This window comes from Taudactylus pleione, unplaced genomic scaffold (genome assembly GCF_031769625.1).
Source record: "Taudactylus pleione unplaced genomic scaffold, aTauple2 ptg000154l, whole genome shotgun sequence".
NCBI classification, from domain to species: domain Eukaryota; kingdom Metazoa; phylum Chordata; class Amphibia; order Anura; family Myobatrachidae; genus Taudactylus; species Taudactylus pleione.
In genome coordinates, this window is record NW_028284556.1 from 15,639,742 (window position 1) to 15,711,830 (window position 72,089).

The 72,089-nt window shown below is 41.8% G+C and overlaps 1 protein-coding gene across 1 annotated transcript; it reads right to left on the reverse strand.

The window, feature by feature from the left end:
- Positions 1-20,478: 20,478 nt before the first annotated feature.
- On the reverse strand, positions 20,479-56,319 carry VIP (vasoactive intestinal peptide). The gene is made up of 7 exons (XM_088474491.1): positions 56,074-56,319; positions 54,932-55,048; positions 46,367-46,507; positions 34,359-34,463; positions 32,646-32,777; positions 24,185-24,299; positions 20,479-21,378 (listed from the first exon to the last, which is right to left on the reverse strand). Exons 2-7 carry the CDS (start codon positions 55,036-55,038, stop codon positions 21,370-21,372), a joined length of 609 nt encoding a protein of 202 aa, XP_088330617.1. The 5' UTR covers positions 55,039-55,048; positions 56,074-56,319; the 3' UTR covers positions 20,479-21,369.
- Positions 56,320-72,089: the final 15,770 nt, after the last annotated feature.

Below are 72,089 nucleotides of genomic sequence, written 5' to 3' on the forward strand. Positions count from 1 at the left end.
ATCCCCATCAGAATCCTCCTCGCCAACTTCCTCCTCAGCGCCAGCTACACCAGTATCCTCATCCTGTTGTACTTCAACAGTGACATCTTCAATTTGCATATCAGCAAGTGGACTGTGGGTGCTCCTTTCAGCACTTGCAGGGGGCGTGCAAATGACGGAAAGAACCACCTCTTCCCATCCAGTGCTGGGAAGGTCAGGCATCGCAACCGCCACCACACTTGGACTCTCCTTGGGGATTTGTGATATCTTCTTAGAAAGCACAGTTCTTCACTGTGCTTTTGCCAGCTTAACTCGTTTGATTTTTTTAGTGGGAGGAGGGCTTCCATCGTCATGTGAAGCTGAACCACTAGTCATGAACATAGGGAAAGACCTTAGCCGTTCCTTGCCACTCCGTGTCGTAAATGGCATATTGGCAAGTTTACGTTTCTCCTCAGATGATTTAAATGTTTTTTTCAAGGTCATTTTCCTGAACTTTGTCATTTGGGATTGTATGTGCCCTCTACTATGACATTGGGCATCGGCCTTGGCAGACGACGTTGATGGCATGTTATCATCTATGTCATGAATAGTGGCAGCAGCTTCAGCACTAGGAGGAAGTGGTTCTTGATCTTTCCCTATTTTATTTTTATCGGAGAAAGTTTGGTCCTCCATTTATGTTATATTGATATATACGTGCGGCTAAGGCGCACACAAACATAGAAAATATTTATTTATTTTTGTTGGAGACTAGTGCACTTTGTGGGTTACACCACCCTTTAAGAAATGAGCCAGCTGGCTCTTTACTTATGGGACACAGGCACACTCTTGGCGCTGCTCCTTTGTTGATGCACGTACAGCTACAGCCCACAAAATTCACAAAGACAGAAAAAAAAAATTTGTTATTCTTTGTGGAGCGCACTTTGGGGGTTACACCACCTTTTAACAGACAGATGCATGCTTGGCGCTGCTGCTTTGAGGATGCATGTACAGTGCAGACAATTCACAAACACAGAAGAAAATGTTTTATTTTTGTTGGAGTGCACTTTGGGGGTTACACCACCCTTTAACAGACAGATGCTCGCTTGGCGCTGCTCCTTTATTGATGCACGTGCAGCCACAGTGCACACAATTCACAAATATAGAAAATATTTTTTTTATTTTGTTTGGAGTGCACTTTGGGGGCTACAGCACTCTTTAACGGTCAAGCCAGCTGGCCCTTTACTTATGACACATGCGCACGCTTGGCACTACTTTGTTGAAGCACGTGCGGCTACTGCGCACACAATTCACAAACACAGAAAATATTTTTTTTATTTTGTTTGGAGTGCACTTTGGGGGTTACAGCACTCTTTAACAGTCAAGCCAGCTGGCCCTTTATCTATGACACAGGCGCACGCTTGACGCTACTTTGTTGATGCACATGCGGCTACTGCGCACACAATTCACAAACACAAAAAAATATATATATATTTTGTTTGGAGTGCCCTTTGGGGGTTACAGCACCCTTTAACGGACAAGCCAGCCCGCCCTTTACTTATGGGACACAGGCGCACGCTTGGCGCTGCTCCTTTGTTGATGCATGTGCGGCCACAGTGCACACAATTCACAAACACCGAAAATATTTTTTCATTTTGTTTGGAGTGCACTTTGGGGGTTACAGCACCCTTTAATGGTCAAGCCAGCCGCCCCTTTACTTATGACACAGGCGCACGCTTGGCACTACTTTGTTGATGCATGTGCGGCTACTGCGCACACAATTCACAAACACAGAAAAAATATTTATTTTTTTTGCACTTGGGGGGAGCACCCCTGATGGACATGAGCACCCCCTGGACAACACTACAGCACCCCTTTAGGACTGGGACACTGCACAGGACTTTGGAGTGGACACAGCCCCTATGGACAACTGACTACACAACACAGTCCAGCCAGCCCCTATGGACTTTGGAGGAGTGGACACAGCCCCTATGGACAACAGCAGCACAGCACAACACAGCCAGCCCCTATGGACTTTGGAGGAGTGGACACAGCCCCTATGGACAACAGCAGCACAGCACAACACAGCCAGCCCCTATGGACTTTGGAGGAGTGGACACAGCCCCTATGGACAACAGCAGCACAGCGCAGCACAGCACAGCACAACACTACACTACACAGCCCAGCCAGCCCTAACTCCCACCCTCCCTCTTCACTGTCCACAGGCGAGTGATAAAATGGCGCCGACGCGGGTACCTTATATAGAATCCAAAACCCGCGAGACCCGGAAGGCGGGATGATGACGTTTTGCCTCGATTTCAGATCTGAGTCAGGCGGGAAAAGTCGAGCCTGACTCGGATCGGCCTCGGATCGGGGGGGCTTGGGGGGGTTCGGATTTCAGAAATCCGAACCCGCTCACCCCTAATATACATGCATGTCTTGTGCCATCACATGTGTATTTTCTGGGTAATATTGCTTTTAGCTTTATATTTGGTCGTTCGGATTGACATCCTTAGAAACATATATTAAATCTAGTTTCAGTTTATGAGTCTCTGAACAAGATCATACACTAGACAATTAAATCTTAGGTTATGTCATTATTAATGTCTATATGTTCTCAGTGGTGTCTCTCTCTACATTTCTAGATATATAATAACATATCATATAAAATCTGTTTTCACACCCTATGTCCTTAGAATATATACATCTGATATAGTATGTTTATATGAAATTAAATATCAGTAACATAAAATGTTTTTTGCTCCTAAGACAAAAGAGGTGTGTATTGTATATATATCAAAGGAGATTCACCCATGGGATAAATAAGTCCTATTGCAGAAGCCCAGTAGTCAAAGGAAATATACGTTTATATATTTCCTTGAATGAGTCTCTATGGAGAATTGTTAGTAAAATGTCACTTAACGTCAATGAGACACATTCCTTTGAATCCCTCTACTCCTTTCTGTTTTCTATATCTTTTTATTCCTTTATATTTTAGTTCGTCTATATGAATAAGTATTTTTTCTATAACACGCTCTTTCCTTCTATTCTATTCCTCTATAATTAAATTGATATAATTACAAATGACATGTGTGGTTTTAAATAATACTTTGATATGTGAAAGAAAATGTAAAATATTGTTAGTATTGTATGTTATTTTAGCGAACTGAGTAACACAGAGACTCCTTATTTTTAATATAATTTGTGTATATATTGTAGAAAACTTTTTGTAGATACTAATTGTAAAGCAGTGCTACTGAATCTCACTGAATAATGTTGAACCTATTGTTGAAAATCTACACTAATTAACAAGCAATTAAAGTATTTAAATAAGATACCATGAGCTAAGTGAGACATATGCCTTCTGAAGAAACCGGGGTTGTTATTCCTGGAGAAACGCATTAAGGACAGGAGATCCTGATCAGTTCTAACGCTCCAGCCCACCCCGCTCTCAGATCCACCTGTACTTGTGTCCCAGCATTGCTCAAGACGAAGACGGAGACCATTCTACACTGATTGCCCAGTGTTGCTCTGTTGGAGACATCAGCAGCCTTGCCATTTCCCGTGATCTTGCCCTGGCAACGCTCAGACAGAGACTATTTCACACTGAATGCCCAGAATCAGCGCACTAGAGACATCGGCAGCCTTACTACTGTTGCAGTACTCAGAGCTGTGCGAGTGATCGCACCGGACCACATCAGACTGTCCAAACGAGCCCAGAGGTCTGCCTGCACTCCCGCTGACGAGCGGTTGAGAGCACATCTCCACCAGACTCCCATCAGTGAGTATATTACCTCAAGCACTCAATCTACAGTGTTATATATGCCTGAACTTTTGATACCATAAGCGGAACATATTCTACAGTATTGCAAAGTGAAGGTTGAAAATATCTACTGGGGTTCATATGCTGGTCAAGCGTCTACTGAAGAACAGATAGAGAAACATCTAAGTATCCACTATTCCTACATGTTAGCAATTGGATATACCCCCTGATTCATCTATCCAAGTAAAGACTTTGGAGGCTCTATATTGAGCTTGATCAGATCCCAACACTAGATATTATATATCACTCTTCATTTATATTTTAATTGTTTTATTGTCTGATACATTGTCAGTTTGTGAATAAATAAACTGTTTTTATCACTGTTTCGTTTTTTAAAACCAGCGCTCCACATCTATTTTTGCTCAATGTCACTGTTTTTAATATTTGTGTCTTAGAAAATGGTTGTGCATCACTTCTGGAACCATGTCCTAATCACTTCCATGCATAAGAGAGTCTCAGCAGAAGAGTGCAGCAAAGTCAGATGAAACATATCAACAAAGAGCTTCCTACAAGCAACAAAGGTGATCATGGTCTTGGAGAAACTGCATTCTAGACAACAAAAGATGACAACAAGCCTGCTCTTTCAATGGAGGATAAATAATTCCTATGGATTATGTATAAAGAACTCTTCAAAACCCAATCAAATGGTTAGGTAGCTACACTCCCATTCTGTTCACCTCAATGACATCCTTCCAACAATAGGGAGCAAACCCTAGCAAGACTCACATCACTGAGATGTAGTCTGGAAAAGAAACCAGAGACTTGCCAAACCAAAAGAAACCATGTTAAACAAGCTCCTCCACTTGAGAAATAAATGTTAGTATCTCCTTATCTTTGGAGTATACTATTCACATAAGCCAGGTCAGATAAGAGTGATATTTGATTCAAGTGCTGCATTTTTAAGTACACCACTAAACAACATCATCCTCATTGGACTTGACTTTTACAAACAGCCTCCTGTGAGTGTTAATTCATTTCAGGAAAGAACACATCACAACAACAGCTACATATAACAGAATTTGTAATGCTTTGTTGTTCGAAAAGACAATATAAATAATTTGAGGTTCCTGTTGTGTCGCAATAATAATGTGCACAATGACAATTTTGAGTACCAGATGAAAGTACATGTATTTGTAATAGTACTTCTTCTGCAGTAGCAACCTACTGTATGGACTCAGAATATCAGCCCAGGAGTGAGAAAAGGAATATGGCTCTGATGTAAGGCAATTCATCGAAAGACACTTTTATGTGGATGATGGATTCAAATCATTGCCTTCAGAAGATGGAGCTATAGAGCTACTCAAAAGAGCTCAAGCCATGTTAGCCTCTGCTAATCTGAGACTTCATAAAAATTATCTTGAATAGAGTTATGAAGGTGTTTGACTCAGAAGATCATGCAAAGGATTTAAGGAACTTGATAAATACTCCACCTATTCAACATAGCCTAGGTATAAGTTGAGATCTAAAAACAGACACTTTTACATTCCATGTGTCATTTGAAAAGAAACTATACACCCGATAAGGTATCCTGTCAACAATGAACATCTCTATGACCTGCTTGGTTGTGTAGATCCAGTAACTATACAAAGAAGTCTTTACTCAGACATCTTTCTGCAGAATTACAAGACTGGGACACACCACTATCTTTTGGAAAGAAAAAAGAATGGGAAACATTGAAAAAATCCTTACATCCTCTAAAGCAAGTTCGAGTGGTTACTCCTTTATATCACTCATTACAGAAAAATACAAAGAGATTTGTAAATGGTCAGGTGCTTCAACTAAGGCCATAGCTACAGTTCATTTATCTTAATGGATCCTGCCATGTTGGATTCATTCTAGGCAACACTAAGTTAGCACTGCAGCCTGAGCACACTATTACAAGACTTGAACTTTGTGGAGCTGTTCTGGTGGCAGAAATAGGTGAGCTAATATTAACAGATATGGACTTTGATTCAGATGATGTTAAATTATACACTGATAGTAAGGTTGTATTATATTACATACATACAGTAGTCAAACTATGTATACAGACAAAAACCCAGCAGAGCATGACACTAGATCAGTTCCTGCAGCACTTCTGATGAGTATAATGGGGTTTACAGGACCAGAATTCTTACTATATCCAGTTGATTAATTATTTGTTGCCAAAAGCACCTTTTAAATCAATGAATCCTGAAGCTGATGCAGAAAACCACCCATAAGTAACCACCCTGTTCACAAGTACTATCAAGACTCAGCTTGAACTACATTGGTTTGAATGTTATTCATAGTGAACAACACTGATAAAAGCTATAGCACAAGTCATTCATGTTGTACAATGCAGTCATTTTAAACCTGATGATGGAGAAAACAGTTGTTGAGCATAGCACCTTTCTGCAAGACCATGTGCAGTGGATGAACTCTCTAAGGCAAAAAGAGTAATCCTACACTGCATCCAAAATATAACATATGCTGAGGAGCAGAGCCGTAACCAGACTTTTGGTGCCCTGTGCCAGAGAGAACATTAGCGCTCTCCCTTATTTTTTAAATAGGGACATAAGATAGTGCACCTAAAAAAGGGCCATGGCTTCATGGGGAAAGGCCAGGGAAGAGATAGGGGTACTCTGAGCGGCAAATTCCTGGGGCAGCCAGGAGATGCTGTGGATAAAAGAAGAGGAAGCTACAGGTGAGAATGATAATAAACAGGAAAACTGACAGGCCTGAACAGTGCCCTCTTCTACCCTGTGGTGCTCTGTGCCATTGCACAGGTCGCACTACCCTAGTTATGGCCCTGCTGAGGAGATTAGGTGTATCAAGAGACAAAAAACTATCCCAAAAGTTTCTACTCTTACTGTAAGTAGTTTCTTTCTAGACTTGATGAAGTGGGTTGGCTGAGGATTGGAAGTCGTCTAATTTGTGATAATTTTTTTGGACCATGGATGGTCACTTCACGTTGTACAAGAGGTGGACTAGCATGCAATAAACAGTGGGCTGTATTGTTCACTTGTATGAGCATTCGTGCTATTCATTTTGAAGTAATTGATATTTTGACACATCTAGTTTTATAAATGCTCTATGAAGGTTTATTTCTATCAGAGGACCTGTGAAACAATAGCGTTCTGACTGCGGAACTAATTTTGTGGGAGCATCTAGGGAGTTGAAAATGAAAACAAACATTAATGCCATCTAGCAACTTTAATGATAAAGAGTTATACAAATGACAGTGGAGACAGGTGCAAAGTCTTGCAAATGCATTTTGGAATCGTTGGAAGCATTAGAACCTTACTGCCTTACAAAGTCATCATAATTGGCAGTCTAACCTTTGCTCTGGATACATATATACTGCATACTAGATTTTAAATTAGACGTTTCTTAAGATACATGCAACTCAAAATACAAACATAAATACACACACAAACACTTTTTTGTGTACACTATTGGCCTACTTGAAGCCTGGTGTGTTTTTACTTTGTAAATTTGGACACTTACCTAACATGAAGTTTTGTGCGATGGGTGAAATTTTTAATATTAATTCTTATTTTACACAGGGATTGCTTCATATTCAAAACAAATAGAAACTATATTATATACTTGTCATTAGGGATTCTGGATATTTATATAACAATGTGGTAAGCATGTGGTAAGCATTTGATAATTTATTATTTTAAGATTATCATGCTTATTTCAGAATGCACTAGAAAGTCCTAGGTACTGGAAGAACATAGCAGCTGTTCCCATTATATTCCCCAAGTAGTAATGCCCTCAGTAGTAGTTGCCCCAGTAGTAGTGCCCCCTGTAGTAATGCCCCCTGTGGTAGTGCCCCCTGTAGAAGTGCCCCCAATAGTAATGCCCCCTGTAGTAGTGCCCTCCTGTATAAATGCCCCCTGTATTAGTGCCCCCAATAGTAATGCTCCCAAGTAGTAGTGATCTCATTAGTAATTCCCCCCCTGTAGTAGTGCCACAATAGTAATCCCCCCATTAGTAGTGTCCCAATAGTAATGCTCCCTGTAGTAGTGGCCCCAGAAGTAATGCCCCCAGTAGTAATGCCCCCTCTAGTAGTGCCCCCAATAGTAATGCCCCCTGTAGTAGTGCCCCCTGAAGTGAAGCCGCTTACATGAAAAAAAAAAAAAAACACAATGCTTACCTTAAGCCCTGCTCCTGCATCTACAGCCATCCAACCGGCTGTTCCTCCAAACTATGGGAGAGACATCATGAAGTCTCTCCCATAGTGCACAGCACACTGAAGGAACCAGAAGTCGAAGCTCAGGAGTGAGCTCCAGCCTCCAGCTGCCACTGGTGCTGTGGGTAGGGAACCGGGTGCCCACTGTTAACAAAATTTCAGTGGGCTCCAGGCAAATAGAGCCTCCCTTGTGGTGCCGGACTGAGGTGGGCCGGAGGAGGAGGAACTGGTTCCCTCTATTATAGGTTACCCTGGTGGGGATATTGTGTGAGGGCCCTATATGTGTGGGGGTCCCCAGGATGACCACCCATGTCGCCCCCCATTAATCCAGCCCTGCTTGTACAGCTCTGATGCAAGACCTGGCCCAAATCCGGAAGGGGAACTCAGGATAGAGAGACACTTCAGGCACACAGTGCTGAACACCTCAATTTTAAAAGACTGTTACCTGATCATGCCCTCCAGACCTGGAACCCCAACGTTGACCATCAGCCCAAAACAAGAGTACACAGTACAGGATAACCAAAATAGTCAACCTAGATTATGCGGTAATCCACTATAGCCACAGAGTGTAGTGATATTTGCAACACAGTCCAGATGATGCCCACACAATGCAGAGTGGAATCCACACAGGTGATAAGATGCATGGCAACAGCAGATAGTATGTACTGTAGGTACACTGGCAGAACTGGAGCCTCATTTGGAAGCAGTCTGTGTGCAGCTAGATGGAATTCAGACAATGATGATCAGTCTGTGTGCAGCATGGAAACTGCGGCGCTTAGAGATGATACACAGTTGTAGATGGAATGCAGACAACAGCAAGCGGTCTGTGTGCGGCATGGAAGCCGCAGCACTGAGATGGTATACAGCGGCATAGGTAAACAGTCCCTGTGGTTATCTGTACGCGGCATGGAAGCCACAGCACTGAGCAGCAAACAACAATGGTACAAGCAGGTAATGGTTGCATTTCAGCAAGAAAAGTATCCACAGGAGAAAGCTCTGTAAACACAGGAGGCACTGAGCCTGGAACGATCCTCAGGAAGGAACACAGTTGTTCAGGCAATGAGTCTTTCCTAGCCCTGGAAATATATAGGGAGTGGTAACAGGTAATTGTTCAGGCTGAACAAGTGAGCAGCCATGTGAGCGGTAATCACTAAGATAGTCTGTTGGAGGTTTTAGACACAGCAATGAATACATTTTTAACCCTGTATGGGTGACTAAGACCACGATTTAGGAGATTAGGAGCATGAATGTCTGAAGCTCTGATCCAAGATCTCTCTTCAGGACCATAGCCATTTCCAATCCACTAGATAAAACAAGTTAATTTTTCAAAATTGTGAGTCCACAATCTCTTTAACTTCATATTCCTCACCTTGCTTCATTTGAACTGCAGGAGATTATTAGTGAAAGAAATGTTATAGCACTGTGTGAATGTTAACATAGATAAGCATACAAGATTGTTGCTCATCTATGGAAACTTGATTACTCACCTGAGGTCAATTTAGGAATGTAAAATCGATTGAGGACCAGAGGATTTAAGCAGAGAAATATGGAATGAGTTGGGTCTTCTGAGTTATGAAGGTAAACAGAGTTTGTATGAGACATGATTATTGACTTGAATGATTGGAAAAGGGCCAATAAATCGAGGTGCAAATTTCATGGAAGTACTCTCAATTGAAGGTCGTGGGTGGATAACCAGACTCTGGCCCTGATTCAGAGCCGGACGCACTGACAGAGCGCTCGCTCTGAAACAGGGCCGTCCCTTCTCCTTTTTGGAGCGGCCTCCTGGCCACTCGCATAGTTGTGGGTGACCACCCACAGCTATAGCGAGTGGCCAAAATGATGGTCGCGATGGTCAAGACCATCGCGACCATCGGGCTTGTGATGAGACCCTGCGGTAGGGTCTCGCTGCCGCAAGCCCAGGAGTGCTTTTGGCTCTATCAGAGCCAAAAGCACTCCCACTGGAAATGCCTCCCATGGGAACGCCTCCATCTGGGCAGCCACGCCCCTGGCACGCCAACCAAAGGGGGCATGCTCTCAATCACCATCGACAGAACGACCCCTTTGGTGCGAGACCCATAACGACAGCTTGGTCTTCAGGTCTCGTGCATGCGCACGAAGGAGTTGCCTCCGTAATGCGCATGCGCACTTGGGCAACATCGACCTGCTTGTGAGTGCTCAGCGCTCGCGAGCAGGTCTGAATCAGGCCCTCTATCTCCAATTTTCATGCATGGAATAATTCTGCATATGTTGTCTTCTTGAATTTTGTACCATTTAGAATTTTGAGTAAAGCTTTGCTGGACATCTTGACAAAGTGAAGGCCACAAATAACTTCTAGAAATGAAGGTATAAGTTTTACGTACCCCAGCATGTTTTGCAAATTTAGTGCAATGAGCCCATGGAAGGAGTTTGAGTCAAAGATCTTCTGCAACAAACGTTTTATCAAGAGGTGGAGAATCTGTTGATTTGCTGACTGCTATGCTGAGAGGTTTAATAATGTGTTGTAGTTTAAAGGACATAGAAGTCTCTTCTTCCATCATAGAACAAGACAGAGCATCAGCTTTACAATTCCTGGTACCAGGCCGAAAAGTGACTCGTAAATCAAAACGTGAAAAGAATAATGCCCATCTGGCTTCCTTTGGATTCATGCATTGGACAGTTTTCAAATACAATAAGTTCTTGTGATCAGCGAGAACTGTAATAGGGTAGTGGGAACCCTCAAGGAGATGTTGCCATTCTTCTAAAGCAAGTTTGATAACTAGCAACTCTCGATCACCTATGGCATAATTCCGTTCAGCTGGGAGGAATTTCAGAGAAAAGAATACACAGGGGTGCCATAGATCATAATACTTTTGTGACAGAGCTGCTCCAACTCCGACAGAGGAGGCATCAACTTTCAATAGGAACGGGCTATCAATCTTGGGTTGTCTCAGAATAGGAGCTGAAATAAAAGCTTGCTTGAGTTGTTGAAAGGTTAGCTGTGCCTCTATGGGCCATTTGGCTGGCTTGGCACCTTTACGGGTTAATGCCGTGATGTGTGCAACCACAGTGGAGTAACCACAAATTAATTTCCGGTAATAATTGACGATCCCAGGAAGCTTTCAATGGCCTTAATGTGGTAGTCTGAGGCCAGTTTAAAATGGCTTGCACTTTCTCGGGGTTCATGGTGAGTCCAGTACCAGATGTGATGTAGCCAAGTTAGGGAATAGATGCTACCCCAAAGGTGCATTTCTCTCTCTTGCAATACAACTGATTTTGTCAAAGCCACATAAGAAGCTCCTTCACATGGGAATAATGAGTTTGAATATCTGGAGAAAAAATTAGTATATCATCTAGATACACAACAAGAGTCTTGTACGAAAGGTCACGGAATATTTTATTGACATAGTTTTGAAATACTGCAGGTGCACTACATAGTCCAAACTACATTACAAGGCACTCGTAATGACCGTCCCTGGTATTAAATACGGTCTTCCACTCATCACACTTTCTTATCCATATCTGGTTAAATGCTCCACGAAGATCTAATTTTGTGAATACAGAGGCTCCCTTGACATGATTGAATAATTCGGTGATGAGTGGCAATGGGTATCGGTTCTTAATAGTCATATCGTTAAGGCTCCGATAGTCGATGCAAGGTCCAAATCCGCCATCTCTCTTTTTCATGAAAAAGAACCCTGCCCCAGCTGTAGATAAGGAGGGCTGAATAAAGCCACGTTCCAAGTTCTGTTTTATATAATCCGCCATGACTTGGGTCTCAGGAATGGATAACGGACAAACCCTTCCACGTGGAGGAATTTTACCTGGGATTAGATCGAATGGACAATCCTAAGGTCAATGTGGTGGTAAAGTCTCTGCAGCCTGTTTGCTGAACACATCTGCAAATTGTCTGTAAGGAACAGGTAATTCTGGTGCCACTTCTTCAGTTGTGACACAGTGAGGAACAACAGTCTGTAAATAATTCTCGTTACACTTTTGGCCCCATGCAAGAATATGGGGTAAAGACCAGTCAATGAGTGAGTTACGGTATTGTAACCATGGATATCCAAGAACAATAGGACTCATAGACTCTGGAATCACTAGGAAGGAAATTAATTTAGAGTGCAATACTCCCACACCCAAGGTCACAGGTTTGGTTTGGAACATAATATGGCCTCTAGTAATATGACTACCATCCACAGCAGTCAAAGTAATGGGAACTGCTAACTCCTGCAGATAACTTGTGGAGATATTGGGTAATCTGATGCTGCACCATCTCCTGTCTGGTTACTTGTTCAGCCAGTTCAGAAATGATGTCTGCCCTTGGGGGTATTCCCTTGGCCGGATCCATAGGGCCTGAACAAACTGTCATGGTTCTGTTGCTCTGTAGATCTGGTATGGGGCCCAAGGTATTAACTGAGGAATTCAGGAACAGGGAGGCTTCAAGATACCACAACTCATAGGTAATACAGGTCCTGGCAGACTAGAGACATTAGGAATCAAGGATACTAGAATTGGAACAGGAACTCAAGCCACTGGGCAACCTCTCACCAAATGGTCCATGGACCAATCAGGGGACTGAGAACTACTCCAGTGACAAGAATAACCTGAACTCAAAACAGTGTCTGGACCTGGGAACTGACTGTACTGACTGTCTGGACCTGGGAACAAATCCAAGAATCAGAGTCTTATGTAACCAGGGAAGAACTATTGAAGCTATATCCCTGGTACAGCTCTGATGCAAGACCTGGACCTTAATCTTGAAGGGGACACTTCAGGCACACACAGTACTGAACAGCTCTATGTTAAAAGACTGTAACCTGATCATGCCCTCCAGACCTGGAACCCCAACGCTGACTGTCAGCCCAAGACAAGAGCACACAGTACAGGATAACCAAAATAGTCAACCTAGATTAGTCAACCACAATTCGTGACATCCTCTGTCGTGGTGTAAGTTCCCATGGAACTGGGGTCTGTTGTTGCAGCATCACATAGGGACATGGTTATGTCTCTCCTGCACTCCCATGTCCCTATAGAGGCCCAGACCCAGAACTTTCTGTTTGCTCCCCCTTCTCTGCACCTGTGAACATGTTTACTTTTGCTCTTACCAGCACAATTCAGTAACAACATATATAAGAGCTACATTTGGTTCCTTAAGATCATATTCACAGCCTGTGAGTATCAGTCCTTTTCTTACTGGTTTTTCTGTGACATATTTATAGTTTGGTTTTGCTGAAAACCGAACACACAGCAGAACTTTGGGTATCCGAGGCGAAACGAGTCCTGGCTCGGATCACTTTGAGATTCCAGGTAGAACAGAGTCCTGGCTCGGGTCTTCTCACTAAGTCCGGAGCTAGGATCGAAAAACCGGAACTCATTTATTTTGGATTGCAAGTCCCTCTCTCATGATTTCAAGTGCTGTGAGGTAGTCAAAATTGCCTGCAAATTAGGGGAAACTAATGTTATTGATGTTAATAATGCTATAGGAACAGAATCAGGTCCAAGTTACATTATTTTAGCTGTTTTTATCCATTTTTAAAGTAATCCAAAACCAAAACTGGACCAAACCACCTGAGGGTGGTTTTGAGGTTTCTGAGGGTGGTTTTGTCAAAACTAAAACATGATGATAATTTAGTACCAAAACACAGGGGTCTGAGCACATCTCTATTATATATACTAAACACTACAGCATATGTATGTATTTTGGGCACTAATTAGCATATTTTAGCTTTACTAAAACTACATACCTAGCATATATTAAGTTTATTTACAGCTCTGCTACAGACATTGCACATGGATTGGGCTTATCACTGCCTTATAAAATGTTCCTAAATGTATATCCTGTATTAGAAAATTTTATAAATACATTATTTTTCCAAACAGGCATTAACAAAGAAAGGTTTTTTATTGTTAGCTTTATAATGTAATTTAGCCTGTGGGAGTTTGTGTTGTGAGCGCTCATGTAATGTAGTGTCATTTGCCATGCACATTTCATATACAAATTACTTGATACAAAAACCACTTGAAGAAAGGTGGGGGAGCATTGTCAATATTTGCTTTATGAGTCAGTTAGTCTATAAATTGTTCCGACTGAGTTAATTAGAATGCTGAAGTCATATTTTATTATTCAGAGCCGGAAATGATGAGAAGAGGAAATTACATCAGAGTATCTACAGTACATGTTCAGCATAAGACAATTCAATAAAGATCTGTAAAGAGCAATTTGTGCGTAAGTTATATTTTCTGTGTTGGTAAATTGGTAATAGTACTAAAAATAAATGTAGCATTTATAGTGATTAGCATTTTTGCAAAACTTCGCAAAGGAACTGCAATTTACAAAATGGACAATCAGGGTCGGACTGGCCCACAGGGATACAGGGGAAATCCCCGGTGGGTCCCACTGCCTCTGGGCCCCACCTGCATTTCTAATGTCAGGTTTAATTATACATTGTTACTCTATTACAGAGTCAGTTACCTGGGAGAGCAGGAACATGGATGAACAGACCATGCACTGTAGTCTCCATGTTGTCCTCTATAATGTTTAGGCAATCCTTTGTGGTGGCTGGCCACACCAATCTGGAGGCTGGCTTTAAGTCTGGGCCCCTACCACTGTCTTCCCCCGGTGGGCCTTTCATGCCCCAGTCCGAGACTGTGGACAATGCCTATAAAATAAACCACTGAAAAAGTAATATCATAAAAAGACATTACTAAGGAGTACATATACTAAAGTGAGAGGTTTTAGAAGTGGAGATGTTGCCCAGATTCTAGTTAAATGTTAAGTAGAATATGATTGGTTGCTATGGGCAACATCTCCACTTCTAAAAACTCTAACTTTAGTAAATTTAACCCTAAGACTGCAATAAGCAACCAGGATAAAAGTGATGAGACTATTTAAGAAACTGAAGTACAGTTGCTTGCAGGTGCAATGCAATTAAGGTATTGTCCCTGGCATGGCACCATAAAGTATATAATGTAGAATTGTTGTGCTTTTTCCGTATACCCCAATTATCATATCTGATTAGCTGTTTTGTAGTGTTTCATGGACGTAATTATATAATGAGCTTAAATTTACTGACTCAACTGAAGCACTCTGTGTAACAACACAAATATTACATATAGAGAATGCTATCAGAGACTGCTTGAAAGAGGAGAGGGCCCATGTGCAGGCTCCTTACGGGCCCCCTCCTCTCTGGCTTTGTGCCAGAATCTACTGGGCATGCACAGGTCTTCAGGAACATGGCACCCATGTCACATTCCCAGAGACATATCTTTTTCACATACGCAAAACACAGTGAAAATAAACATTTTCCTAGTGATTTCTGCTGTACTGTAATTCCAACCAACGTGGGCTCCGAAGAGGTAAGTATAATTATGGGTGCAGTGTGTGCGGGGTGGGCCTCCCTGGCACCAGGGCCCTGTGTGCACTGCACACCCTGCACCCATTATAGATATTTCAATTTATGTTTCCAATGAAATTAATGAAAATTAGTGACAGATGTGCCATATATACTGTACACTCACTACACCACAGTGGGAGAGAGGTTAACTATGAAATGGATGTGGCTATCCAAGAGAAAACAACACTACAGACCAAACTACTGGTTTACCTATTAATAAATCAACTGGCACCTTTACAACAAGTTAAATCATTAAATCCCAGTCATTTGGGTCACTTACAGTATGCAATTGGCCCTGGTGAATATAAAATACATAAATGTATTTAATGTGAATCTATTTATAACATATGACATATAAGGATCAATGGAACTTTTCATTAGAGATTAGTAAAACTAACTAACATCATAAATTGGGTATTTTCCAATTCAGTAAAGCAAACCTAGAACTATAGAAAATTAAACTGATTTAGGTAAGAAATACAGATATTCTCATTTTATTTGCAAATACATCATTGTATGTGCTACATTAAAAAAATACTACTTTACTGGGTATTCTGAACATGTTTGAAAATGTCTGCTTGTCTGTGTTCAAACCTTTCTTTAACCAAGACCTGTAGTCCAAATGCCTACATATACCCAGGGACAAATTGCACAGATTTAATAATTTAACTTATTAATTGGCTTCTACCAAAAATGAATCCTAGTGTGTATTTCTGACAATCTGATAGGGTTGTAAGCTTCATTGTGGCAGGGACTGATGTGAATAACTGAATATACTCTGAAAAGCGCTGCATACTATGTATGCACAATGTAAATAACTGTTAAATGTCTAACCAATCTGTAAAGAATTAACAAATTGGCCAACCCACCACTTGAGAACAATTAGGAGTGATAATAACTAATACAACCCACGCTCATGATATTAAACTTTAAACTTTCAGACTGCAATATCAGACATTACATTGCTATTAGAACAAAGGTTTTCTATGACACAGCTCAAGATATTTAAGTGAAACGTACATTATATATGTCTGTTCGGATTAAGGGCCTGATTCAGAGCCGCTCGTAAGCGGCCGCTCGTTCGCTCCGAGCGATGTTTGCCAAACTGCTCATGCCTACGGATCGTAATACGCATGCGCGAACCAGTCAGTGCGGCCGAAAATCGTTTGTTCGCTAAATAGCGAATGCCTGCTAATATGAGTGACAGGAGGAGGCGTATGTGGGTGGTAACAGGGGAAGGTGCTTGAAAACGGGGAGTGGAGATCCGAACGCAGGCGTGCTTAAAGGTCAAAACGGGCGTTTTATGGGTGTGCATAATTAATACAGCAGCGTCATTGACCACGTCACTGGGTTATTTTATAGTCAGAAGTGCTTGCAAGATTGTGGTAGGAAAAACCAACCACAAGAATAGCGAGCAGTTCATACGCTGGTCGATGTACTCAATTAATCTAATAAATAGCGGACATGACGTAGGATGCGAGCGGCCAGGGGGCGTAGTTATCCAAAAAATGGCAGCAAGTTTTGTTCGCTCGTTCAGACATAGAGGCGTGAACAGACCGCAAAGAGCGAACGGTTCATTTGAATAGCCAAACCCTTTTCCTGAACGACCGTCCGCAAATTGCGTCTGGCTCTGAATCAGGCCCTAAATGTTTCTGAAAAGTCTAGACTATGGGATACATTTCTGTTTGTTTAACCTGGAAATTTAAAACAGCAATGATATTAAAAGCAAAACATGGTGTCATTTGCTTTTAATACCATTGATGTTTTTCATTTTTGGGATAAACACACTGAGAAGCAATTGTTTGCAAAAGCCGCTGCCTAGTAAATTTACTCCTGTTAACTATGTGTTACATTCTCAGATTGCTGGATGCCTTTAACATATGACACCTTTCAAAGTCCAATAGTTCCAGAGCTTGGTGTCACAGCACACTGTTTGAGCAACTCTTTTTGAATGCACCCTTTGTTCCTTTTACCTTGTGTTGTGATACTGTCGACTGCTGCTCCTCCATGACAGTGAAAAACTGGGACACACTCATGGTCTGTCACTGAGAAGCACTATGACAGCACTGACTTTGACATCACTCTCTTTTGCCTGCCTTCCCTTTTAGCTCAGTCCACACATGGGTAATAAGCAGTGATGTGCGGTGAGGTAAATGGCTAGGGAGGCACTGGCTAGTATCAGAGCCAGATTTACAGCTACATATATGAACCCAAGGGTTAATGTGGGCATTATACAAAGGTGCAGCAGTATATAGTGCTGGGAATTTGGTGTGTTTTGATCAGGGATGTGCTGAAAAGGTAGACAGAGGAGGCAGTGCCTCACCTGCCATACACTTTTTCACTCTAATGGTTTTCACTATAAAAATTATCAAAATAATACAAAGAAGATATTTCTAAAAAAAATCTTTACATTTTTCTTATAATTTTTATAGTCAAAACTCTGGAGTATACCTAAGTATGACAGGAAAGGCTCTGCCTCACCTAACCGTACATCAATTTCTCACATGACCGCACATCACTGGTTATAAATGTTTAGAGGGCACAGCACTTAGTTCCCTTCTACTGGCTTTGAAGAAACCATGCACACAGGTAGTACACAGAGGAAGAAATTGTCCACTGCAGTAATAATTCATCCCTGCAAAATGAGAATGGCCCAATTACATACATTGAGTCATTCAGTAAATACATGTTTTATAGGTGAAGCTTTGATTTTAATAGATTTACAACTCCTCAAGGCCCCTACACATACAGTAATGCCCTTTACAACACATTATGCCACAGTAATGTCCCTTAAGGGTACACATTATGTCACAGTAAGGCCCCTTACACATTATGAGACCGTAATGCCCCCCAGTGACAGCTCCCCCCAGAACTGACAGATGAAACACTATTGAAATCAGACTTTCACATTAAAATGGGATCTCCCAGTAGGCCAGCTCCCTCCTTTTACCTACCGGGGCTGTGTGGTGGGTGAGCTCGGGCGGTGCAGGATGGGACGAAGATGTCACATGCCAGGGATCAATCAGCGCCACTCCTTCTAATGTGGTGCCGGTCGTGAACTGATTGGAGTTCGCGGACTGGCAGCCACTGCTGATTGGCTGCCGGTCCATAAGCTCTGATTGGCTTGTGACTGGCGTCACATTAGACTGATGGCTGCATTGTGTCTCTCAAGGCAGGGTTGCAGGCTGCTGCCTGCATGTACTGGTGTGCAGCCCAAACCCCTGCTTTCATATCGGCCAGTGGGCCTGATTCAGACCCGGTCGCAAGCGCTGAGTGCTCACAACCAGGTCGATGTTTGCCCACTGGGCATGCTCACGATGGAGCCGGCTCTGTCGTGCGCATGCGCGAGACCCGGTTAGCAATGGGTGCTCCGTCGCTCCAGGTCTCGCACCAAAGGGGGCGAGCTGTCGATGGTGAGTGACAGCTCACCCCATTTGGTGGGCGGGCCGGAGGGTGGCAGGCCAAATGGAGGCGTTCCCAACGGAACGCTTGCCATTTGGGGGCGGCCCCACTGACATCACCAGTGATGTCAGCGGGAGAGCTTCCGGCTCTGTTAGAGCCGAAACCTCTCTGGGGCTTGCGGCCACGAGACCCTACCACAAGGGTCTTGTCGCAAGCCCAATGGTCGCGATGGTCGCGACCATCAACCTGGCCGCTCACTATAGCTGTGGGTGGCCGCTCAAAAAAAAAAAGAACGCCCTGATTCAGAGCGAGCGCTCTTTCAGAGCGTCCGTCTCTGAATCAGGCCCAGTGTGTACGTAAGATGCCGACGCGTGCTCCTGCAAGTTGTCCGTTGCATCCTCAGATGTTATGTACATGCAGAATGATCTGAGGATGTAGCTAGCCATGCCATGCTGCCAAAAGCAAGCCCCTGCTACCCCTCCCCCCGCCGTCGCTCCGTTACTCCTGGCATCGGCAAGTGTGTATGCACTTGCCAATGCCGGCACCCCCGCTGGGTCCACCGTGCATGATAGATTGGCTGGGAACACATCATCTAATGTGTACCCAGCTTAGATAAGAGTTGGCCTGCTGATGGACGTAACATTTTTTTATTCTGCTATACACATACTTTACATTGGAATTTAGTACAGATGTGCAGGGATGGTTCCTAGCAAACTTGCCGACATTCAGCTCCCTCCTTCCTGGAGGGAGCTGAATGTCTGTATACAGCGGGGGGCATGGCCGGGTGATGATGACATATTGGAGGCGGGGGAAGGGGCACGGCCACATGAACGTGTCATTGTGGCACCCCCCCTCTTCACAATGCCGTGCTTAATGGCATTGCGAAGAAGAGGGCGGGGCCGAGATGACACTATTCCAGGAGATTTGCCTACTTTTCCCGGGTGGCTGGGAGTGCCACCCGATATTCGGGAGACTCCCGGCCATCCTGGGAAAGTAGGCATGTATGTTTCCCAGTGAACCGACAACAATCGAATTTAGGGGTTCCGAGTTGAACCGAGTAAGAGTTCGGAATTACTTTGGGGTACCAAGTCCCAGTTCAGTTCTGCTGTTAGTTCAGAACTCGGATTTAAAAATCGAACTCCGGTTTTGGATTGCTTATAAACATGTCCAAACATGTTCAAATGACATGAATTTAGCTGTTTTGTTTTTATTTTATTTTAAATAAAATAGAGATCCAAAACCAAAATATGAAGATGAATCAGGATCCAAAACCAAAACACAGGGACTGCGCACCACTCTAATATTTAGACATGCAGTGTTGTATGTAATGATTTACATTTCTAATATTTATATATGTATCATCTTGTAATTTGAACAGATACACAGCATGTGTCTGAATTAGGAATACATTTTGCCTCGGAGCAGAAATTGCAGCTGAGAAAACCATGTTGCTCATGTTGAATTTTTTTTCCCAGTATCTGTATTTGCACCTAACTATAAATCAGCCCCTGTATTCTATAGGTATAAAATACTGTAGTAGCTAGTATATCCATTCTCGCTCGCAAATTTTAAACTTAACACCTACCTTACAGTATATTAGACAATAAGCATATTGTATTATATATAAAGTGCAGTTATCGGGAGTGAAACAATGACAGCTATAATCATGGTCTCATATTGTAAGAACCTAGAATTACACAAATCAAATGCAAAGCCATCCCAGTTTGCAATGATGATAAAATCTCTTTATTATCTGCATATTTCATAAGATACATTCATTTTGAAAAAATATTATAATTTCCCAGTATCCACTTTATATATAAGTAATGCTGTCATCAGCAAAGATATACACAATTAAATTTTGGAATATTTATGCTGTAGATAAATTTTTACATTAAATAAATCTCTGCCTCCTATCTTCCTCTAGGCATGTCTTAAGATCCTCAACTTTTTACATTATAACATTAAAATTACAGATACATTCAATCTCTTTATTTTACTTATATTATCAAAATATTTTAAAACAAAATAATGGTTAAATACAATTCATTAAAAGGTGCATTATTTATACTGGCCAGGTTCAAGACATAGGTTCGAAAGCAGACATATATTTCATTATCTTCTCAGGTTAAGAGTTATTCTGTGATCAAAATCCAATTTGGTTGTATATAGGGAAATATGAATGCCAACAGGTGCCAGTATAGGTCTCTCTATATTAGCATAATGTAAACTGAAGTGACTACAATGGCTACAATGGGTATTGCTGAACCTTTCATTTGTTGGGTTTAATCTAATACATATACTTGTATATCAGTGACCCCTTAACTTTTTCATCCTACAAAGTGTAACACAGTCCTTTTTACCATGTTCATCTTTCAAATGCGTTTATTGAAATAAAGTATTTGAAGCATATGAAATCACAGGCTTTCCATGAGTTTTTGCATATTTATGTACAGCTGTAGGTAGAGATCTCTAAATTAATATTTACAGTGTAAACATCAACTTTTAAATATAAGAATCATATTTGTCAAAATTTTCACCTCACAACATATTTGTTTTGGTTTGAATACAGAAGTAATCTTTTTGAAATACTATGTCAAACTGAAAAATATAGTAAACTTGTTATTTTCATTAAACAACCAACTGAAAGCTCTTCTTCAAAGGTTCTGCAAGAGAAAAAAAGAAGTTTATTTTCAAGCATGCACGTCCTAAAAATGACATAAAAAGAACATTAATTTATATTCTATACTATCTATAGTATTTTAATTTGGAAGTCAGTACACAAAACTAACCCATTCATATAGAAACATTTGTATTATATATTTACTCTGCACTCACAGATGCTGCAGTTTGTTGTCACGAGTATGGCTTCATATGGCACTTGTTAAGCTGCAGGCCAATTAGAGCCACTAGAACAAGAGCCCTGGCAGACACTTGAATGTAAGTAGGTAAAGTGAAAGCCAAGCCAACCCAACCAACACATTCACCAAAAGCTATTGTATGCTGACCACTCAATCTATTGCAAAGAAAGTTTACACATGAATATCTTCTCAAAAGTCTGTCATGGAGCTGAATTAGTGGGAGACATTGCACTATACTTACCTACTCTCCCGAAATGGATGGGAGTCTCCTGGCCACTCGCAAAAGTAGTCAAGTCTCCCGAGTCCCGCACCGCCACAACCCACATCCCCCCACGGCTCCCCTCCACCTGCTCACACTGCCCACTGTGACCGCCCACTTACAGAGCACAAGTGGGTGGTGCGGGGGGGCCAATGACGCGACTCGCAGTGAATAGCATCATTGTAGCCCCGCCCCCAATATATAATGCCTGTTTTCTCTGTACTGTATAGCAGAGGGCGGTACTACGATGACGTGATCATCCTGCCACACCCTCTGCACCACCCACTTTCCTGGCCATCACGCCCCCTCTCGTCTGACCTGGCTGAACCCTCCTGGAGGAGGGGGCAGCAAAGTCGGCATGTATGCATTGAGTTTAGAGGCTTAAGCTGGGTATACACTGACAGATACATTGGCCGATCAACTGATCGGCCAATGTATCTGCTGCCCGTCGAGCAGTGTGTACCCGCGATATGTTGGTGAACATCGGCGTTCACCGACATATCGCATTGTCTGTGCTGCACAGCCAATGGACAGGTATGTCTGCAGACATATCTGTCCATTGGCAGGTGTGTATGAGCGGTCTGCAGACCGCCCATACACACAGAGCGGCAGCCGTGGGTAGGGTGGCGGGACACACACCCCGCCCCCCGGGACAAGCCCCCTGGTCGCCGGGACCCACAGATGATGGCCGTTCAGTGTGTATGAACGACCATCATCTGCAGATATATCTGTCAGGTGTGTACCCACTTTTAGGGCTACACATCTATTATCAAAATATCAAAACCAATATCTAATATCAAAACACATAAATCAGTGACTCTTTCTTTCTCTTCTAGCAAAAATGTTTTATTGTCCTTTAACACTAGATGTTACCGATGTGTACTGTCTGAATTTTATACACACGATTGAATGCACACATCTCATAATTAAAGAATAACTTTATTCTTCTAATATTATTCATGTGAATGTATTAGTGCCTGCAAATTCTTTCACTGTTCGGTAAGTATAGCAGCCTTCAATACTGGTCATTTACATCACTGAGTTTAAGTGAGACTAAATATTTTAAATAAGTATATATACAGAGTATATACAAAGAGTGATCTTGTGGCAAATGATGGGGAATGTTTCATTTAATTTTTCAAAAAGTTGGCATTAGCAACCTAGGTAGACATTGCAGGAAGATACAACACGTATATAATAACTTCTACAGAGACTGCACCTGCAGGGAGCTGTCTGAAATAGTTAATAGTTTCCATTTCACTGCATAATAAAAATATTAGGGGTGAGCGGGTTCGGTTTTACTCGGTTTTACTCGGTTCTTATCGCCACTTTACCGCAAATTTGGCTCGATTTTATTCGCTATCCAAAACACATGTTCGGCGACAGCCAATAAAAAGATCCGGGTAAAACCGAGTAAAACCGAACCCGCTCACCCCTAAAAAATATACAGTATGATATGAAAGATCTAAACTTTTATCAAGAACAGAAGTTAACATATGTGGGTGAACCTAACAACCCATGCATCAGGAGAACGCATTAGGCCCAGGTCACTTGGTTGGTACAACAAGTAAGCAGATGCTAGGCCTGAGCCCCTTGTTAGTGACCCTGGGAATTAGGCCAAGGTCACTTGTTAAAACTAGGAAGGCCCTAAGCCTGAAGCCATTAAATAAAGTGACTATGGGCAGTAGGCATAGGTTAGGTTGGCCCAAGGCCACTGGTAATGGCCTGGGTATTAAGCCCAAGCTATTTAAAATAAAGGACCCCAGGTAGGTGGGTAAACCTGGGCATTTGGCCCAGGCCAAAGTGTTACATTTCAAAATATGAAACATTGTAAAGAGACATGTCAAGAGCACATATTTGTAGGAGGGTGCAAATGTATAGTTTGCAGTGGGGCGCCCCCACATACCTTGGCACTAGCCCAGAGATTACATCATACTCTCTGACTGTGTTTCAATCTTTGCCTTCATATAATCTAGGATTTGCTCATTTTCCATGACCCTATATATATAAAGTAAGTAAGAAACTGCTCTGTCCCTACAATAATAATCATATCTCAAAGCAGAACTAAACTGCGTTGTATATTGGAGCAACAACAATAAATATAGATTGTTTAAAGGCATAGGAGATGATGAGAAAATTCTAGTCACTAGTAAATGAATTTCCATCAAATGTAAAAATATATAAATATTTTCTACAAGGCATATACAGTACATGATATCAATACAATATGCGTTATAGTAAAATATAAAACTGTAACTATGGAATTTTTGTTCTAAAAGGCAATTTAAACAATGGTAATTTTACTTTGCTACATGAAGACTATAGTAAACTGATTTGCAATGACGGACATACCAATGGTAGGTGGTTCAGCAACTCATCAATGGTGGCATCATCATAGTTTTCAGAAAATGGCGCTTGACTTAGATCAGCATTTTCTCGAAGGCTGGCAGGATTGATATCCTCTTGACTATAAAACATGAAGAGACGTTTGTTTTTTCTCTGCTGCCTTCTTCTAATACAGAAACAGCCCATGAAAGTGAATAAATGAATATTACAGTGACTCCACCCACTCATCTACCTCTTTGTGTTAGAAGCAGGTAGAGCAATCTGCATGCTAGGTGACAGGTTTTGTATCGCACCACTTCTCTAAAAAAGCATTGCTTCCTTTAAAATTACTTCTATCTGATGCATATGTAAATGAACAGTTTAAACAATAATGGATCATGATAAAAGTGTGCCTGAAATTGAAACTTCAGATCTGCATGATTTTCCATTTTCCATATTTTGTGGATTACTAATTAGTTGATTTCTTTCTATACTCTATATATGTTTTACGGATACATGATATTTATGGTCTTTATCGCTGAAAGACATGATAAATAGCCACCAATTCTAAAATGAAGCTGATTAATTCAAAGTAAACTGGATTTTTGAATGTTCAACTAATACTTTACTATGTACTAAACATTACAATTTTTATGCCAAATTTTTAGATGGATCATTGAATTTTGGTTCAATCAATTAAATTGTTTTGACCCAGTGGACTGAGCTAGTATTTAGTATGTATACTGGTTTAAATCACACATTTGCCTTAAAGACTTTCCTTTGAGAAAGTCAGAAATTAAATGCAACAGAAGCGGTTCTTATTTCTACCCTAGAAGCTTATATACATTGTGAACATATGTTCATCCTTTACATTCACTTTCCTGTGGGCAAGGGAGCATGGAAGGAGGGGAGTGAGTACTAATTGCCTGGGCTTGTTGGAGGGGCCCGGTGGGGGCCCTGTATCCTTTTACTAGCCAATCTCTCCAGCCCAGGACAAGTGCTGTGTGCTGGGGTGTGGTGGGTCCAAGAAAGCTGCTGCTGCTGCTGAGCCTCCTCTGCACTTGGTTTGTGATGGGAGAGGGAAAGTGATCACACTGATCATGTCCCCCTCACTGGATCTGCCCCTGGCTGAGGGGTGCACAAAGTCCCTCTGGTGGCACCAAAATTGTTATTTTTTTAGAATTTTTCGTAGGACGCACTTAGGCCGTGCCCCCTACAGTACTGGGGCCTGGGACTGGTGTCTACAGCCCTGACAGTGGGTTAAATTGAATGGTTCAAATCAGCCATTTTCAATTTCAAAAACAATGGGGGATTATGCTTTGATAACTGTGCATGTATAGGTACGAACAGTGGAGCAAGTTCATCCCAGATGCCTGGAGGCAAGTTATAATTTGGTGCCCACCACCGTCACAGTCGCTGACACTATAATGTAGAATTTCACAAGCAGATACACCCGCAGTTGCACACAGAATATAGGCATGCCATGGAGGAATGAGACAGAGAGTTGTGGATGTGGAGGGCGCTGGACATGTCACACTGACAACAGAAGCTGCTAAGGAGCAGCAACAGCAATGAGTAGGGACAGGCTATCAATAGACAAAGGCAGCAGCTGATGGTCTAACATGGGGCTCTCAGGTGTATAGTGGCTTCACAGGTGCCAGGAAGAGGTGCCATGTATTGGGTGGCCGTGACGGTACATTCCGGGCACATACAGTACTTATAGCCCTAAGTGGGGTGAATATATTGTGGGCAATGCAGGAGGTGCCCCTTTAGTGCTGGAGCCCGGTAGCAGGCGCCTCCATTGTCTCCCATAGTTTTGTCCCTGGATACGAACACTGCAGTTATATACAGTATGAGCTTTACCTGGATATTAACTCTTTGTTAATTGTATTTTTGTATTGCTGTGGATATTAATTTGCATCTTTCTACTGTGGGATTTTGTTTTTAAATTGCAAGAACTAACTGATGAACAGGTTTTTATCTGTTGCCAATTGGTTTGCCTCTCTGATTTGGTGGATTGTCTTACTGTGGTACTTTGTTCCGTAGTATTACAAATTATTATATTATTTCACCTGAACAGACTGCACACTTTTTGGTTGGGTACAACTAAACTTGCTTGGTTATAGATATTATTATAAACTTCTGATTATTTATTGAGAAACTTGACCATAATCTTTATAGACTGTCAATTATAACATAGGTTTCTCAATCCAGTCTCATTTATTATTCTCAAAATGTATTTGACCGATAAAATGTCTATTTGGAGACATCAGCTGCAAGAGATATATTTGATACTGGAGATACTTGATACAGGAGATATATTTGACACTACAATATATTACAGTATGTAAATTTTAAACTATGTTATTCTGGTAAAACGAGTTAGAGTCATATACAGTCTATAAGAAATGTCTTACAATTTTTTACAGTATATGAGACTATTAATATGTTTACACTAGATCTCAGTAATGAGTCTTTTTCTTCATTTTGTGCCACAAAGACAGCACACTGATTGCAGAAATTGGCTAATTAGATAACCGAGTATATTACTCATACCCTGCTGATGATTTAAACTGTATACACAGTTTGTAGAATAATACAATGATCAACCAATGAATCTATAATCAGTGTGTGCTACACGAGTAGCAATGGTGACTAATACCAGCACATACAAAAGTTCTGCCAATTGAAGTTAGATTTTGGCAACAGTTGTTTTTAAAAACTACAGTCAGAGTGATTGGTGATTTAAAACACTCAGCTAAAGGATGAAAAAAAAACAGGCAATCACCAAAAAAAATATATTAACTCCAGATGCTAGAATAAAAGGGCAATATAATCCAAGGAATAGATGGCACACCAGGATATTGCAATAAACATATTAGTTTATTTAGTTGCAGAAGTAATATCTTGGATCTAGTATGATCCTTTCTAAAGCTATACACTGAAACCTCGGCTTCGATCCATGTCCGACCTGGGATACTGAACACAGGTTGAAGACGGGCTTCAGATGACTTACCTCATTCAGACTGCCCATTGGACCCAGGTTATTCCCTTCCACACTGAGCCAGGACCCAGGTCTTGCCAGATTGCCCTGGCAATAACCCGGTTCTCTGCCTAGTGTGAAGAGGGTTATCACTCAGCTAATATATTTGCCACAGAAACTGCATGTTTTGGTCTTGCAAGTGCTTTATCGGTGCTTTGATACACCCCCATACTGGCAGAAAATTGATTACTCAGATCACTGAATATATCACTTATACCATGCTGACTGTGGTAGTGTCTAGCATAATCTATAGGGCATTTAACTTTTTTAAGAATTTAATCATGAGTGGCAGTGGAGATTATTGTCACACACATTAGGTGTGTGTTTTGTCAATTGTGGTTATACATATTGTAACAGATTGGTAACTAACACTATACAGCAATATTGACTATCACCATAACAATTTTTAGACAATTATTAAGTTCACAGAGTGAATCTCCAAAAATGCACACAGCACTGCTGACTTCCCTATTAGTTTTCTAAAGTGACATATTAAATTTAGGTGTTTAGGGGTATTTCTTGCTCTTTCAATAACTCTTTCTTCTCATTAATAACACTTACAGTATGTAAACAAACCCAGACTGAGCAAGGAGATTCTATTTGTCTTTTTCTCCTCTACGCCTGAAGAGACTAGAGGCTAGATCTTTCCCAGAGTGGCAGAAGCATATTAATGCCAAGTGGGCCAATGTGCAACACACCCTGCCCCTTCCATGCAGTTTGCCAAGCCCACTGTTCGCCATCTTCCCTGACATTTTCAGCAAGATAGTGCATGTGCAAAAGATAGCAAAGGCTCTGGCTATACTATTTTAATAATAGTAAGTTTATAAAGCTTCAAAGTTTAATCACATTAAATAAAGTTTAAGAGTGATATCATAATTAAAGAAATTGAATGCCTATTACAACTCAGAGCAAAGAAGAAACAAGTCTGTAATCAGTCTACTAACGGTACATTCAAAAGTAGCTTTTATAATATACTTTAAAATATTGAGATCATCATTGAATCCTATCATTTAAAAATAAGCAGCGAAATATTAGTTAAAAGTAGAATGACATGCGTAAGAGAAAGAAAATAGTGAATAAAACTGATACCAATTGTGTGTCTCTGTGCGCTTTCTTTAATATAAAAGTGCAGTTATATGATTTGCATTAAAAGTAGCTCTAGTTGTTAAAATACAAGTACTGGTGTAATAATCTTGCAGAAAAAAATTGTATATAGTTACAGTAGATACTTAGATTAAGTGCATGCACTTCTAATAATCACAATTATTTTGACATCAGAATTAGTGTAATATCGAGTAAAGCAGCCAAGAGACACTGGGGATATTCCGTTACTAATGTTGGGCATATAGTACATTGCCAGATAACATGCCTGTCAGACCGACAGACATTTTATCTGGCATCCTGTCAGCCCGCAGATATCGCGGGGATACACCCTGAGATCTCTCTCGGTGTATTGGCCCCGATATCTGCGCTCCACCCCCGGGGGAGGAGACATTTCCCCGTTCCTTCCATGGCGTACACTGCCCGATGCGGCTGATATTTTACCTTGCAGATATTGCATCGCACGGGCATGCTGGACGATCCGGTATGGCCGATCGATATTTAACCCTTGGTCGGCCACACACACACTACAATTATCGGGGCGATTCGCGGATATTGGGCAGATCGGCCCGATAATTGTAGAGTGTATGCCCAACATAAGATATTTGTAGAGGTATTCGATATATATTGTATGATTAATCGCTTAACAGTATATCTAGTACATTGAGGAATTCCCTCTACTTATGTGCCTACAAGCAGTGGCCCTGATTCAGAGCCAGACGCTCTGACAGAGCACTCGCTCTGAATCAGGGCCGGCCTTCTTGTTTTTTAGAGCAGCCTCCTGGCCGCTCGCATAGCTGTGGGTGACCACCCACAGCTATAGCGAGCGGCCATGATGATGGTCGCGATAGTCAAGACCATCGCGACCATCGGGTTTGCGATGAGTCCCTTGTGGTAGGGTCTCATTGCCGCAAGCCCCAGAGAGCTTTCGGCTCTAACAGAGCCGAAAGCTCTCCCACTGACATCACTTGTGATGTCAGTGGGGCCGGCCCCATACGTTAGGCGATCCCATGGGAATGCCTCCGTCTGGGCAGCCACGCCCCCGGCCCGCCCACCAAAGGGGGCATGCTCGCTCTGAATCAGGGGCCGGCCTTCTTGTTTTTTAGAGCAGCCTCCTGGCTGCTCGCATAGCTGTGGGTGACAACCCACAGCTATAGCAAGCGGCCATGATGATGGTCGCGATGGTCAAGACCATCGCGACCATCGGGTTTGCGATGAGACCCTTGTGGTAGGGTCTCATTGCCGCAAGCCCCAGAGAGCTTTCGGCTCTAACAGAGCCGAAAGCTCTCCCACTGACATCACTTGTGATGTCAGTGGGGCCGGCCCCATACGTTAGGCGATCCCATGGGAATGCCTCCGTCTGGGCAGCCACGCCCCCGGCCCGCCCACCAAAGGGGGCATGCTGTCACACAACATCGACAGCATGCCCCCTTTGATACGAGACCCGGAGCGACGGTTTGCAGTCGCTATCCGGGTCTCATGCATGCGCACGACGGAGCCGGCTCTGTCGTGCGCATGCGCACGGGGCCACCATCGACACGCTTGCCAGCGCATAGCGCTCGCTAGCGGGTCTGAATCAGGCCCAGTGTTGTAACAATTATTTGGCATACAGAATTAGCTGCTCAACTATATACATAAGAAAATTCTTGCTACATGAGTGATGTTATATTGTAACAATTCTTTATTTTTATACACTGGAGATATTTCTCACTATCATGTGTCTCTGGAAGTAATGATAATAACTCCTAGTATATAGATATTGTATTCATATAAGTTACAGCTTAAGGTTTTAGCTGTTATACTCATGAGTAGGGCTAATTTTAAGGTCCACTCTCCTAGTTGCCAATAGCCACTCACAGTACATAAGCTAATAGTACTGGTGTTTTAATATAAGTAATATATTTAGCTATTCTTTATTTGCATGTACTAAGAGTACCAGATTCTTATACTTATACTTGTACTGGTACTAATAGTATTTATTGTGTGATTCAAAAATCTTACTATTAGAATGTATCCACATAATATAAGTATCTAAACAATGTAAATAACTGTTTTCCTTCCAGTAATCTACTGTACAGTCTATTAGGTTTCGAGGAGTGCACCCACCATAATACATTTGGGGCAGAATTTGTATATGGGACATTTATGCTGTTCTTGAAAAATGCAGATTATTAGATTCATTTAGCTTGGTATTTGACTAATAATTATTTATAGTTATTCCATTACAGATAAATCCTTTGCTCAGTTTACCATTATAGCTGCCTTAATGTATATTAACATCACTATTTCTTAAGATGTGCTTAGATAATTGCATAGTGTACATATTGCCTACATAGATTGGAATTTGCCATTGTCTAAAACAGGAGTGGGAAACCTTTTTTCTGCTGAGGGCCATTTTGATATATATAACATTATTTGCGGGCCGGTTCGGGCCACGCCCTTCAACATGACATCACATGGGGCGGGGCCACCATTGCCGGTGATTACAGCAATGCCCGGAGCATCCTAAGGATGCTCCAGGGAGCTGTAAGGGCAGCGGTGTGATCGTCTGAAGCATCCTAAGGACGCTCCAGGTGGCACTGCCGCATAGATTCTTGCTGCAGTGTGCCATTCTAGGCTCCCTGTTAGTCAGATGAGGCTAGCAGAAAAAAGCTCAGAGGGCCATACCAAATGATTCCGAGGGCCTTATAAGGCCCCCGGGCAGGAGGTTCCCCATCCCCGGAATAAAACAATATTCAGCCAAACAGGTCACTGGGAACTAGCGACATCACAGTTGCTTGAGGCTAACTGTGTACATTATGAGTAGGTGTAAGGCTACACACTTTTAGTGTTTCTGTTGCAGCATTGGTTAAATAAAATACTTCCTGTAACAACCTGAATTTATAAACCAGAAGAAAACTAGTAGATTTGTTGATAGATGCTGGCAATGCATGTTTAGTTGTAAATGGTGCTGGGATGTTGTGTGCAATGATTTTTATAATGTATTTTATACTACAATTAGTATAACAGGTTCTGTCCTGGAAATATGGCATGTGAATAATTGCAGTGCAGGAAATCCTCAATTAAGTCCCATTCTGGACAGAGACTGTTCCAGGACTTTCATCAAATAACTCACTCAGGGCCGTATTATTCATAAGGTTGACTAGGCTGAAGCCTAGGGACCCCACAGGAAGAAGATGCAAGGCACACTCATTAGCAGAGGTTTGTTTTGAGACAATGGGGGGAGACAGCGGACCAATAGCGCACTAGAATCAGGGTTGTTATACCTCCATGAGAGGACACGTGACCGCCGCCATCACAGCAGTTGTCACCGCCACTACCTGGAGGAAATTATTTTTCCTCCAGACCTCAGTACACACAGGGACAGGAGATTCCAGAGAACTTGCGAGGATTCATTCTACCCACTAACGAACCATCACTGAGTGAGACACCAACATAGGGGTGGAGCCAACTGGATTGAAGATCCGGAGTGCACACACCAGGGTGGACGCTCCAACCTACTGGTAAGTGCATAGTGTGGGTCAATGCCACGATACACATGCAAGGATATATGAAACCCAGACATCCACCTTTAGGCTGAGAGAGACGTCAGGCTCACAGTTTTAGTGGGGTGAAATATTGAAGTGCCGGATGGAGCCCGAAATTCCTGAGAATCCCAAAGGCCCTGCCATAGATTAATACAGCCCTGCCTTTACTTCTTTGGAAGTCAAGTAACTACAGTGGTGAGAGTGTGAAACTGGATCTGCATAGTGTTATGTCTTCTTTTAAGATCAAAATAATTGAAGCTAAGTAAAAGAAAATGTATTTTTATTTTCCTAAATTCAGAAGTGACAGTTTCGGCAAGAATGGATGTGAGCCCTTTTTGACTGCACTAGGATCTTTTATAATAAATAATGGCCTTAAACTCAGCAAAGCAGAATGCAATAAGAACCCTTTAAACTTGTTGCATTTGCAAAAAGTGGAAGAAAAATATACATCAGCAGTCAATCTTATTAACATATCTCTAATTTTATGCAGTCATGGCTGCATGCTAGAAGCAATCAAAGCTGAAATAGTTAAAGACATGAAGCAAAAATCCTCTACAAGAATATATTTCTTTTTTGCACTCCAGAATTTTTTTATCTTTTTGTACTAAAATTAAAATCTCCAGTTTTTGTTAAGGATTCCATTTTATGATTTATTGCATTATATACAATACATAGCAATCATTTCAGTTCTCTGAAATGTATCCAAATTAATCCCACATGATAATGACAATCATGATTAAGTAGATGCACTTGTCGCTTTCCAATTTTCAGAGTTAGTGCCATTTTAATTAAAGTAATACTGCTAGCGTATCAATACCTTCTCTTTCCGGTCATAACTGAATTTAAGTACTTCTTTACTGCCATCTGCTTCCGATATCGACTGTAGATATCAGTGAACACAGAATCAATGTGACGCTTCACAGGGACTGGGTCTTCCACAACATTATTACTGATTAAGAAAATAGAAAACTGTTAATAAAAATGTACATTTAACAATATGGGAATATTTTCCAAAGTGATAAAATAATTAAAAACAGTAAAAAGCCAAAAATAGTTGTAAAAAGTAAAAATCTATCACAACTCCAAAAATCGAAATTATGCACCCCCAATGCTTTGCTTCCTAAGCTCTTTCTTTGTTCCTCCATTTTCATTTAGAATGTAAGCTTTTGCAAGCTCTCATATTATGCTACATAATTAATAAATTTGTGGGTTGTGTTTATGTATCTAAGTCAGTTTGTTTCCTGTCTCTATCTGTTTATAGTGTTCACTGTTCACTATGTAATCCTGTATTTTATTTGCCTAAGTACAGCGCTGCAGGAATTTTGTTCTGCCTCAAAAATAAAACAGAATATTAATATTATTAAGAAGAAGAAGAAGAAGAAGAAGAAGAAGAAGAAGAAGAAGAAGATTTTACATTATTTCAACTGTGTGTTAACAGTTGTAAAACTGATGGAATATCGAAATGACCATCAAAAAATATTTTTGTTTTTACTGGTTCTCTCAAAATGAATGAGGGATCAAACAAATGATAAAACAATTTTGACATGCAGAAAACAGGTTTATTAGTAAAGGTACTCTACAGATGTTTAAACAAGTGTTTTATGAATGACTTAAATCTGTTATCTTTTTTGTAGTTATTTGGCATAAAATTGGTAAAATTATAGCCACAAACATTTTTCTCAAAAATGTTAAAAAATACATTTCTATCAGATAATACATACAGTGTAAAAACCGTATAATAAAAAACAGTGCTAAAAATAATATGGAATAAATGAACACAACCTCAATTGAAATTGTTGTGGGAGATATCAAGCACTGTAAAACCTCAAAATAGCATGAAACCAGACAAAGAAAAAAATTCAGTGCAAATTTAAATATCAAAAGCTGAAATATTTTTGTTGCTTCTCTGTGAACTTTTTTTTTTGGAGTGGGGCCTAAGTTTGCTATGATTTATGTTACAGTTAAATATTAGCTGTTTTTCAATTAAAACTCCCATCAGGATCTGCCATTAATTTGTGGGTAATAAACACTTTTAGTAATATCTTGCCCAGCCTTGGACTACTAACAGTATTGTTCACTGTCTCTTAATATTTCATCATTTATAATTTAAAATATTCTATTCTTCCAAATACATGCATTAAATGTAGCTATCATCACACATTTGCCTACACTGAATTGTTTTTTTACATTTGTCAATTACAATATATAATAAACACTAAAAACAACTAACAATGCCCATAAAAATTGACTATAGGGGATTGATCGAAAAATATCCAACTAAAACAATTGAATCATTTTCAGTCATCACAGAAAATCCTGTCTGCTGATAACTCTGTCAAAGCATGTGGCAATCTGCCGATCACACTGACAGGTCTCAATGTTAACACAAACATATTTGGCTAAACATCCTGATCCTGTTGCAAGTACATACAGTAGGTGGCAAACTGCAATCTGATTCTCTGGCTCAATGCTTGGACCTAGTTGCAGGATGAGCTTCACTTTAAATCATTGTATTCATATCCCATCTTACCTGACTCTTTTGCCAATTAGAGATTCTAAATATCTTCTTGCAGAAAGCTGGCCCAGGAGCTTGCTGTATCCACTAGTGAAGAGACCATCAGCGTGCCGAGATGTTCTACCACACAGAGAAACAAAATTACAAATATTTTACTTTTTATTATTTAAATTATGAAAATTATGCATGTTAAGATGGTAGAACTGATAGAAGACATGAATAAGAATCAGATTAATTGACCAGAATGCTTGGGACTTCTGTCTTGGCATTGCACTTTTCTTTAAATTGCTTAGCAGTGCTCATCACAGTTACCATAGGAAGAGATTACTGGTGATCACATCTATGGGTATGACACTCAAAATAAAATAACAATAATGTATTTGTTTTCTTACTGGGTCAGGGCAGAATTTTATATATGGTTTTCTAGATAACAAATACTATACCTATAGGTAAGTGTAGCACATTCACATAAAGAAACACATGTATTGCATACAAAGGGGTCTATGTACTTAGCCTTGGAGAGAGATAAAGAGGATGGAGATAAAGTACCCACCAATCAGCTCCTAATTGTTATTTTTAAAACACAGTCTGTAAAGTGACAGTTAGGAGCTGGTTGGTTGGTACTGTACCTCCATCCACTTTATCTCTCTTCAAGGCTTAGTACATAAGTATTAATATGTGTATTAATATACATTTTGGGCTCAATTCCCATTTAAGTACAACATGTTTCTGATTTACTAAATTACAAAATGAATACAGTGATATAATATTCTTCAACATGAGTGCAATACAGAGGAGCAATCCATATATGTTGTCCTCAGAATGTTGATGATCAACAGCAAATTAAAATATATACTCTATCAATGCAATTCCCAGGCTGGTGCATGCAGATGCACTTAATATGAGCTCAGTGCCTAGTTTTCAGTATTATCCTCCCTCAATACTGGTGATGCATTGAGGCTTCCAGAATGCTTAAGGACTTAAATGCAGGTGCTGATAACATATTTACATAGCTACTGCCCAGTGAGAGTACTGTACATCACATTTGATGAAACTACACCATCTGGTTTTATTGGATGCTAGGGGCCCAAACAGGAGTTCAAGTGTTTGTAGACCTGGATGAGGTTGTAATAAATAAAAAGAATGGCTATAAAATCTCTAATGCAGGCAGAATTCATCTCCATGCAAAGCAGGGCCATAACTAGGTTGGTGCAACTTGTGTCACAGCAGGGGGAACACCAGGGCAGGGGGCGCTGTTTGGGCCCGTTAATTTTTTGTTTATAATCATTCTCACTTGTAGCTTCCTCTTCTTTTATCCCCTGGCTGCCCCCATCTCCTCCCTGGCCAACTCCCCATCCATCTGGCCACCTCTCCAAGCACCTTCAGTCACATCCTCTTTTATTTAATGCACACAGCTATCTGCCCCATAATTTCTGATGGCAGCCCTGAACACAGCCACCGATACACGACCCAGGTGTTACCAGCACACCTGGAGTACCCTTGCTGGCGAGTTAAGCTGCCATTACAGGGTACATTGTTGCTGATATTTGCTGTATATACACCACAAGTTGCATTATTTCTATACCTTCAGTCAGTGATCTACACTGCTGGCTCCAGGCTTGTGCATGGCTGTTCAGATGGACAAATCCTGGTGCAGGTGCAGGTGCAACTTCACCCGGGTTCTCCTACATCTAGAACTGGTGAGTTATACTGCATAATTATTTTGTATCATCAATGCAGCCATTGGATTCACATTGTTTTTGGCAGTGACACCTGGATAACAGTGGTACAACGGGATCGATACCCCTTCATCATCGAACAGGTCAAATCAGATCTGTCATGGACTTTATCCATGAGGCCAGGCCCCCTTTTCAGGTGTGCATCTTATGTCCCTACTTGCAAATGAGGGTGAGGGAACATAAGGGGGCTCCAATGCTCCTTCTGGCACAGGGCACCAAAAAATCTAGTTATGGTTCTGATGCAAAGTCCATGTGGGCGCTATACTCATATGGAACAGAGGGACTAAATCATTAGCAAGATCCACAACATCTATTTTGGGTTCCTCTCCTGCTATCAACTTTCTTAAGATGCAGATTGGGACCCTATGGGTTAACTTTCTGAATCCCAACTGGTAAAATATAAAGCAGAGAGCAGCTTATATGGACAACACTTAATAACTATATGCCTCATTATATATTTGACAATGGATTTTTTCATCTGCTACTCACACGTTTCCATGAATTCCATGCCAAACAATAGATCAGAATTCTAGACATAATAAGTTCTGGGCATCATTCTCTTATTAATGGCAGTGCTTTAATATTTACTTCCAATATTATCCCTAGATTTTGTATCTGTCTTCTGTCACACATCAGGGTTCAAGTCCCTGTTACATAGTCCAATGGTGCCCTCCTAACCACAGAAGAAGTCTCTAAGGACTATGCTTGCCAACCAGAATGTGTGGTTGGCATTCTCTACTGTTCATTCCCTGCATTTTTTGAACATGGCTGTCCCCATTTTGAATGCAATCACATGACTGGCTGCTCCAACTAGGTACCAGCAACTATAGTCACATGTTCCATTCCACCTATCAGATCCAAGAGCGCCCTACTTAAAAAATGGATGGACCCGGGGTAACAACGTTGGCAGTACAACATCTTTCCAGATATTAGTACTGTGGCTCCTGGTGTCTTTGCATCTCTGTATTGTTCCAGTCCTTCCACTGCCTCTTGAAATCTATGTTTGTATTAGATAAAGCCTTCAGCATTGCTTCAAGATTCTGCACTTGTTTGTTACAAGTTTTCATCATTGCTATACAGAACTCTGTGGCCACGATTCAATTCAATGTGATGCTGAATAGCCCCGGGAGGGAGCTCCCAGAGCTATTAAATTATGTGCGCTGTTAAGTAGGAGAATGCTGGTTCTTGCGACTTAACCTGGGTGTTTAGTCGCAAGAACCAGCATTCTCCAACTAAAATGCAGGCCGCGATGCTGTTGTGAAGCAAACAGCTGCACTGATGACACCTTAGTCAGATTTCTCCTCGCACCCTCAGGAGGGTGCGAGAAGAAATCCTTTAGTCCGACCAAACATCGCGCTGAATTGAATAGTTCCAGGAGCTCCCTCCCTGGGCTATGTAGCATTGCTTTGAATTGAAACGCGGCCTGTGCTTGTCCTAGCTACAGATCTCCAAGCACTGCTCTAAATATCTGTACCTGTTTCAGCCACCTGCATTGCTAGTGTAGTCTGCTCTGCTTCAACTCCTGTTACGTGTGGTTACCAAGTGTATCCAATTTTCCTTGTACCTGTGGTTACCAAGTGTATTTAGCTCCTGTTACCTGCAGTTACCAAGTGCACCCTGCTTCTGTTATTTGCATTACAGAGTGCACTCAGCTATTGACTCTGTACTGCATTCACAAGTGCACCCAGCAGCTGATTCAGTGTTCAGTATTCAATATTCAAGAGTGTGCTGCATCTGACCCAGCCACCAGCTACCTGCACTTCACATATATTCCACTTGGTATCATACTGCATGCAGCTGCACATGGGTATACCTCCTGCTTCTAGTGATACACAATACTCCAAGTGCCAACACCTCCAGCAGACTGCCACAAGTACTACAAGCTCTTCACTATTATATCATCTGCTACCTGCCTCTGCTGGATTACAGTCCTTTGAGTGTCCTCATCTATATTAGACTCTAATTGTTTTCCTTCACTCCAATTAGTACATTTCAGACTATACCCATGCTCATTCTCTTCTCAGGGTATCTAGATATCCATACGCATTAGTCTGGGTCCATGAGTAGAAGCATTGTTAAGGCTCGATGCTTAATCCATTCTCCTACAAATAATGTTACCCATAGGGTCCCAATCTGCATCTTTAAAATCCCAGTGTTGCGACACCCTCCCATATCCTTCCCTATTTCCTACAAATCTAACTGATGCAGAGTATCAATGTAAGCATAGGTAATTTGAACTATATTCTATTTATAACGATCAATGGTTCCTTCCAGGGTTTCTCCACAATTAATTTAGAACCACCTATATATAGGCTTTAGTCTGCCATACATTATTACAATAAGTTAATTGAAATTATTATTCCCATTTCTTGTGTTGAAATATTCCTACTTTTCACATATTTACACATTTATACCTATATTTCATCCATCAATTACATATGATATTTGTTTGCTGCTCAAACGATCATTTGAAGCCAACCTTCATACTGTACATTCATGTATACTATCATGGGTCACAATAGATGGTAATACCATTTAGGTAGCCACAAGGAAAATGACAAGTAAAGGTATGCTCCTTTTGCTGTGAATTCATTGCAAGGCAGCATGCATATCAAGTGTATTCCGCTTAGAGCTGCATTAAAGACTACTGTTCCTTAATTATTAAAGTAATATATATATATATATATAAATACAGTACAGTGCACTCTGGGCTCCTAATTTTCTATCTCATATTAATGCATGATATGAGTGTGATATTCTAATTGGAGATCGTAATTAAAAAATTAAATCTATACTTTTTTTCTATTATTTTATTGCTTGCTATGCACTTTTCACCAAGAGTGTTTTATGAGTGTTATGTGTGTTATTGATGGTTGATTGTATTGTGTTTTTATGAATTCTTCATTAAATGTTTTATTTATTTAGATTTATTTAAATTTGAGACAACTCATTAGTGTAACTACCATGGGCGCAGGGTATGCATGCACATGGGTCCCTGGGTCCAGGAGGCCCACACCCAGGGCCAGCAACAGAAATCTTGGGGCCTGTGATACTGATATCTCTGGGGGCCCTCCCTTGACCATTCCTCCACAACACCCACACATCCCTCCTGCATCTATATCTATCGATGAATGCAGTCTACATGCATATATATATATATATATATATATATATATTTTATATATATATATATATATATATATATATATATATATACAGTCAGGTGCATAAATATCGGGACATTGACAGAATTTTCATATTTTGGCCTCTATTCACCACCACAATGGCTTTGAAATGAAACAAACAAGATGTGCTTTAACTGCAGACTTTCAGATTTAATTTAAGGGTAATTACATCCAAATCAGGTGAACGGTGTAGGAATTACAACGGTTTCTATATGTGCCTCCTACTTTTTAAGGGGCCAAAAGTAATGGGACAAACTAAACAATCCTAAATCTAACTTTCACTTTTTAATACTTTGTTGCAAATCCTTTGCAGGCAATTACAGCCTGTAGTCTGGAACGCATAGACATCACCAGACGCTGGGTTTCATCCCTGGTGATGCTCTGCCAGGCCTCTACTGCAAATGTCTTCAGTTCCTGCTTGTTCTTGGGGCATTTTCCCTTCAGTTTTGTCTTCATCGAGTGAAATGCATGCTGAATCGGATTCAGGTCAGGGGATTGACTTGGCCATTGCATAACATTCCACTTTTTAGCCTTAGAAAACTCTTTGGTTGCTTTTGCAGTATGCTTCGGGTCAATGTCCATCTCCACTGTGAAGCGCCGTCCAATGAGATCTGAAGCATTTGACTGAATATGAGCATATAATTTTGCCTGAAACACTTCAGAATTCATTCTGCTGCTTTTGTCAGCAGTCACATCATCAATAAATACAAGGGAACCAGTTCCATTGGCAGCCATACATGCCCACGCCATGACACTACCACCACCATGCTTCACTGATGAGGTGGTATGTTTTGGATCATGAACAGTTCCTTTCATTCCCATCACTCTGGTACAAGTTGATCTTTGTCTCATTTGTCCATAGGATGTTGTTCCAGAACTGTAATGGCTTTTTTAGATGTTGTTTGGCAAACTCTAATCTGGTCTTCCTGTTTTTGAGGCTCACCAATGGTTTACATCTTGTGGTGAACCCTCTATATTCACTCTTGTGAAGTCTGTTCATTGTTGACTTTGACACATATACACCTACCTCCTGGAGAGTGTTCTTGATTTGGCCAACTGTTGTGAAGGGGTTTTTCTTCACCAGGGAAATAATTCTTCTGTCATCCACCACAGTTGTTTTCTGTGGTCTTCCGGGTCTTTTGGTGTTGCTGAGCTCTCCGGTGCGTTCTTTCTTTTTAAGAATGTTCCAAACAGTTGATTTGGCCACACCTAATGTTTTTGCTATCTCTCTGATGGGTTTGTTTTGATTTTTAAGCCTAATGATGGCTTGCTTCACTGATAGTGACAGCTCTTTGGATCTCATATTGAGAGTCGACAGCAACTGATTCCAAATGCAAATGTCACACCTAGAATCTACTCCAGATCTTTTACCTGCTTAATTGATAACGAAATAATGAGGGAATAGCCCACACCTGTCCATGAAATAGCTTTTGAGTTGATAGTCCCATTACTTTTGGCCCCATAAAAAGTGGGAGGCACATATAGAAACCGTTGTAATTCCTACACCGTTCACCTGATTTGGATGTAATTACCCTCAAATTAAATCTGAAAGTCTGCAGTTAAAGCACATCTTGTTTGTTTCATTTCAATGCCATTGTGGTGGTGAATAGAGGCCAAAATATGAAAATTCTGTCAATGTCCCAATATTTATGCACCTGACTGTATATATATATATATATATATCTATATATGTCTATATATATATATCTATATATATCTATATATATATATATATATATATATATATCCCTAAACACATTAAAAGAAAACCCTCCACTTATGCACACATTGAGTTGGAGACTGGAGCTATATGTAAAATGAGGAAAAGGGGCACTCACTCTCATATGGTAATATCCAATATCAATCTTAAATAAAGTAAAAACACCCTGTCATGGATGTCACACTCACCCCCACAGCCGCTGGGACAGTGGAGGTGCAGAGCTGCAGGCACAGCACAGCTTGAACTAGTGAGCTGTCTGTGTGCCCGGCAATGGTCGGTTCCTCGTCCCTTCCTCCCTGCGGTTCCTCGGTGGATAGACAGGGACAACGGCAATCTAGGGACAGAGGGCCGGCACAGCCATGCAGCATCATGTGAAGTGACGCATGCCATGATGTGCGCCGGCGCTACAGTACACCAGGTTAACTTTAGTGGGGGGGTGTCCATACAATACATATGCCAGGCATGGCCACAGGGTGGGAACGGGGGCGGTCAATTTACTATTAGCCGTAGACCCGAGGCTGGGACAGTGGAGGTGCAGAGTTGCAGGCACAGCACAGCTTGAACTAGTGTCTGTATGCCCGGTGGTTGTCGGTTCCTCCTCCCTTCCTCAGCTTCAGTCCAGGACAGAGGGAAGGTACGGCGCAGCTGTGCAGAGATATGCGCCAGAGCCACTCTACACTCAGTACTGACCCGGTGATGGGGCCACTGGTTTAACTTTTGTGGGGGGTCATCCATACACATTCCATGTCATGCCATGCAGGGCGGGAACGGTCAATATACTATAAGCACGGACCCAGTGCAGATGCCATTTGTGCCCCTGAGCCCTCTGAACCTCGGGGCCTGGCACAAGTGTACCCCTTGTACCCCCCTGTCACCGAGCCTACCCACACCACACACCCTGCACCCATAATTATACTTACCTCTCTGGAGTCCCGCATCAGCACTGCAGTATAGCACAAATCACTGGTAAAATGGTGCTGCAGCCATTTTCCCTATGTTTTGCACATGCGTAATAGCAAAGTCTCCGACAACACAGCACAGACGCCATGTTCCCATTGAATTGTGCATGGGTAGTAGATTCTGACACAAAGCCTACTAAGTCTACTGAGCTGCCAGAGAGGAGGGGGCCTGTACAGAGTCTCTCCTCTCTTAAACTGCCTCTGGGACAACTTTATTACATATGTCATAGCCTTAGCAATAAAAATGGTTAACTAAACACAAATTAGACTTTGAAAAAAAATAAGGGAACTAGAGAAATGCAAAGACACAATCACAATTCTTAAGTAACTAGATCATTGAGAGTAGTTAAAACTCATCTTATTGTTAAATTGGTATGTACACAGGTGCTGTTTTGGATAAGAACTGGGTATTACAAACTGCCAAACCAACTGTAACAGCATATTCAATCAATTCAGCATATAAGATTAGACTCTTAACATGCATATTAACTTGGATTTTAATAGACTTCAATAAGTTATACAGTATGTGATTATTAAAGTTTACTTTATCCACACACTGCACCATGTAAAGCAGTTATATGCCAAATTTTAGAGTTTGGTCATCTATTGAGAATGTGAAGCCATAGAAAGCCTTGGGTTCTTATGACCTGATGATCTTTTATTACAAAAGTTTTTGAACAATCATATGATGATTTTACTGTTAATAATTCCAAAATCAGATAAAGACTCCCAAATACCCAATGATCATTATTCTCAATTCGCTAATTAATATTGAAATAAAAATGCTGATTTTGAGTTTGCCTGCCACATTTAATTTTATCCTAGCAACCATGATAATAAGAGATCAAATTGTACACCCAAAAGGCAAGTTTATGATATATATATATATATATATATATATATATATATATATTGGTTTTAAATGTGTAATACAGCTTTGGTTAAGATCCATAAAAAAAAAATCACACTCACCTACTGTATCCAAATTTCTTAAATAGGATAAGATCAGCACACAAAGTCCAGTTCATTAGAAGTAATTTTTAATTTATTGTGAATAGTACATCGCAATGGTCAGCTCAACAGCCATTTCAATCAAACAATTGGATCCTGATGAAAATTGTATGATTGAAATGGGAGCTGAGCTGACCACTGTGATCTACTATTTACAATAAATGTAAAATTATTTCTACTAAACTACACTTTGTGTGCTGATCGTCTGCTATCTAAGAAATTAAGATAGGTGAGTGTCACTGGGCCTGGGCTTGCTGGAGGGGCCTGGCAGAAGCCATGTCCCGGCTCGGGTCAGCTGCTAAGGGGGACATTGTCCTACTTTGTAGCACTGCTGATGGGGATAATGAAGCCTCAATCCAGCTCTGCTTCTCAGCATTGCAAACTGAAATGTTCTAATTCATTTGGAATAACAGATTTCCCAGAATTACTCAAAGTTACACCTTAGTATATTTTCCAGGGTATCCGAAACTGCAAGATTGCTTTCAATATATTTGCTTCTCAATACCTATAAATATTTGCTTTATCCACATTATTAGGTCACCTTAATGTGACCTTGTTACTAATAGAATATCACTCAGTTACATTGTTTGAAATCCTTAATGAGTGCACTTCTTTCCAAAAAGGGACCAGCTCATTTCATGTTCACCAAATAACTATAGCCATTCTACAAACTTCCCTTGATGACAAAATACAGGAGTGGATCTGCAAAGGTCAATGGACGTCATTCAGAGGGCGGCCGCTTACTATTTTAAGTGCCGCCTCCTGGTCGATCGCTAGGCTTGCAATCAACCAGGGTGATGGTCGTGATGGTCAAGACCATGGTGACCATCGGGGCTTGTGATGAGACCCTAAGGTTGGGTCTCATCAAGCAGATCGAGCAGGAAGCTCCCCACTGACATCATTGCTGATATCAGTGGGGCCGCCCCAAACGGCAAGCGTTCCGTCGGGAACGCCTCCGTTTGGCCGGCCACGCCCCCTGCCCACCTCCCAAATGGGGTGTGCTGTCACTCACCATCGACAGCTCGCACCCTTTGGTGCGAGACCCGTAATAACAGAGCGCCCGTCGCTAGCCGGGTCTCGCACATGTGCACGTTGGAGCCGGCTCTGACGTGCGCAAGCCCAGTGGTGGAAACATCCACCCGGTTGTGAACGCTCAGCGCTTGTGACCGGGTCTGAATGACCCCAAAGGTCCCTAACCAGATCGAAACAATGTTAGCATTATAATACTGTAGCTTAAGCATGAGTTTGCTATACATTGCCCTTATTTGATTCACCATTTTGTTTAAGGGGTAGTAAGGTCCAGGACTTCACTACATAAATATCATATATCATGCCTACATACAGTAATGCAGCAAGATGGAAATGAACCACCGTATTATATTATATAATAAAGTTATCCCTATGAGACATTATGACTAAGCATTTCCTGCATCTACAAATAACATGATACATCTTTTAAACACGTGGAATACATAGATCATTTATGTGGGACATCATGTGGATATTAGTCAACAAGTGCTTCAGTAATGTCATTGATTGCTATTGAATTTATATACTATTATTCTTTCATATAATGGCAGAGTCAGGAGTCTGGGCCTTCTTTTAAGATGATATAGCCTCAATGCTGGCTCATCTTCCTCTCCAAACATTCTACTTCTGCCTCCCCTCTTCTACAAGCCCTACACTGACTCCCATTCCTCTTCAGAACCCAATTCAAGGTTCTTACACTCACTTACAAAGCCCTCACCCAATTCTCTCCCATTTACATCTCAGACCTTATGTCCTTTCACACTATTGCTCACCCACTTTGCTCAACACATGTACACCGCCTCCCCTGCCATCTTATTACTTCCTCCCACTCCTGCCTTCAAGATTTTGCCCATGCTGCTCCTTACCTCTGGAACAATCTCCCTCTCCCTATCCGACTCTCCATCTCTCGACAAATCTTCAAACAGACTCTCAAGACCCACTACTTAATCATCGCCTTCAGGCTCTCATCCTAACCCGCTGCTCCATGCTCCTTCCTCACTGTCTACACTGTCTCACTGTCTACCCATCTGTGTTACCCCTGTCTGCCTGCCCCTCCTCTTTAGAATGTCATGAGCAGGACCCTCTGCGGTTAAGACCCAGACAACCGGGATGCCATATGAGACAACACCGGCGCCGAAATCCCGACATGACTCAGGATGCTGACACGAGGATCCCGGCAGATGGCATCCCGATCATAAGGACAAGTATCTGTTTCAGGGTGGAGAGTTAGGTTTTGGCAGCCCAGGGGGGACAGGGTTAGGCTGTGGGTGGGGGGAGGTTAGGGTTAGGCTCTGGGCATGGTGGGTTAGGTTCAGGCACCACCGGGGGGGTTGTGGTTAAGCACTAAGGGGGAGGGTTAGGCACTAAGGGGGGAGGGTAAGGTTTAGGCACTTACTGGAAGGGTTAGGGTGCGGGGTAGGGAGGGTTAAAATAAGGGTGCAGGAAAGGAAGGTTAGGGGGTTAATAGGACAGGGGAACATTACGCACTATTCCCCTATTGGGATTTGAACCATCGGGATGCCGCTGTCAGTGTACTGACAGCCGGCACCCTGTCCATCTGTGTTTAATACTGATTCCATATAAAGAGGTACCTGGTATTTACAATTTACAAAGCCTCAATGTTTATCTTTGCTCCTAAGTAAAGAGTCCTAACTGATCTCTGCAAAGCCCACAAAATAGCTTAATAAGTTAGAGATCTGGCACAAGAGGGTTCACTTAATTTAATGCTGGACTTACATTGTCAGATAAAATGTTTGTAAGGCCAACAGGCATTTTATCTGACAGCCTGAAACAAGCAGATATTGTGGCCATATACTCTGAGATATTTCACAGTATATTTGGCCCATGATATCTGCTTTCCTCCCAGTGTATGAGGACTCATCTGTACATTGTAGGTGGCGGTACACAATGCTTTACATTGATATCAATGTAAATATCCCCAAATATCTATATGGTTAAACTTTATCTAGAATAATAACATTTTCAAGTGGGACCAAGTCACAGATTTTACCATTAACCAAATTTGTTTAATTTTTACATTTAAATTATAGCCAAAAAATGTGTGTGTTTTTTAGCAAATGTATTTTTGCAGATTTTTAATGAATAAGTTATTTGAAAGATAATAAATGCAAATTGGCAAAATAAATTCTAATATACAAATGAATGTAAGCATTTCAAAATACCATTTACAAATAGTTGGTCAAATCTAACAACTAAGGCAACAGCATATTCCACAGTAATGCTTGTTAACTAATACTGTTACAGCTGAACTAAAATATCATGTGGTGTATTTGTAGATGTTTACACCAGACACCATATATGCATTTTTAAGCATGTGAATATCAGTAAATTAAATATACTTTTCAGGTTGTTAGTTTACCTGCCAATCCCTTGAGTCATGTCCAGAAAAAACTTCTCATTCTCTGGTAGTGTGTTCTGCAAAATATCTGTGTCTTGTTTTAATGACCCTTGTGTTTGATCCGGTTCATTTGCTTCCTCAAATGGCAATCTGCTTCCTAGCCTAGAAACAGACAAATAACTTAGCCTGAGTCTCATTAATAACTTCTAATACAAAGCTAAAACAAAATACAGTGTGTCATTGGTTTAATGACCCTAGTAAATAATCTGTACAATATGATCTGTAAGGTAAAACTCTAATTTTACTGTATATCACCCTATTAAAAATTACATCTTATACCATTTTCACCTGTGTTTCAAGCTAGCAGCACAATAAAGAAGAATCATCATACAGAAAATAATTTTTCTATAAACAATAAAATTATACCATGTCAAACATGATATCTATAGTATGATATACTGTACAACAAAGTCTTCCTCTTCTTTTTTTATTATTAATGATTTCAGCATCCGTGGTGACACATGCATTATAATTTCTGCAGACTGTTTAAAGGCTCTATTTACTACACAGTGATGCTAATACATCATTCAATTGAAATATATTAATATTGTTTCAGACTACGAACTGTTCTTTGGTTTTTACTCAAGGCTAATAATAGTGCTTTATACATTGATACATTTATGAGACAGCATCATGGCATTCTAATAGCTTAGATGCAGAACTACTGTTATACTGCCATTGTGAACAGGCAGAGGTTATTCACCTTGGGTTTTCATTGTGCAGAAACATTGTTGAAATTTATATTTTTGGTGGTTGGTTGGTTGGAATTGGATTACACTATAATTGGACTACACAATGGAGGCTATATAGACTTCCATTTGAACTTCCTGAATCCAGACTCCTAATGATTACAGTAATAATAATATTTTCACACAGGATACAGTTGAGATCCCGGCAGTCAGGATTCCAGCACTCAAAATGCCAGCGCTGGTATCCCGACACCAGTCAGAATCCCAGCAGCAACATCCTGACGGTAAGTATAGGGGATAGGGGGAGGGTTAGGATTAGAGTTAGGGGTTAAGGTCAGGCACTAGGGGGAGGATTAGAGTTAGGCTGCAGTTGGAAGTTAGGGTTAGGCTGTGGGGGGGGAAGGGGAAGGTTAGGTTTAGGCTGGTGGGATTGAGGGTTAAGGGTAGGGTTAGGATACTTACTGACAAGTGTCAGTATCCTAACCCTGTTGGGATGCCGGCATCAGGATTCTGACCGCTGGGATCCTGAGAGGTGGCATCGCGTCCCCAACCCCTTCACACCTATTCAGCCAATTGAACCTTCCAGTCTTTTTCAACAGTAACAGGCTTGCACCTAATCAATAATCAATACTTAAGCAATATATTTTGGATGCTATGGGGTATATTTGCTAAAGGTCAATTTTAATCGATTTTGATCGATTTAAAATCAATAAAAATTAATTAACATCAATGTTGTGTTTCTGGGGTTAAATCTCACATTTATTAACACTTAAAAAACAAATCAAAAAAAGTTTTTTAGTAAATGTGTGATTTAGCTCCAGAAACACAATATCAATGTTGATCAATTTTGATAAATTTTTATTGATTTTAAATAGATTACAATTGACCTTTAGTAAATAATTCTTCAACATTGTTGATTAATAAATTGCCAATATTACTGTAAGTCATGCACTGTGATATTATTTAATAAAATAGCTAGTCAGTTACTGACCAAAATGATATGATAAATTTTTACATTGATTAAGAGTAGCAGAAATTATTACATGCCATAAGCTAATATAAAACTCAAAGAAATGACCTAACATTTATATGGTGATGGAATGTGTGTTATTCCAAAGTCTTACAGAGTTGTGGCTCAAGGTTAAAAGGGATTATATTTTGTCAAGTATTTCTTAGAAAAACCAATGATCATTGTATTTTCTTAATACATATGTAGTAATAGTCTTGACAGAACAGTTCTGACTTTCCAATGAAACATATGCCATGAAAGAATGAGATAGGGTTATAAAGCAAGTTATTTTCCATATACTGTAAGTACATTTGAAGATTTGGATACAGTGTCATAAAAGACTCCAGATTGTCAGTCTGCATAAAAATATTGTTATTGAATTGGGAACCATTCTTTTTTATTAATGTTTATTTAAGTGGTATCCGGTCGACTGGTCACCATTAAAAAGGTCGGCACCAGATTGATGACACATTCTGAAAGTTAACATCCTCATTAGGTCAACCACCAATATGTAGACATGTATTTAGGTCGACATGGTTAAATAGTTGACACATTCAAACATGTTGACACAAAACATTCAAACATTCACATGTTGACACAAAAATTTAAAAATATGGTTTTTGATGATTTTTAGGGTTAGGTTTAGGGTTAGGTTTAGGCTTAAGCTTAGAATCATGTGTAGCCGGCCGATCCGACGGGCGACGGGACCTTGCATCGGCAAGTGCATACACACTTGCATGATGCAGGGGACGGTGACACGATGTAGGATGCCATGCTGCATTCGGTAGCATGGCAAGATACATGACATTTTCTCATTGACAGTGCTGTAGGGCCAACCAGAAGTTATCGCATGTGACTGTGGGAGTGTGCATATTGGGTGTACACACTTAACGATATGCCTGATTTGTTGTTTTTATGATTTGTACAGAAAGGACAAATCGGGCAGATATCATTCTAGTCGGTAGGGTCAGTGTTAGGACTAGGGTTAGGTTAAAATAACCAAAAGACTATATGTCAACATTTTTGTGTCAACATGTTAAATGTCAACCTTTTGTGTTGACCATATAATCATGTCGACCTAAATGCATGTCTTCATATTGGTGGTCCCTTGCTACTTTATTTAATTAAAATCACTACTGTAACATTTTATATACATTATTGCTGTTCCCAAATAAATTAACTATTTATATTGTACATTTAACTGGGCTGGTATACAGTAACTTACAATATTTCTCCAAATCTAACTAATATCATACATTTCACCAGATTTTACAACACATAATTTATCAGAGCTTGGCTTCGGTACTTTTTCTTTGTTTTCTGCAACAACTGACACAATGCTGTCTAGGGAAACCAGCTAGTGTACTAACTGGTTTGACCACTAGATAGGCCTGTTAGTACTGGTTTGACCACTAGATAGGCCTGTGCTTATTCCAAGTCTATTTAAGCTCATTTACTTAGTTGTAAACTTCTTTTGCCATTAAAATTGTAAAAGTGTGTCCCCATGTTCTAGAACAGGGGTGGAGAACCTTTTTTCTGCTGAGGGCCATTTTGATATATATAACATTATTAGCAGGCCCGTTGCAGGCCACGACCCCTGTGCGTGACATCACATGGAGGCAGGGCTACAATCACCGGTGATTACAGCAATGAACGGAGCATCCTGAGGATGCTCTGGGGAGCTGTAATGGCAGCGGTGTGACCGTCTGAAGCTCCCTAAGGACGCTCCAGGCGGCACTGCTGCATAGATTCTGGCTGCAGTGTGTCATTCTAGGCTCCCTGCTAGCCAGATGAAGCCAGCAGAAAAAAGTTCTGAGGTCCAGATCAAAGGATTCCGAGGGTCTTATAAGGCCCCCGGGCAGGAGGTTCTCCATCCCTGTTCTAGAACATAATACTTTAAGCCAGGGGTCAGGGAACTTTTTTACCTTTTACCCCAAAATATATTTAGATATGCTGATGTTACCCCCTTGATTTGAAAGGAAGGAAATCATATAGTAGTGCCCCCAGATAATGCCCCTGTAGTAGTGCCCCCATAGCTATGCCCCTGTAGTAGTGCCCCCATATAATGTCCCTGTAGTAGTGCCCCCATATAATGCCCCTGTAGTGCCGCTTGTACAAAAAACAAAAACCTTACCTTCATCCCCGTTCCTGCATCCGCCGCCGTCCTGTCCGCCCGGCTGCTCCTTGGAACTATGGGAGAGACGTCATGATGTCTCTCCCATAGTGTGCATGGAGAGAAGCGGAAGCTGGAGTTCAGAAGAGAAATCCAGCCTCCGGCTAATGCAGCGCTGCAGGGAAGGAGCCGGGCGCCCGCTGGTAATAACATCTCAGCGGGCATCTGGCTTAGAGCCTCCCTGCGGCACAGCCGGGCATGCATATGAATCATTCTATACTATAGAATGATTCATATGCATGCTCGGTTGTCCATCCATCACCCCCAGGAATTTCATTTTTACCCCATGTGGGGTAATTTACCCCTGTTCCTCGACCACTGCTTTAAGCTTTTTAATTTAATACTCCCCACTTGAATCTAATCAAATCCTTAATGTACAAGTTTTGTACACCATATTTATATTCTACATTATGTTTGAATCTTCTCAAAGTGAGACCTCCACAACAAAATACTTGGGGTCAATCCATTAGGGTACGAGTTTGTGAAAGCGAGTTTGCATCATGAAACTGGCATATATTGCGTGAATGCGTGGAACCGAGAAATGCGAGATCCAATTAGAAATGCCAATTTAAGGTACTCGTGACAAGGTTGTGCGATTTTTCCACAAAAAACAAACTGGGATAAGTGTATTAAAAACTGGGATAAGTGGATTAAAAAGTGGATTAAAAAGTGAGACAGCAGGACCATATGGAAGGCTGTTAGCAGCCACAAGGAAAGTACTGGAGGCTCTTAAAATGTGTCAAATGATGATTTTTGCACTTTTTGTTAATATTAAAAAAATAATAGCAAGCGTTTTTCAGCAAAATAAAGTATATGCAGCATTTTGGGGTACAGCAAAATGTCTGATCATTCATTTTTCAGTGGTTTTATACAAGTTTATAAATAGTTGAAATACTGTACACATTTTTACCTCTCATCTGCAAGTTCAAAAACCCCTCATCAATATAACACATCCACACACTTGCCCCACATCATTTACACCTCCACATAACTGCCCCACATCATTTAAACCTCCACATACATGCCCCACATCATTTATGCCTCCATATACATGTCCCACATAATTTACACCTCCACATACCTGCCTCGCATCATTTATACCTCCACATACCTGTCCCTCATCTTTTACACCTCCACATACCTGTCCCACATCATTTACACCTCCACATACCTGCCCCACATCATTTACACCTTCACATACTTGTCCCACATCATTTACGCCTCCACATACATGTCCCACAACATTTACACCTCCACATACCTGTTCCACATCACTTACACCTCCACATACAGATATGCCCAGCTATATCCTTGCCACTGGCATGGCAAATCGCGCCACACATAGCGCAAGACGCGCGCCCATGAGAGGATATGCCCACTCCATATGCGACAGAGCCTCCATAGGAATGCATGGTGCGATCACAGTACATGCCATACCGTAGCATACGCAGGCGCGGAGAATTGCATGGCGTGATGCGTGCGCACGTTTGTGACTAGATCAGCCACAATGTAACTGGGCACATCTGTACCTGTCCCACATCATTTACACCTCCACATACCTGCCCCACATCATTTACACCTTCACATACTTGTGCCACATCATTTACACCTCCACATACCTGGCCCACATCATTTACACCTCAACATACTTCTCCCACATCATTTACACCTCCACATACCTGTCCCACATCATTTACACCTCCACATACGTGTCCCACATCATTTACACCTCCACATACCTGTCCCATATCATTTATCATCATAAACCCTTCCAATTGCAGGATTATTCATTGGGAGGAGTGTACAAGAGGTTATACAGAGCTCCTGATATTTCTATCTTAAAATAGATATTTTCACTACCTTTTCTGCTGCACAGGGGGTGCAAACAAAAAAAATGTGAAATTCCGCTGAAAAGCAATGGGAGTTTGGATTAGATAACAAATTAAATTTGCAGTACAAGTTCACTGGACCGAACTCGCACCTGATTGAATTGAGCTCTTGAACTAAATAAAAATAACTATGCACAGGAAAATCAAATGTTAATATGACAGTTACTCTACCTTTGTAGCCAAGAGGTTGGGTATGAAATACAGACGGCTTAAAAGCCGCCGGTTCAAATCCCGACCCTGGAAGCCCGACAGATCAAAATCCTGATGCCGGCTGGTAAATATATTTAAACCTCTCCTCCCCCCTAACCCTTACTTGGGGGTGCCTAACCCTAAGTCCACCCCCCCCCCCCCGTGGTGCCTAACCCTAACCTCCCCCCTTCCTGCACCCTAAACCTTACCCTCCCAGGGGTGTGTCTAACCCTAATCTCCCCCGGTGGTGGCTAACCCTAACCCAAGTATTCTGCTGACCACACTTATGGATTAGATATAATGCTTGTTTTATGGTGAAATGAAATGGGCTTTCCCAAATTTCTTTCTCTACACTTATATGTAATAGTGTACCACCAAAATCCTATGATTTTACTTTTACCTGCATTCAATTATTATTTTTTGTATTTTCTATTATCAAAGACACAAAAGATAAGAATATTAATCTATATATATTTGATCCATTAAATCTTAATGTTTCCTACAAATGCTTTATTGTAGAAATATTTTTCCACAAAAGGAAAAATTACAAGTGCACAACTCCAACATTATTAATTACATATATAATACATTTTGCTATTACATTTTTCAATAAATAGAGGTTTTAGCATAATCATGGCCAAGGTTATGAGCCTACCCACTGCGTCCAGGTAACCTCTTAGTGTTGGTCCCTAACATACTGGGGTTAAAGTCCAGGGTGCAGGACACCACCAAACCAGTCCACCTGAGCCTCCACAGGGCATCACTATAGTGAGAAAAGTGAAGTGTAAAAGAGTGTTAGATAGCTAGGAGCAACTACTGCATATGTTAGAAGTGACGTGAAAAATAGATGTGTGAAAATGTTACATTTATAATAAACAAACAATAAAGGTGCTAAAAGTGCAAAAAAGGAAAAATATGTTATAATGCGATGCCCTGAAGCAGCCCAACCAAAGCAATCCAGGGGACCCACACCCCAAAAATCACCCCATAGTTGCTCTATTTAAATTTATAGGACTTACCTAAATTGTGCCTTGTTCAAACGTGCACATGTAATTTTTCCTTTTGTGTCTGCAACATTAGTCTCAACAGGTAGCACCTCCCATTATGATATTCAGGGTGTGCAGCCTAGGGCCCTTCTCCATATAGAAATATTTATCCACAACAAGAACAATGTTAACTTGTTAAAATGGCTCGTCCTACACTTGATGCAGAAACCCGCAATTGGTAACATCTGATCTCCACCATTATCACATTGTATTTGTCTGACCCACTGTAACTATTATAGTTGATAAGTACCACCAATTAGTTTCCAACAATTCAGCAGAGCACACAAGATGTGACCTGTGCTGTTGATCTCCAAGATGATTATCTGATCAATGTGACCTTGATCAGTAATTGCTATAGGTTAATGAATATAAATAATATTTGCATGTACCATTCCATATAACTTGATTTATTTTTACAAAGGCTAAACTAATTTCAAATAAAGACTTAAAAAAGAGAGTTTTTTTGTGGGACACTTGGGCATAACATTGTCCCAGTACATTAATGGTTAACTGTAATATAGATAGATACTGTAGATGGTAGATAGATAGATAGATAGATAGATAGATAGATAGATAGATAGATAGATAGATAGATAGATAGATAGATAGATCATAGATTACAATAAATATAATAAAATAAGATTTCAATTGCATCAAGACATAAACTGTAGAAAAGTATATTGCCTGTTGTGCTTGTGCATGATCAATGCTTTTTTATATACATGTTTGTCTCTTTCCTTGTGTAATCAATGAGTATCTATAAATACTTAGTGCATACTAAAGGCAAAATGTCTAAAAATTACATAAATATGCTCATCCTCACTAATCCTTTCCCTGTGCATCAGAGCCCAGCCTGGAGGAAGTTCAATATTTTCCTTCTCCACCTCCAGTATACAGATTCAGAGTGCCTTTGTAATCCTGCCCACTGACTATGAAATGGGCTGGCCAACTCCAAGTAGCGCTATAAGCATGTGGCAGGCTACTGGAGACACTGCAGTAATAAATAACCTATGGGTATTATCTCTCCAATAAATAGGTCCATAACTTTCTCCCTACCTTGGAGACCAGGGAAAAGCACAATCTGTACTGTATCTTTGGTAATTATGTAAGGACTTCAGAAAACAAAGGGAAAATTGATGAAGTCTCAGAGCTTTACTGTCTTACTGTACAGTGTATATAGTATTTTCAAACTGAAGGCACCTACTGTATATAGACAGCAACATTATCATTACAGTAACAATATGTATGTATTTTTCCCCATCATGTAGCACTGTATTTGCAAACATATCACTCATTGATATGTAATATTTTCTGTTTAAAAAAAAGAATTTGGTTATTCTTTACCTACACATTGCAGTATGTTTGCAAACAGCAATCAGTTACTGCTTTATTTTTAAACAGTATGTGAATGGTCGATGAAACAATCTTAATGACAATGAATGTAGCCCCGCAAACATCATAACAGTAAAACGAAGTGTCACCAACAAACCCTTAAAAGTACTTTGCAAAAAATATAAAAAATACTACTTACCTACTGTTAGAATAAGTCCCTAAAGGAGGTAACGCCTGTGCTCGGAGGTAGAAAACACTGAATAGGGTAAAAGACACCATAAGGGGAAAGATGCTTCTATGTTCCATAACGTCAACCCTGTAGATGCAGAAAATATTTGTCAGATTAAATTACAGAGTAATACATTACATTATATGTTACATGTCCTGTGTAATACATCTTTCTTTTATCATTATTATTATTATTATTATTATTATTATTATTACCATGTGATTGTTGACATATTCTGCCTTAAACAATGGATTTAAAATAATGAAAGCACAGGTGATTGCAATAATCAGAGTGTCAGTCTGTGTTTGTTATTATGAAGTAATGGTGAACATATTAGTTGTCACCACAAGATAATTCTCTAGAACACCTTGGACTTATTATGAACAATTATATTCTTTAGTATACTGAACTTTGCCATCTAACTACTATTTGTTTGTATAAAAGCAAACTTAATTGGATACTCAGGATTTAATTTTCTGTATCTACACACAATTCTGAATTCTGAGTAATAGGTAGTTGAACTGAAACGTGTAATTGAATATAGATACTTTATATAAAATATTAACTGCTTGGCTTGTTCTTTTGTTGATATTTGCAATACTGTACATTTAAATGACTTTAGTAGATGAAGGAATACATTCACCAAAGTATATTTTAACACATGCCTATATATAGAATGTATGCACAAGAGCTTTTGAGCTATTTGAACAAGTACTTTCTTTTTGCTTTATACAAAATTGTGAGCAAACATTATACAGTAATGATTTTTATGTGAACCTCAACATAATAATTGCACTCTCTTGTAGGAAAATATGTAAAATATTTGGGATTTTTAAAAAATATATAACTAGAAGAATGAAGATTTCATTAATGACTATATAAAATTTGTTCAAGGAAAGAAAACTATGTCTACTTTATCTATCTATCTAATCTATTAATCTATAAAGAGAGAGAGAGAGATTGTTCAACAGCCTCTCTACATGTGCTGTTGTTATTAAACTTAATAAATATTTTATAGGTGAAAGACTAGAGCACTGAATGAATATTTGCAATCTATTTTGTCTCTGCATGCCACAGCTTTTGTTACAATACTACTTGTTCTACCTACTTACGTTGTATAAAGCTCCCTTTTTCTTGCAGTATGTCCTTTTTCCCCAGAACAGCAGGCACTTTCAGAACTCCCTAGTGGTACAAACTGGGGAGAGTCGCTGTCTATGGTCCTGAAACTCTCAGCCAAGTCTCCTGGATATGGACGTGTTGCAGATGAAGTTAGAGCTGATCTTTCAATGCTCGCTTCCTGACACTGCAAGCCTTGTACTTGTCAGCCAGCCTCGGCTCCTCTCATTTAATGCTCTCAGGCTGAGACATGCTCCTATAAAAACGACTGGGAGAGAAGGGCTGGTCAAGAAGACTAACTTGAGTGGCTTCTGTGAAGACGTCACTCCAAATCCCACGGGATACACTAAAAAGTCGTCATCACCTCCTTGTTTAAGACTACAGATGAAGTATCTGTGTGATCAATGGATTCCATAATACATGACTATGTAGTGGTTAATTTACTTAGGTAATGAATGATTGCACATCTGCAAAGTCATTAACATCGCTACATTAGTATCGGGACATTGTAACAATGATATTATAGCTGTATTAAAGTAACAAATGAACATAGCCAGGCTATTCGGCAGCTGTTAGTATTCAGTATTTCATTCCCATTTTGCATGTATTTTTATTACTTTACCATTTTTCCTTTACAGTACTGTATGCTGTAGTTAATTATGCACATCCCCAATGTAGGTTTATATTTATTACCAGGGTTTGGGCGAGTGCAGATTGATTTATCGATTCGATATGATTTATAGATTTAATGAAACGTGCAGATTTCTCTGACGCAAACTACTTTGGGTTCATACAACGTCATACTACTTGTGTTCAACTTATTTCTTTAACAACTACAGAGAGAACTAGATACAATAAGGCATGATCTAAATATCTGGAGTTATTATATTGATTATATATTCACATTTGGGGTTCTAAATATTGTTGAGACTGAAGAGTTATTTTTATAAACAATATACCAATTTACTGTCGTCACTGTTAGCATCGGCACACTAACTACTAGGGACTAATAGTAACTTTTTCTAAGTTTAGCCTTCTGGAAGCTTAAAAAATTAGCTCCAATCAGAATGTGTTTGCATTCACATCATTAGGTTCCTTCCAGTCTCATCTGATGTTTGATGTCATCAAGTTCAAACGTCTGCTAGTTGCCTACAGTTATAAGACTAATGACCATGTACTGTCACTCTTGCATTGTTTTACATAATTTGTACGTCTTCAGGTCATGCTGCCTTATGTTAAAAACGTCTATCGAATATTCTGCAATTTCTAATCTTCCCTTCTAATCAAATTGTGCCAAAATTAAACGAATTAAATTAAAACTGCCTGGAAATTTGTTTATCTGCTGACAGCTTTAACTGAAACCAGAGTTCCTGCTATGGCTTAATTCCAGGAAATTTCATCCCTTACCTAATGACTCAAGGACGATACATACAATACTCATCTCTGTTCTGGGCAGATATCGGGCTCACCTTTTGCCCTTCTCTTGTGACTTTTTTCAGAATAGAAAAGTTCAAAAAGGAATGCTGAACACAGAAGCAGGTTTACTTAAAAGAGAGTTTGTGTAAAATATTTTTTAGATAGAATGTATGCGTTATAACTATAAAAAATGCCATAAAAACCCATTATTTTGGAAACGTTATTTAACATTGGTAAGTGAAAAGAGAGCGCCCTCTTGAGGCCCGGGCTTCGTGGCACATGTTTTTAAGTTGTTTGTTTTTCAAGTGTGCTAACACTCCAGTGACTATACATGAGAGATCAATGTACTTATCATAAAGAAAACTCAGGCTTGATATGTGTATGAGCAGATTACAGGTAAACAACCATTACCTGCAACCTCTTTACAGTTAACTTCACTGTCTAAGGATACTCTATCTTTAGTGCCTAAAGAGTTAATTATTATATACAATACTGCATATACTGTAAATAATAAATAAAAAACTTTATTATAGCTGACAGTATGCTAATATTGAATCAAAGGGGCTTTTTGCTAATTATGTAATAGTAAATAGAAGTATGTGATCTACTGAACACTATAATTAAAAGTACCTACATTAAAATATTTGGTCTTGCAAAAAATAAACAGCTAAGGGCCTGATTCAGAGATGGACACAATGTCGATGTCGGACGCAGTGTCACGATTTTTTTCCACTGCGCACACACAGCAGTTGATTAGTGATGGTGGTCGCTGAAGGGATTTTTTCACAAAGTGAGTGACAGATAGCACAGTAACTGGGGGCGGGGGGGGGGGTGGTTAGAAGTGCAGGTGTGTTAAGACCATTTTGTGGGCATGCTCTACTGATCCTCTGCTAGGCCCAGGCATATTAGGATTGCCACTCTGTCTGGGGGGCTGATTTTCTTATATGCACGAAATTGGCCAATTGTTTCATTCTATGCATGCGCAGTGGCAGGCTGGGCTGGGGGGCAGGGTGCCATGTGCCCCCCAGGCCGCAGCGTCATGCGGGCCGTGGGCCGCGGTGCAGACTGTGTCTCTGTGACACAGACTGCACCGCGTGTGTAGCGCTGACCGGACGGAGTTCGGTCAGCACTACACAAGTGACAAACTCACAGCCGCCGGCTCAGGCAGCTGTGTGTTTGTTGTAAGCAGCAGCCAATGAGAGTCCGTCAGACTCTCATTAACTGCTGCTGAGCCCACTGCAGGAGCCGCTCCATCTTCCGGCTCCCGCAGTGGGCAATGGGAGAGGCGTCATGACATCATATGACGTCTCTCCCATAATGCCCGGGAAGGACAGACGGTGGAGCGGATGGCGACGGCGGGAGCGGGGATTCACGTAAGTGTTTTTTTTTTTTTTTACTACGTGTGTCTACTGGGGGGGAGGCTGGCACTACAAGGGAGAGACCACTACTGGGGGCACCACAAGGGGGGAACCACTACTGGAGGCACTGCAAGGGGGGGACTACTACTAATGGGGGCAATACAAGGGGGGGACTACTACTACTGGGGTTACTACAAGGGGGGGACTACTGGTGGCACTACAAAGGGGGAACCACTACTGAACTGGGGGCACTACAAGAGGGAGGGACTATTACTGGGGGCACTACAAGAGGGAGACCACTACTGGGGGTACTACAAGGGGGTGATCACTACTGGGTGCACTACAGGGGGGGGACCACTACTGGGGATTATAACTGGGGGCACTTCAAGGGGGGGACTACAACTGGGGGTACTACTACTGGGGGCACTACAAGGGGGGGACTACTATTACAAGGGGGGACTACTACTACTAGGGGCACTGCAAGGGGAGGGGACAACTACTAGGGGCACTGCATAGGGGGAGGGGACTACTACTAGGGGCACTACATAGGGGGGAGGGGACTACCACTGGGGGCACTGCATCGAGGGACCACTGCTGGGGGCTCAATAAAAAGGGAAATACTGGGGGTACCGCATAGGGGGGAGACTTCAACTGGGGCCAATATTTAAGGGGCACTGCATAAGAGTTACCACTATTGGGGGCACTGCATGGGGTGTGGACTGCTACTGGGGGCACTATATAAGGAGCACTGCATAGTTTGTACCACTAATGGGGGCACTATATAAGGTACTTACTACTGGGGGCACAAGGGACACTGCACAGGGGGGACCACTACTGGGGGCACTGTATAAGGGGAACTGCATAGGGGGATCACTACTGGGGGGCACTACTGTAGGCCTGCATAAGGGGATCCTCTCCTGGGGCACAGGGGGGCACTGCATATGGGCACCACAACGGGGCTGTTCCTAATCTTTATTTTTACTTTACATTAATCCCATATGGACCCGCCTCCTCCCTGGAATACTTGAGGGGGGGCGCCATAGCACGCATGTTCTTCAGGCACCCTGGCTACACGCTACCCCTCTGCCAGGGTCGCCTGCATGCATTTGCCCCAGGCTAAAAGTTGCCAGCCAGCCCCTGCGCATGCGTATGCCTCGCAGTGCAAGTGCGCGGACTAGCTATTGCGATCAGGACTATGATCACAGAGGCTGACCCCTCACAGAGTCACTGACAGGAAGCACCGTTTGTGGGTGGTGACAGGGGGGTGGTCAGGGAAACGGTACATTCACATGCCATTGCAGGGGGTGTGCATGAATTAGCTACTGCAATGCCATACGCAGTGTGAGATCTCATAGCGTGCGTGTTTGTTAGTAATTTCTGAGTCAGGGCTTGTGCAAGTGTGCGTGAGGCTGCGATGGTACTCGATAGTACCTATGGTTTTGCTACTCCTAAACATTACGGATGTGTGTAAGGTAAAGTGGGCTTCCTTATGTTTTGCTGAGTTTGCATTGTGATCGCAAAGGATTAGCTTGTTATCGCAGTTGGACTGCGTGCATACGCAATATTGCGATCCGTAGCGGATCAGGCCCTGAGACAGTATAGGCATACTCACAAGTTCGATGTGCAACCGATGTGTGACTGATGTTTCTGATGTTCCCACTTTTGTACATGAGTGGCAGATGTCAGACACCAGAGGTGAGTGCCTCAGTGTTCCAGACAGCAGCATACTTACACAAGTCCGCGGCGTACGGTAATGCAGTTGCAATGGTGTTTTTGCTCATTTCTGAAACAGGCATAAGCACAGACATTTTACTTGATGGCTTTGTTTACCTGTCTATGTGCTAGCATCACATGACATCTATTTTCTGCACATGCATGGCGGAAAAGTAATTGAATATAAAGCATATAAATAGCAATAAACTCCAAAAATATAAAGGGGCTGATGCACAGTTCAGCTCATGGGAATCTTAAATGGTCCCACATTGTCTGAAAAGTAAAAAATAATATATTCACCAATATTAGCAGGGTCAGAGCTCTGTGTCGGCCCCGCACCAAAACACATGACATCACACCTTGGGGGCTGGGCCACCAGCACTAGGAAGTAGTGCCCTGAGCATATTTAGTACTCCGGACAGCTCTACAGTATGCAGAGTCCGTGCCCGAAGCATCCCTTGGACCATTTGGGTTTGCTCTGCAGCAGTGACTGCAGGGTGCCATTCCAGGCACCTTGCAAGTCAAATGTAAGTGTTGTGGGACAGTGACGGTGCCACTCCCAGGGCTCTGCACCATGGACAATGGCACAACACACTCACCCCTAAATACTGCCATGAATTTGAGTTGTACATATCTCTGCAGTGCATCCGCTCACTGGGCCTGATTCCAAGATTTACGCTAATGCAATCACAACTGCAATCTCTTACGGATCGCAATTTCTAAAATATGCTAATGCCTTCCATAGCTTCCTTGAGCATAGGGACGCCCACTGCTGTCTTCTCATACCCGTCTGATGACGTGCAACAGCATAAACATTGGGAACATCTACCTATCATTTTATAGAATGTACTTACAATGCTTCCTCAAAGCTGATTGGTTACTATGGTCAACTTCTTCACTGGTCCACTTCTCCACGCTTTTCACTACTTGATACATCAACCCATTTGCTAGAACAATGCACAAAAAATGATACAAACTCAATGCAAACAAACTTAATTTATTACAGCATTGTTTATCAACCTCTCACTTTTCTGTAAATACTACTTTAAATTATTTAGTTTGTTTAAGTTAATTTATTTATATAATTTATATATATATATATATATATATATATATATTTATATATATATGGCCAAACTGATGCTACTAGTCCTCAGATGCTCCCTCAGCCCAAATAATGGGCCTGATTCAGCTTGGATCGCAACTGCTAATGCTCCGATTGTTGAGTACTGCGCATGCGTATGCATCGTAGTATGCATGCGCGAACCAGCCACTGCGATCGGGATTGTAATCGAACGACTATGTAGACTCATCGCAGAGTGATTGACAGGAAGTGCCGTTTGGGGGTGGTGATGGGGGGGTGGTCGGCAAAATGCAGCATGCCAGTGCGTTTGAATGCCGTTGCATGGGCATGCATAAATTAATCACTGCAATGCTATACGCAGCCTGAGGACTCATAGCATGCGTGGAAGTTTGCAATTCCTGAGTAAGGTCAGAGCTTTTACAAGCGTGCATGAGGCTGCGATGGTGCTCGATTGTACCGATGGTTTCGCAGTCTTGCTAAACATTACGGATGTGTGTAAGGTAAAGTGGGCGTCCTTATGTTGTGCAGCATAGCGATCACAATGGATTAGCATACTATCACAGTTGAACTGAATGCATAATCGCTATAGCATTCGCAATGCGATCAGTAGTGAATCAGGCCCAATGTTGACTATACAGAAACAGGTGAGAGAGTTATGCCATCATCCACTGCAACTGTTGCCATTGGGCCTGATTCAGATTTGGGAAAAGAGCAAGGAAGAGCAAGTAACTGTGGCCCTGCTAATATGCATGCAATCGGACGACTGTTGTTTTCTGCACATACTTATGCATCACAGTGTGTGTACTAGCTATTGCGATCGGGAATGTGATTGCAGTGACTATGCAGACCCATCGCAGAGTGACTGACAGGAAGTCCCGCTTGTGGGTGGTGATGGGGAGGGGGAGGTCGGGCGAACGCAAGCGTGCTAATGCATTGCAGGGGCGTGCATACATTTTCCACTGTGATGGTATACGCAGCCTAAGGCCTGAAAGCAAGCGTGGATGTTAGCAATTTCTGAGTAAGGTTAGAGCTTGTGCAAGTGTGCGTGAGGCTGCGATGGTAGTCGATTGTACCGATGATTTCGCAGTCTTGCTAAACATTATGGATGTGTGGTAAATAAAGTGGGCGTCCTTGTGTAGTACTGCTAGGGAATAGTTATCGCAATGGATTAGCATACTATTGCAATAGAGCCGGAAGCTCTCTCACTGACATCACTCGTGATGTCAGTGGGGCCGCCCCCAAACGGCAGGCGTTCTCATGGGAACGCCTCCGTTTGGGCAGCCACCCCCCCGGCCCACCCACCAAAGTGGCCGAGCTGTCACTCAACACAGACAGCTCGCCCCCTTTTGGCGCGAGACCCAGAGCAACGGATTGCCCGTCACTAGCCGGGTCTCGCGCATGCACTGTGGGCCACCATCAACCCGGTTGCGAGCGCTCAGCGCTTGCGACCGGGTCTGAATCAGGCCCACTGTAGGCACCCTCACACTGCTGCCCCCCGTACTGAAGACACTGTCAGTCCCCCCTGCACTGCCGACACTGCCGGCACTCCCACACTGAGGACACCACCGATACCTCCACACTTAAGCCTCCACAAGCACCTTCACACTGAGGACACTCCTTGCATTCTCGCACTGAGGACACTGGCGAGATCCCTGCACTGCCGACACTGCTGTCACAGTAAGCGCACTATTGGTATATCAATCCAAAATTGTATCCGACCTGCACTGTAACGTGCACTGTATCCAAACCCACACTGTATCCGACCTGCACTGTATCCAACCTACACTGTATAACGAACTGTGGACCTAAATCGCCTAGTGGGAACAGTATAATGTTTGATCCCCCTATCAAAGTGGGAATCAGGGGGTCATTCAGACCCGCTCGAGAGCGCAGGACGCTTGCAAGCGGGTCGATCTTGCCCCACTGCGCATGCGCACGACAGAGGGAGCTCCGTCGTGCGCATGCGCGAGACCCGGATAGGGACGTGCTCTCCGTTGCTCCGGGTCTCGCACCAAAGGGGGCGTGCGGTCAATGTTGATTGACAGCACGCCCCCTTTGGTGTGCCGGGGGCGTGGCTGCCAGACGGAGCCCCTGATATCACTAGACATCTGATAGAGCCAAAATCACTCCAGGGCTTGTGGCAGCAAGACCCTACCGCAGGGTCTCCATCGCAAGCCCGATGGTCACGATGGTCTTGACCATCGCGACCATCATCATGGACTCTCGCATAAGCTGTGGGTGGTCACCCACAGCTATGCGAGCGTCCAGGAGAATGCTCCATTTTCATGGAGGAGGGCCCTGATTCAAAGCGAGCGCTCTGGTCAGAGCGTCCAGCTCTGAATCAGGCCCTCAGTCCCTACCTTGGTCAGCAAGGTCTGAAGTCACTAGTGCACAGGTTCTCAAACTCGGTCCTCAAGACCCCAAACAGTGCATGTTTTCCAGGTCTCCTCACTGAATCACAAGTGAGACAATTAGCTCCAGCTGTGAATCTTTTAAAATGTGTCAATGAGTAATGAATACACCTGTGCACCTGCTGGATCATCTGGAAACCGTGAACCGTTTGGGTCCTGAGGACCGAGTTTGAGAACCACTGCACTAGTGGAATAGTCCCATACTTCTATTCACACAGAAACTGTCTCTACAACCACTTGTACCCCTTTTACACCGGAGCTAAAACCCGGGTTTTTGAAGGGTTAACCCGGGCAGCTCCCTGGTGTAAAAGGGGAGAGAGTTGGATCGCCGGGTCGAGTGACCCGGCAATCCAACCCAGGTAAGTAGCAGGGTTTAACACGGGTGTAGCCCGTGAAACCCTGCAATGAGAACAGCGCACTCCGGGTCACGATGACCTGGAGTGCGCTGCTAGCCGGCCGATTGGTCCGGCTTCAGTGGCGCTTGGAGATGACGTCATCTCCAAGCGACCACTTTCACTCCGCAAAAGCCGGGTCTATGCAGACCCGACTGCGGTGTGAGCGGCGCTGACTCCGGGTCTGATCCGGATAGGAACTTTGTTCCAACTCCGGGTCAGACCCGGAATTTAGGTGGAAAAGGGGTATAACAGTAATTCACTTCATTATTTTCACATATTGCTGCCTTTCCTACTTCTTACAGTTCTTACAGTTCTCTCTGCAGATGGATACTTGGTTTATGACAGCATCAATTTAATTTCCATACATTTTTATTTGCGTTACTATTTTTGTGTGTGCGTATCTGCATGCATAATGTATGTGTGTGTTTTTTTGGAAGAGTGATTGAAAAATAACGATTTGATAGTTTGGTTTCTGAGACTTGAAAAGATATTGGACCTCATTCAGACCCGCTTGCTAGATGCGATCGCTCGCATCCAGCGTATGCAAATTTGTCAAAGTGACTGCCATGAGTAGTGCTCGCTCGCCAAGGCATAAGCACACCCACTTTGGCTGTGCGAGCGATCGCTCTGTGCATGCAGACACCCATTAGTGTATGTTGAGACGCCCACTAGCGCGCGTCATCTCCAGGAAGTGTTCTAAAACATTGGTACATCGAGCACCATCGGTGGCGAATGTAGCGCTTGTGGTTGCCTTACCCTGCCACAAGCACTGTGAGGACTTAAGTGTAAAAAACAGGCATGTGATGTGTACTATGATGCTGCCTGTTAATTATGCACACCTTAAAAACGGTGTTGAAACACCGAGGCACACCTGCGTTTGCATCTCCACACCCCCGTTATTAGTGTCCTGCCCCTGTTACCACCCACAAACGGCCTCTCCTGTCACTCATTTCACTGGGCTGTCTTTGCTGGGCGAGCGAGTGGGCTGCGATCGCACAGAGTAGTTCGCGCACGCGCAGAACGAAGCGTGCACATGCGCGTGTGCGCAAACCATCGGGCCGCTTGCGAGCGCACAGCGCTAGTGAGCGGGTCTGAATGTAGTCCGTTATGATTTACTGTTTTACTAATTTTACAATTTGGTATATGAGGTTTAATAAGAAATGCTATTAATTTTTAAAAGTTTATACTGTAGTTTTTGTTCCTGAGGTCTTAAAAATAAAGAAAATATTATTGCTTTATATTAAGTACTGTAACTGATTATTAGTAGTAATGACAAATGCAGAAACAAGCTCAGAAATAATGGGATGTTTGTATTTACATTAAATACTTTTCTATTAGTCCATTGTGGGATATTGCAAACACCATGGGGTCGGGCATATGGAGCCTGGGCACTATACATCAGGGCCTGCAACTAGGGGTGTTGTGAATTCCTAATGATCTATGGCCCTCATTCAGAGCCGTTCGCTATTTGCGGTCGTTCGTTTAAAAACAAGGGGTGGCTATTCAAATGATCCGTACGCACATTGCAGTCTGTTCACACCTCTAAGTCTGAACGAACGAGCAAAACATACGCTCGTTTATTTGTTAAAAACGCCCCCTGGCCGTTCGCATCCTACGTCATGTCCGCTATTTATTAGATTAATCGAGTACATCGACAAGGGTATGAACTGCTCGCTATTCTTGTGGTTGGTGTTTGCTACCACAAATTTGCGAGCAGTTCTGGCTCTAAAATAACCCAGTGACGTGATCAATGACGCTGCTGTTTTAAATATACACACCCATAAAACGCCCGTTTTGACCTTTAAGCACGCCTGCGTTCGGATCTCCACTCCCCATTTTCAAGCACCTTCCCCTGTTACCACCCACATACGCCTCATTCTGTCACTCAAAATAGCAGGCACTCGCTATATAGCGTACAAACGATTTTCGGCCGCACTGACTGGTTCGCGCATGCGTACTAAAAAGCGTACGCATGCGCAGATGTGCAAACATCGCTCGGAACGAGCGTACTGCCGCTAACGAGCGGCTCTGAATGAGGGCCCATATACCTAAATGTTGCTATTTAGCGTTTTAAGTCACCGAAGAAATAATTGCTTTCCAGACTTTGAGTGTGGTTCCAAAGCACAAAAAGTTATTATTCACATAAAAAGCATTAGGTTACACGCTGTGATCTAAATACAATTAGCGCAAAAGGTTATACATAAACAAGGTACAGTCGATACATACGCAGGCGCACAGGTCCCAGTTACAGTCATCAATCCAGAGGTCTGTGGTCATCCAAGAGAATGGCTACTAACTGGGACCGGGACACAGGCTATATACCCTAACAGATCATGATAACAACAATGCAGACAGACAAACATAATTCCATTGGTTCTTGCTCTTGGTCTTTGTAGTATGCTGTAGTTCATACGACAGTTCAAGAGGGGTATGTCCCAATTCTCCAGATTACATTGTCTTTCTTTAATTGATTTAAACTAGATAGAGACATAACATTATAGTGTATATATTCTAACCATTAATTGCCATGTCTATCATGTTGTATAGCATTAATATCAAATACATGCATTTTACATCATAATTAATAACTTTATTATAAACCATAATGTGCAGGAACCTTTCATGAGTGCGTGTATATTTATGATTATATGTAAGTATGTGTTGTGTGTCTACATGCAGTGTAAAAAGGTGCACTGTGTGCAGGGTTTGTGTTACAGCCTAAAACATGTGCTGTGTGTGTGTGTTTCTATTTACAAATGCAACTGTATATATATGTGTGCACGCATTGTGGATACCCATGTGATCGTTTAAGTGTATATATATATATATATATATATATATATATACATATATATATCTATATACATGGCTTCAAACTGGTTATTATTAATATTACTTCTGTCTGAACTAAAAGAATGACAGACAATGTGGGATTTGTCCTGTTCAACGATTGAGCAAGCTTTGGAAAACAATCTGATAATTTTAACAAAAGGCTCTCCAGAATACAACTGTTAGTTCTGCTTAACTACATCAACATTGGATACAAGGCCTACAATTGTTAAACGATGGCTAAACATCTGAAAATTGTTTCCAAATCTATATTTAGCATATCAGTGTCTGTGTTATACTTCAATTGTCATAGACACATTGTATCAATTTGCAGAGCAAACACTCACAGTATCCTTGTGTATTCTTAATTATTTGACACACACATGTCCACCAGACATGTCTATCATCACTAATTTATATGTGTATTTGTGCGTATGTTGTATGATAGGATTTTAAACAGTATGTGATGGCACTGCGATCGCACGATGCTAATAATAACATATTAGCATCGCACACAACGGTTTCATGCTGACGACGCAAGATTACGTCGTCAGCAAGATTTCGTCGTCAGGGGCAACATAAAATTTTACAATTTAGGTCTCAGCCAACCATCCGGCTTCCTCAATTTGAAAGCTGTGCAGCCGCACAGAGAGCAGAGCTCTGTGGATGGCACAGCTGCTCACCCACGGTCCCTGCATCTGGCTAGCAGGGTGCCATTACAGGATCTCTGCAGCAGTGCCACCTGGAGTGTCCTTAGGATGCTTCATGTGTGCCCACCACTGTCCTTACAGCACAATGGAGCATCCTGAGGATACTCCGGGCATTGCTGTGATTACTGGTGATTGTTGCCCCACCCCTCCGCATGACATCATGCGTAGGGGGCTTGGCCTGCACCAGGCACCGGTAAAAGGACATACGGTGCTACTATAAATGAATCTGGAAAAAAAGCTCTGCCTGCTACTAGGAGATGTGACTTCAAACATCTCACAATGTACTATGAGATAATAATTTAAGTACAATAAATTCCAATTTTCTCAGGCAGTCATTAAAGGATACTGAAAACAACATAACGGACATCCCAAAGCAGTCCCGAAGAGAGAGTACGCTTAGAGGTCATGATGCACAGCTCCTTACATCCAAGTGGAAAGCCAACCAGTGAAGATTCCTAAAAGGGATTTTATCTCCCCCCAGTGCCCAGCATAACAGGAGGGCAGTCATCCAAATACCTAAGGTCTGATTCTAAGACAGATGCATCTGCAGCCACTTCTCCATGCAACCACGGCATCCTACTCTATTCCTTATGCTAATACGAGGATCCACCCGTATATGCTGAAAATCTGTGCGTCTGCATATGGAATCCCATCCCACCCACTGTTTTATATCCACGGCCACATTGTTATCATTAATATCTGGAATTGCATCCTCCAAATGCTGGGTGCAGAAGATGTGACAGAAACAGGTTACTCATCTCCATTTGAGTGCTAAGATCGAGGACAGAGGTTGATTTACATGTCCATGATACTCACATGACACTCCCACAAAATAGAACAGTTCAGTGTTTTACCATAGGCCACACCCAGTTACCAACCAGAAACATCCATTTCACGGTAAGTGTGGTCCTTCAATGGACAGACTAATCAATCTGTAGGCACTGGCGATCTCCATCCATGTGCATATGTCTGTTATGGCATATGCACAGCAGTGGCGTCAAGAGAGGTGCGGGGGGTGCAAGCCACACCTGGGTCTCACCCCCAGAGGGAGTGACACCAAAATGCCGGCTCCTCAGCAGTGACAGGAGCCGAGTGGTGCAGTGTGACATTCTCCTGCAGCATGCAGCCCCTGTCATAGAAGAGTGATGCTGAGCTGCCCTCGGAGTGATTTTGTCGGGATACCCCGCAAGGCCACGCCCCTTGTTTAGGCCACACTCATTTGTTTGGACCACGCCCCTTTCCAGATGGACGATCCTCCTGCACATGGGGAGTATCCAGAGTGCACATCGGGTGTCACCAGACCCACTAACACCGCTGATGTGCAGTCGCCATTCTCTTTCTTAGGTGAATGCACAGTATGTTGAAATCTGAAAGATCTGTCCATATTTCCTTCTGCATCTGACTCAGAATCAGGACTCTAGTGTGTGGCTTCCCTGACAAGGAGCCCCCCACCTGACCCCATAGCACCAGGCAACTTACACCTACCACTCTTGTACAGGAGCCAATGCAGGATCCCATGGCTAGTAGCACACGCTTTAAACTAGGAAGAACAGGGAGCCACTTAACGTTGTTTCCAAATTTTTAGTGTGCTCTGTGGCACTGTTTCCAACCTGATGGCTGGATGTGTGGGTGTGTGGCACTGCATGTTTCAGTAGTGGCCAGGACCCCTCCTAGAGGTAATCCTGCAGCTGCTACTCCTGAAAGCTGTTGGAAATATGTGTGTACAGGTGCAGTGATATTGCAGAGTTTATGTACACATCAGCGGATGCTTTATCATTATGAACAGCCCAGTTACTTAATCAGTGGAATGGATTATTAAAGGACAAATGAGGTACAGTCATACTCACTGTGAAACACACTGGTTGTGGATGGAACAGAGCTAGGTGTCCTACAGCACACCAGCCTGGGAATGTATGTAGCTTGTGGTTATCTGTGCAGGATGCTGGAATAGTAGTAAATGAAGGTAATAATACAGGACTCACCAGAGCTAAGTGGAAGACACTGTCTTCCACTGTGGCACTCTAACACAATTATAATATGGACATCTTGGAACAGGCAATTGAAGCCTCCCAGGAGTAACAAAATGGAGTCTGTGCAGTAGCGCACTCTACTATCAACAAAAGTTGCCCATATAAATAGCTGTGAAGAAAAAATCAGGCTGCTATGGCAGGCCTGAAAAGAACACGCCAAACTATATTTAAATACTAGACAGCCTCTAGAGTATAGGGCGTAGGAGCCTGCGGATTTTGCTGGTTAATTTGAAGTTCTGAGTCTCCCTGATCTGCACTCTACTGCCCATGATGTATCTAGTGTCGCCTGAAATGAGCTGCGAGACGTCAGATGGGCCCCGCTGCTTGGTGGGGGGTGGGGTAAGGCCAGGCTGGAGATATGCCCGCATCCTTTTAGGTTACCTTTGAGAAAGTGGCAGTGTGTGCTGTGGAGGAGTGTATGATTATGTCTGCCTGGCATTCAAGGATCCTCAGAGAAGAACACACCGCAAATGCACAGGCTATTACATTCCAAAATAAATGAGGAAGGCAAGTCAGATGCTTTGTTGCATAGGGAAAGGAATCAGTAGTAGAAAGAAAGAAGTGATAATACCACTGTATAGGTCATTGGTACGTCCTCATCTCGAATACTGTATCCAGTTCTGGAGGCCATATCTCCAGAAGGCTATTAATACATTAGAGACTGTACAAAGAAGGGCAACTAAAATGGTGCAAGGTCTACACCTCAAAACATACCAGGAAAGACTAAAAGATCTTAATATGTATAGTTTGGAGAAGAGAAGGGAAAGGGGGGACATGATAGAAATATTCAAATATATAAAGGGTTTTAACAAGGTAAAGGAAGGAGACATTCTTCAAAGAAAGAGAAGTATTAGAACAAGAGGACATGTTCTGAAACTGGAGGGTGGTAGGTTCAGGGTAAATTTGAGGAAAAATTACTTCACAGAAAGGGTAGTGGACAAGTAGAATAGCCTCCCATCAGAGGTGGTAGAGGCTAAGACTGTAGAGCAATTTAAACATGCATGGGATCGACATAAGGATATCCTTCAGAAGAAGTAAGGATCAATAAGGGTTGAGGTAACAATATGTTTCAAAATGGGGCAGACTAGATGGGCCAAGTGATTCTTATCTGCCATCAAATTCTATGTTTCTATGTTTAAATCAGGCCCATCAACCCGACCATCGGGAGGTTGCTGTTGGTATTTTGACAGATGGCATCCCGACAGCCGGAATTACATACCCATTCCTCGCCATCAACCTGTTACAGGTTAACAGCATCTTGTAAATTTCCATCCTCTATTCCTAAATCTTCCTCAGTACTACTTTTTGAGTACCTTACTCACATTTGCGGACGATTTAAAAATTGTGATCTGTCTGACACACGCATGATGCTCATGGACACCCTTGGACTCTCCATGTCGGGCAAAAAGTGGCAGTGGTCTGAGCCTTTTTCTGCCACTATGTCTGATGTATGGAGTGCTATTTTCATTCTTTTGGCAAATGTCATTACATTCATCATCAATACATCAAACTGATGTTTTATTTGACATTGATCAAGATTTATGTGATTTGGAATGCCCTGGCTTAAACCTTGCTCTCACCATATGAACTTTGTAAAATATATAAAGCATGCAATATATAAAACAGTGTGTTTTTATAACTAGAGATGTGCCCCAGACCCTGTGTTTTTATTTTGGTTTTGGTTCTAAATCATCAGTGTGTTGGCAAAACTACCTCAATATAGATTTCTTTAAAATTTTATAAAAAAAACAGCTAAAGCAATGTAACATTTAAGTGCATTTGTTCCTATAGTATTATCAATATCAATAAAATTCATTTGCAGTAAATTTTGACTGATTTTTGCTTTAGAAATCATGAGGGAGGGACTTACATACAATTCAAAACACACATTTTTTAGATCAGAGATCCAAACTTGCGGGAAGCTTGAAATTGTTTGAGCTTCTCAACCAGCAGAAATCCTTTACAGAGACTTTCCACTGTTCAGCAGACTTTTTTCTTTATCAAGCACCACAGATACCCAGGAAAAGGCTCCCGCATCGACAGCTTGTTGAGCCTTCAGCGCTATA

Bases quoted from the DNA above. Each gene is read 5' to 3' on its own strand.
- VIP (XM_088474491.1), bottom strand. From the start codon at position 55,038: ATGGAACATAGAAGCATCTTTCCCCTTATGGTGTCTTTTACCCTATTC. The intron at 34,464-46,366 runs GTAAACTAACAA...TCTGTGTGGTAG, and splicing joins ATGACTCAAGGGATTGGCAG to AACATCTCGGCACGCTGATG. The intron at 24,300-32,645 runs GTATTGATACGC...CATGTTTTATAG, and splicing joins GTTATGACCGGAAAGAGAAG to TCAAGAGGATATCAATCCTG.